This window comes from Hevea brasiliensis, chromosome 16, assembly GCF_030052815.1.
Source record: "Hevea brasiliensis isolate MT/VB/25A 57/8 chromosome 16, ASM3005281v1, whole genome shotgun sequence".
NCBI lineage: Eukaryota > Viridiplantae > Streptophyta > Magnoliopsida > Malpighiales > Euphorbiaceae > Hevea > Hevea brasiliensis.
Window position 1 is genome coordinate 59,200,976 of NC_079508.1, and position 68,468 is coordinate 59,269,443.

Below are 68,468 nucleotides of genomic sequence, written 5' to 3' on the forward strand. Positions count from 1 at the left end.
ACTTTTTATTATTTATAAATATTGATGAGTTGTTTATATCATATATACTATTTCTATTTCTTTTTTTTTTTCTCTTATAGTCTCTTTAAATTTTGTTTGTATAAAAAGTTTTAAAGAAAAAATTTTAGAAGTTGCTGTTTGTAAATTTCAAGTTTGGTTGTATTTTTGAGATATTTATCATAACTTTATAGTAATTTAGTAGGGCAATTATATTTTAAAGATAATGATTCATCATATCTTAAAATCTATTTTATGTCCACTGTCTCAATATAAAGTCGGATGCTGCTGATTAAATCAGAAAAAAATTTATAAGGACCTTTAATCGGTGTATGAATATAAGTAGAAAAATATCATAACATACGTATTATTAAGCAAGACAATATCTCATTGTACATGCTGTTTCCTCAACAACCAGATGCTCTTTATTTTTATTTTATTTTAAAATAGTTCTAATATATATATATATAAGGCTTCTTCTTAATTGAGCGGAGTAGTTGAATACATAGCTTTTAGAGAGAATTTTTTTCTCTGCTAATTCTCTTTTTCTTTACAATTTTACTTTCCTTTAATAACTCACAAATTTTAAAGTTAACATATAATAATGAACCTATAATTTGATTAGATTAATGTAAATTTTAAATTACCAATTAAATAATTGAATTATTTTTTAAAATTAGTATTTTAATTCAAAATAATTAATAAATTGATTTAAATTTAATTTAAAATTATTTTATAATAATTTAATAAATAACCGAATTAATTTATAACTTAATTGAATGCATCCCAAAAAAAATTCAAAATATTCGGGCCCCTTGCCGCCTTTGTGATTTCTGCTCCGATTTTGTTTTTTATTTTTTAAAAAGAGATAAATAAAGATACTAATTACGTGGAAGTGGGACAAGAGGTGTGTAGGTAAGAAAAACATGAGAAACATGAAAAAAAAAAAAAAAAAAGACAGAAAATCCTACATGTAAATGGAATTTTTTTTTTTTTTTTACGAACAATTCGCACCTCAATAATTGAAGCCATCATCCCTCAAATATTAATTAACAAATAATAATACAACACAACCAACCTCTACTTACGTACGCCTAAGCCTATAAATGGAGGCAGACTGATCTCATTGCAAAACACAAGCACACCAAAGAAAAAGGCATATGCAAGAGAGAGAGAGACAGACAGATGGAAGTAGTTAAAGTTCTTCATATGAATGGAGGAATGGGAGAGTCCAGCTATGCTAAAAACTCATTGCTTCAGGTAATTTCTGTTCATTTAATAGAATTATCCCAACATGTATATATATGCTTCTGCTTGTGGCTTAATTTCCGTTGCTGCCTTTTCCTTTCTTGTTTTCTTAATAAGCAAAATATTTTATTAATAAAATAAAATTCAAAAAAAAAATCGAAACACCAGAATAAAACATAGGGGCGAAAACTTATATAATAAAATTGATATGTATATAAAATAATTTTATTATAATAATTGATTATGGTAGATTTTACATGAATTTCATTATAATTAATGATTATAATAAAAATTATTATATGTACATCAATTTTACTATTTAAAATAGCGTACAGCTTTTTTTTAAATAATAAATAATTAATTAAAAAAAGTTTAAAGGTCGGAGGCTACTTATGGTAGCGTCTAACTTTTTTTTAAATTTTTAATTATTTTAAATAAAATTATAATATTTAATATTATATATTGTAATATTTTTATTATAAATATTATTTTTTAATTTAAAATTAAATTAAAATTTAATAAAATTAAAATTAAAATTAAAAAAATAAATAATTAAAAGATTTAAGAAAAGTTAGACCTACTTATAGTAGCGCCCAATTTTTTTTTTAATTATTTTATTTTCTATTTTAAATAAATTAAAAATATTATCTTAATAAATAAAATTATAATAATTAATATTAAATAATTAATTTTTTTATTTTATTATAAAATAAAAAAGATTTATAATAAAAATATTATAAATAATTAATTTTTATTTTATTATAATTTTTTTATTTTATAATAAAATAAAATAAATAAAAAATTATAATAAAAATATTATAATATATAATATTAATTATTATAACTTTATTTATTAAAATAATTGTAACACCCTCACCTGGCTACAGTATAACCGAGCGAGGTGTGCTACATTTGGTGTCGGAGCACTCTATCTCATCTTACTTTATTCGTTTAATAATTTAATCTCGTTGTATTTTAATATCAATTATTTTTCTACGGAGAAACTAGTGGAGTTTCTCCTATTTTATTATCAGTTGACGTATTTCACTGTTTACCTGCTTGAAATTCAACAATGTTTTCACAATAAAATCTTATCCATGTTAATCATAATTATCTCATATTTCAAATCTCATCCATATATTTTAATTTCATAATCATTTCCATGCATTTCCATTCATACTCAATTCATATGTAAAAATTTTCAAATTACATAAATTTACATGATTTATAAACTAATTACACAAGTTCATAATTTACATAATATACAAAATACATCAAATGACTTATATGGGCCATATCTACATGCATTGTTGAAGAGGTGACAATCTTGAATATTTCAAACACTTCTGTAGATCAGAACTCTAAAATCTCTACTTAATATTCGCTGGGCTTTACCTTCAGTATCTGCGCGAGAAAACAATTCCATCACGCTAAGCATTGCTGCTTAGTGATGCAATAATATAACAAGAAATAATGTATACAAATAAAAATAATTGGAGCATGTTTTCTATACTCAAGAATTTTACTGGGTTTATATAAAATTTATCATACAATATATCTTTCGTCATTTATGTTGCTCTCTAGAACACTTCTTTCATAAGTTTACAATAATTATTTATATAATGTACAAATAAATCTAAAATTTATAATTATACTTATATTCTTATGAAAATCACATTTATAATGTTATTTAAGTTATAATTCTTCTACTAATCTTTTTATCACTTCCTTGATACTTTCTAAGTTGTTTACAATCATTTCGTAATATTTTAAATTTTTAGAACTAGTTTAATTTACTTTAAATCGTTCTAAGGAACAAATTTTTGAAGTTAATCTAATTTATTTCAGAACTTCTTCTCATTTATTTACTTTCTAGTATTTTTAATTGCTAATATTCATAACTTATTTTAATAAATTAGACTGCCCAAGTAATCTACAACAGGCTGACTAAACTGGATAACGGGTCGTTGGCACTGGTCACCACAGTGCCTCGGGCCATCATACCATGGGACGTAGAACGTCAACCACGTATGCAGTTAATATGGCTAAAAAGCCATGATAACACATAATCAAGCATAAAAGCCATGAATGTTGGCATAAAGCCATGAATACGGGTATAAAGCCATGAATACAGGTATAAAGCCTTTCGCAGTACTGCTAAAACAATACCTTATTAGCATGCCAAACTATCCAATCTGACACACATGTCTAGGCAATACAATGGCACATAATATCATTAAATATTAATATATTGTGTTTTATGACTTCATTATTTCATAATAATTTTCAATTATAATGTATACATTCATTTGATCATATATATGATCACAATTCACATTAATTATCCTTTTTATATTATTGTACTCAAAGTATTTTTCCTTTCTACAATAATAAGAACTAATGTCTCATTCATACATTAATATGGTTCATTTATTCATTCATTATATTATTCATATTGATTACAATTCAAAACAATGGTTCACATGTATTATTGTATTCAAAACATTTTTCCTTTCTCATTTATACATTTTATGAATTCTATTTGTGATGGGCATATAAGCCCCAACTACCTATTCACATCAATTAGGTGACTTACTTTTCATGTTTCAAGCAATCCATGAACATTTCATGAATTTCAAATTTATGGCCTTAATTGCCCTTTAACAATATAGTTCTTACACTTTGTGTCTTTATATTTCTATTCACATTACTATTCACTCAAATTGTTAACTTTTTAATACATAATAAATTTATTGAACCTAAGTTCTCCAAGATACCACATTTTGCATTCTAAAGTTGTTGGTATTGGTTGTCAATACCATTTCAAAGCTTAGTGTTGGTTACTTTACACTTTTCAGATTTCAAGCACTAAGTTTACTACTCCATTGGTCATTTGTACAGTAGGAATTTGGCAATATTTTCTTCATCAAAGTTGTTCCTTTATGTGTCTTCTTTAATTTCCTTTTTAAATCACTCCAATTGGAGTTTTGTAGCTCAAGTTATGGTCATTTTATCATAACTGGCCAGATTAGACAGAATCCAGAATTCTGGGCAAAAGTGGTTTTGGCAGATTTAGTGACCTAAGTTTGGTTGGTAATTTGACTAGGTTATGGTCAAAATTTGGATTTTTGTTCTTCATGAAAGTTGTAGGGCTATGTCTCAAATTTCTGCTGGTAGAATTTCATATCAATTGAACTTTTCTACACTGAGTTATGACCATTTGAACAAACACTATTCATTTGGTCATTTTCCAGGGACAGCATGTTGGTCACCCATATTAGGGTAATTTTTAGGTCAACTTGGTTTGGTTTTCGGGACAGGGTTTCTTCACCAAAGTTGTGCTATTATGAGTCTAGTTTCATGTCTAATTAGGCTTGCACCAATTGAACCTATACAACTCCATTTATGACAGCCCAAACCTACTGGACTCACAACCAGTCCTACAGGTTACCAAGGGCAGCATGCCTAAGTTCAACTCTAACATCCTTACTCACTTCAATTCCTCCTTACACACATTCAAATGGTCACTAATTGACCATTACAATGTTAATATATCATTACAAAAGCAAAACTCTAATTTTTCATAAACCCTAATTTCTAAAGTGTTCATTTTATGCTATCTATGCCATCTAACACATCCAAAACACATAATTCAACATCTAACTTAAGTTTTCTCATCACAAACGACTTCTAAACAATTCAATTCATACAAATCAACAAATCTCATCCTTCTCCCATGGCTGCCACTTCTCATACATACTTCAACATAATTGCTTTGTTCAATTCTACAATAAATTCTCATTTAATTTGTCTTCCTAACAAAGATTAAAAAGATAAGGAAGTAAGTATAGGCACTAACCTTGTTGGAGCTACTCCCAAGCTTGCCAAAACTTTTCTTTTTCCTCTTCAAATTGCTGTCCAATGCTTGCTCTAGTGGTATGGACAATTTTTCATGAAGAGAAGGGTTTGGAGGTGATTTGGTGGGTTAGCTCAAGCTTGATCAAGCTTCCATAGAGTTTTCTTTCCTCTCTCTCTCTACGTTTTTTGCTACCCAAAGGTTGAAGATGCAGATTGTTTGTCAATTTTTGTCTAATTTATCCCCTTTTAATTGGCTTGTTGAGTTGTGATTGGTGGAGACTTAACTAATGACATCATGTGATGTCATATTTCCTATTTTCTTTCATTTTCTTTTCTTTTCCTTTCTACTCATTTTCAATTTAATTTTTAACAATATTTATTCATATTTTAGATTATAATAATTATTTACTTAACTGGACAAGTTAGTCAAAAATCATCTCCGAAGACAAAATTACCAAAATGCCCTCCGTTTGGCTTAACAGACTAAAATTATCTATACCGATCTAAAAATTTTTCTAAATATTTTATTGGCATTCTAATGCCATAGAAATCTCAATGACTCTTCTCTGGAGTCCAAATAATTAATTTATTAATTTTTTCCAGGGTCTAGGGCTCCTAGTCACGAAGATCACAACTTCCCACTGAGTTACCAATCGCTAGGACACCGGCTCATTTAACTTGGTTGTATTTTATTTCTAGAATTTTTCCTATATTTTTCTTGTTAATATTTGAGTTAATTATAGTTCCTCACTTTAGTTTAAATATTTTTCCAGACGTTCTAGCTGTTCAGACCGACCCCGGTCACCAGAACAGTAGAATATACGAAATTGCTACAGTGAAGGTGTTACAATAATATTCTTAATTTATTTAAAATATAAAAAAAAATTAAAAAAAAGAAAAGTTGGATACTACTGTAAGTAGCATCCAACATTTCTTAAAACGCTTTTTATTATGTATTTTTTTAATTTTAATTTTTTATTTCATTAAATTTTAATTTAGTTTTGAATTAAAAAATAATATTTATAATAAAATATTATAATATATGATATTAAATATTATAATTTTATTTATTAAAATAATATTTTTTATTTATTTAAAATATAAAATAAAATAATTAAAATTTTCAAAAAAAATTAGACGCTACTAGCAACTAACTTTTCTTAAATTTTTTTAATTATTTAATTATTTAATTTTAATTATTTATTTTATTAAATTTTAATTTAATTTTAAATTAAAAAATAATATTTATAATAAAAATATTATAATATATAATATTAAATATTATAATTTTATTTATTAAAATAATATTTATATTTTATTTAAAATATAAAATAAATAATTAAAAATTAAAAAAAAAAATTGGACGCTATTTATAGTAGTGTCCAACCTTTAAAATTTTTTTAATTAATTATTTATTATTTAAAGAAAAATCAGACGCTATTTTGAATAGTATCCCGCTTTCTTTTAAAATTTTTGATGCAAACGCTATTATAAATAGCGTCCACACCTTAAAAACGCTATTTTAAATAGCGTCCCGCACTCAAATCGTCCAACTTAGTATAATTCACCTATTTTTAATAATTACTCTAAAACTCACATTTTTTTAGTATAATTTATTTTTTATTACACTTTTTTGGTAAAAATCCCGAAGACCCACAACACAAACAACAGCCGCATTACCAGCTTGGACCACTGCTTTCGGCCACAAATCCTGCAGAACAACACAACAAAACCCAAGAGCCGCAATAGCCACAATAAAGCAACCAGGAGTAAACCCAGCATCAGCAAGAGACGGACTGCTAATGGAAAAGCTGAAATTTCCCTAGCCATATGCTAAACTCCACTCACTTTTTCGGTCAGATGCACCAAGAACTTAATTGAAATCTCCCATTAATAAAATTGGACCCTCATTAACACTCACTCCTACAAAAAAAAAATTTTCTCCCAAAAGAATCAAATGCTCACGGTTTTCACAGGGACCATAAATAAAAGCTCTGGAGGAAGAGAATTTGCTCTCGATGTGGGTACACAATACCCATATGTTAAATTTCAAATAGCTTGATACATTAACAGAATCTTGATTACATATAATTAATATTAATTTTATTTTATTTCTTATTTAAAATGATCTGATTCTTATTTTCAAAATTTCTTCTCCATGTAATAAATTCACAAGGTATACAAAACAATGTTTTTATTAATAATTTCTTCGAAGGAAAAGAAATGATATAAAACTTGGCTACGTCGATAAAATATGTCATACCATTACTCATGTTACATTTGTTTTATGTATAGAAGATATATATTAATTAACTGTTGAATATGACAAAATCCATATGAAACTTACCATGATCAATTACTATCATAAATTTATTGTATCGGTCGCTATTTTAAAATTTTTCCATTTGTAGAGGGTTGCATTTATAGTAACCATTATAGTTAATTAAAATTCTTTAGATACATATGTGTGTGTGTGTGTTTCATCCTCAATGTTGAAACAAGCCCAAAAAACTGGAAGTTATAGGTTATACAACGAATTGCTTTCATTTTACACATTTTTAAAGATACGGATATTGTTATCTATAAATTGATTCAATAGTAAATGATTTAGAAAGTTTTTAGTTTAACTTATTAAAATTAGCTGATAATTATATTTAGTGTTTATAAGCTAATTTAAATTTATAAATATTTAAAATTTTAAACAGTTATTATTTAATTAAAGCGACTATAAATGACTAATAAACGGTTAACATATTTAATAAAATATAATTTATAAATACATTCATTCTTAAAATAACTCAAAAAGGTACTAAAATATTTTTTTAAATAATAAATAATATTAACTTAATTTTTTTCAATCGTATTATGATATAATTTAATTTTCAATTAATAAACAAATATTTTATTAAAAACTAATAGAAATGATTTTTAGATTTATTAAAATTAGTGTAAATAATTTATTTAAATTAGTGTAGGAAAATAAATTAATCAAGAAAAAAAATTATATATATCAAGAAAATGATGGATGTTAGATATGTATAGTATTATACATAATCATGAAAATGGACATCACTATATAATTTATAGAAGCATGCTTGAAATAAGGTACAATTTAAAAAATAAAATATAAAAATAAAAAAAGAAATGAACGGATTCCCTGAATACGATGAGAAGGAAAATTTTCAAGAGAACATAATAATCTTTTTATTTTAAATAGAAAACGTGAATTTGATAATAATATAATAAGAGTATATGTTGGAATTTTAAAATTAAGTGAAAGTAAGGCGGTTAAATTAGCTTATAAGTATATGTTTACATTATAGTTTAATTTTAATATTTTTTAATCCATGAATCAGACATCTTTACTTTTGACACGTATAAAATCAATTTCATATGAAAATAGTATCAAATGAAAAACTATTATATTACGCTTATAAACTCTAAAAATATATTAAACAAATAGATCAACTTAAAATTCCAGCTTATAGAGATAATTATGATTAGTGGCACATCTACATAATTATGGCCCTGTTTAAAAAGATATAATAAGTTTAATGCTGATAGAGATACTTCTAAATATGTATTGTATGGTATGATGGAATCTTTCTGTATCAAGATTGTGACTGCATCCTATATCATCTACCGATCTATTTGTAGGTAAAGCACCCTATTAATTTCATTTTCTAAGCTAAACAGAAATATTTTCCTCCATGAGATCACATGATCATACAGCTGCAACTTTTATTTGATTCCCATTTGCATTTCAATCATTAATAGTTTAAATTATTTGAATGAATAATTCAAGATATTAATTAGCTCAAACTAAATGCAGCAAAAAGTGATATCCATGACAAAGCCTATCACAGAGGAAGCCATGACCAACCTCTACTCTAGCATCCACCCAAAGAGTCTAGCCATCGCGGACCTGGGATGTTCTTCAGGACCAAACACTCTACTTGCAGTTTCTGAACTCATCAAAGTAGTGGACAAGCTTTGTGGAAAGCTGGGTCGTCAATCCCCAGAATATCAAGTGTTCTTGAATGACCTTCAGGGGAATGATTTCAACACCATTTTCAGGTCCTTGCCAGGGTTCCAAGGAAGAATGAAAAAACAATTGGAAGCGGGAACTGGGCCATTCTTTTTTACTGGAGTCCCTGGTTCTTTTTATGGCAGGCTTTTCCCTACCAATAGCCTGCATTTTGTCTATTCGTCTTATAGTCGCCAATGGCTATCTAAGGTGGACCATTAAACTTTTTTCCCCCTCCAATTTAGTTTTGAGATGTCGATACACCTGTGTAATGAGAAGAAACAAGACGATTAAGTAATTTCATGGTGTATTAATTAATATATACTGCTTTCCTTTAGGTTCCTAATGGACTGGAGGGTAACAAAGGGAAAATTTATATGGCTGGCGGCAGTCCACCAAGCGTTCTCAAGGCATATTATGACCAATTTCAAAGGGATTTTTCATCGTTTTTGACTTGTCGTTCGGAGGAATTGGTGACAGGAGGTCGTATGTCTTTGGCAATTTTGGCTAGGAGAAGTCAAGATCCTTCTAGCAAAGAGTGCTGCTACATTTGGGAGCTTTTGGCTATGGCTCTCAAAGAAATGGTTTTTGAGGTAAATTAATTTGTAGTTGTGAGATCAACATATAGATTTTTCTTATCTAGACTTGATCTACCATGAACCTAAGACATAATATATGATATATGGTGAAATTCGCCTATTAAATATATGAATCCCTCATATTTCTATTTTAACTTCATAATGAATTAGGTTTAAGTAAGAATTTCTCAAAATCTAATTAAAAATCGGATGTACCAAAACAATCTAAAATCATTCTTAATAAATCATCTTATGATGATTGAAATTAATGGAGCTATATATGTTAATGATGCAGGGAATCATTGAGGAAGAGAAATTAGATTCCTTCAACATTCCTAATTATACACCATCCCCATTTGAAGTACAATCCAAGACTGAAAGGAAGGGTCTTTTAGCATTGATCGGTTGGAGGTTTTTGAAATCAATTGGGATGCTTATCACAATGAAATTAACCTCCCTGATGCATTTAAAGATAGTGGATATAATGTTGCTCAGTGCATGAGAGCTGTGGCTGAGCCCTTGCTTATTGGACACTTCGGCTTCGGGGAAGCAATCATCGACGATGTTTTCCGCCGATACAAGGCAATCATAGCTAATCGCATGGGAAAAGAGAAGACTGAATTTGTCAATGTGGTTGTGGCTATGACTAAGAAGGGATGACCAAGATTAATTCTTCACTAATAAATTAGCTTAGTCATGTGCAATATTAGCCTGTGTTCTGTTTCTTGATTTAGCTTTTCTTTGTTGGGGATGTAAAAGCAAAATTCCTATATATCATGGGTTGCAAAAATAAATATCCAAGAATTTGGATCTATTTCCGAGAATTTGATAGTAAAATAATTTTCTATATATGCGATTGAATTGAGCGTAATGTGATTTATTAATTTAAGAATAATTTAATAATCTTCTCTGGTTTAATTAAATGATATATTATAATGAAATAAATATAAAAATTATTAAAATATCTTTACTAATATTCAAAATATAAAAATAATTTTAAAAAATAAAATATAATTGAAATTGTATAACTTGTGTAAAAAATAAAATGCAAATAAAAATTTTAAACGATTTCAAACTACTGATTTAGTGATTTAAAAATCTGTAGTAAAATGATAGTTAAAAAACTTTCAGTTTACAATTCAAAGAAAAGTAGTTTAGATAATTGAAAAAAAAAATCCACATTTTCATGTTTCAAAATTCTTATATTTTTTTTCATAAATGCTTTTGGATAACTTAAAAAAATAAAAGCAAAATATGTTAACCGAATGTATTTATGTTTTTCTTTCTAAAGAAAAAATAAAAAATCATAAATCACAATATTTCCGAAAGTAACTCAAGTTTATCTGCTTCCACTCTTATAAGTTTTACTTACCTAATAAAATTTTATTATAAATAATGTATATTTAATTGTAGTTTATCTTTAATTATAAAAAAAAATTATCATGGTAAATATAATTTTAAAATAATTAAATGATTTTAATTGTTCTTAACTAGTGTCCAAAGCACAACATTAATTAAAACAAAAAAAAAACCCTTCTCAATATTGAATTGGTATATTTCACTTAGTTTAAGTAAAATAGTGCCAAGTAAAATAACATGTTTTTCAATGGATTTGCTACAAGTAACAAGGACTGTCCCTAGAATCTGGCCTTTGGACGGATGGTTACCAACGAGTAAAACAGGTGGCCTAGCCAAACCAGAATCTCCACTATTAAAGTCATGTAAAACTTGTTTCAAGAAAATATGCCCAAACTGAGCTAAATATCTTCAATATGCTACTCTCTATATACAAATGGCCTTTAAATATCGCTGCTTATATGTATGCTCTTTCACTGGCAAATATCTTCCTTTCCACTTGTCACATCTCAATGTTGGTGAGCATCAAGAGCTCCTACGTAGTGAAACCAAGGCTAAAACTATGACTGGCCGTCTTTCCCTTCCCAAATGGGACAAAAATGGAGAGTATTCTGAGAGATAAACATGACTGGTTAAGTCAATGGTTTATTGACATTACCCCGTAGAAGTCCCTCTTCTTTGCAAGTAAGCGTCTAATTTGGGTGCGCTTATTATGGGGTTCCCTTGGATGTCTTGACCTTGGATTTCTTTCAATGGATAGGGAATAAACTGGGAGACTTTATCGCCATTGATAGTAGCACTCAAACAAGGTCTAAATTTGATTCTGCACGTTTGCTTATCAATTCAGATTCTCGGGAGTTTGTAAATAAAGTCATTGCAGTGGATCTAGATGAGACCCAATTTCATATCTCTGCCATTGAACAGCCATGTTATGGCCCCTTGAGCCTCTTCTGTCAAAGGCAAAAGACTGATTGTCATTCCACCTCTTCCACAGCTTAAGAATCAGATGATGTGGCGCTGGCACCTAGAGATGCTGATCCGTCGAATGATATCGACATTGTTCTCTCAACACTTGGCGACAAGCGTCTTAGCGACAACTTCCTCATTTCTCCCAATACGGATGCTTCGCATGGAAAAAGCAGGGACATCTCTCGCCAACAATGCACCCGCCAAACCTGTTTTGATGCTTCTTCGTCTCATAATCGTGAAATCCAACCTGCACAAGATGCCTTGGCTCGTAATTATGGCAGTGGAATTCAAGAAATATCTCCATCTTCTCCAGGTTTGACAACTCACAACGTTGGAAACTCTAATTTTGAATTTGAAATGTTGAACAAGACAACTTTTTATATCCATACTACAACATTAAATTTGGAAGACTTTGTGAACAAAGGCAGGACTCTTATCGTTTTCACACCTCTAACCATAGATAACCAAATTATCCCAATCGAGATGCATTCCAATTGAGCCTAGCCCACAGCCCATTTGTAGTAGGCCTATAGAAACCTCAAGTCTTGATATAGATGTCCCCCTTTCCCATTTCAAGGTGAACAGAATTCTAATGCTTAGAAAGAAATCTCGCCCAATAAAAGATCTTTATGGCCTGTATCCTAAGCTATCCCATGGTGGAAAAGAAGACCCAAGAAAAGCAAATCTAGATCCTTCTTATCTACTTCAGACAGTGAAAATAAGGTGGATGAATATGCAACATGGTTCTTTGACTTTAGATAATGATCAAACATCATGAAGTTGTTTTAACATTGGAAGTAGGAAAAAAATCTTGGACTCATTTTTGAAGGGAATGAATCTCACTTTATTGATCATTTAGTGAAGCAAATCATTGAAGATCGGAACAAGTATAAAGAATTCATTTAATCAGCAGGTTGCGGCTTCAGTTTTGTTATTTAGTAGCTCAAGGTGAAATTCCTTCTCTCCTCATCTATCATTCTTCCCAGCTTTCAAACGAATGCTCTTTGTTTTCTCATGGAACTCAAGGGGCCTATGAGGTGTCAAGAAGAAATCTCATTTGAAGAGCTTGATTGTTTTGCCTTAAGTTTGATGTATCGTCTATAATAGAGACAGGGTGAATTTGTATCATTGTCCATGATTCGCAAAATATGAGGCTTTTACGATTTCCATTGGTTAGCAATTGAATTAATTGGAAGTTCGAGAGGCATCATGGTGTTTTGGAATAAGGGTTCTTTTGTTGTTCTAGCTGTTTAAAACATGGATTTATCAGGATCCATTTTTCCCAGTAGTGGTATAGCCTCTATCATGGTTTTAGTTTTTGGGCCCTGTGAAGGTCAAAAGCAATAATATCTACGGGATGACATAACACAAGAATTGATTTATACTGGGCACGTGCCTCTCTTGCTCGTTGGGGTCTTTAAGCTCTTTGTCAAGAAGAGCAGTGTCAGGCGAAATCTGAACTAAGGATTTCATGGTCATATTAAAATTAATTTGATTTAAATTAAATTTTGTTTTGTTTAAATTTAATATGGATAGTTCTTAAATGGATCTAATTAAGTTTAATTGAGCCCTATGTGCCTAAAAACATATTATTATTATTATTATTTTTAAGATCATGCCACGAAATTAATAATTCAATTCCATACCTCCAATTACATTTTACAGTCATATAATTTTTTATCATCGGGTTTCCCACGATCTCAATGCACATACTCATCATAAAAATAAAATAATGGTCTACATTACTATTATTATAATCCTAATTTAATCATGGAGAAATTTTAACTTTGAAGTGATAAAAAAATTGAGAAATTAAAAATTACTATTATTATAATTCTAATTTGATCATGGAGAAATTTTCTTTTAAACTTATAAATTTATTATGAATCCTAATAGACACATTATGTGTGGTGAGAGTTGAAGAATCGGGTTGATAAGTTTTTCATTCATCTTAAACTTATAAAAAGATATATATATATATATATATAAGTATGAAGGTATTCTAAAGGGAATGTTACGTATCACTCTTCTTAAAAAGTTTGTCACGTATCATTTTCTATTAATAAATCTCTTTTATACTAATTATTATTTAATTTTTTTTTCATTTCTCTTTTAATTATCATTATTATTTATAATACTGTTTTAATATTTATGATTTAAATTATTATTTTTATTAAAATTTGATTTTTAGAAATTAATACTTTTGTAATTAAATGTAATATTTAAAAATTATTTATATTATTTTTTTATAAATTCAATTCAACTCAATTCAATTCAACTAAACTTTTATCTTAAAAATTTATTAGGGTCAGCTATATTATTTATCACATGTCACCCTACATAATAATAATAATAATAATAATAATAATAATAATAATAATAATAATAATAATAATAATAATAATAATAATAGTTTAAAATAAAAAATAATTTAAAATAATAATAATAATAATAAAAGATCACTGATAGCCATTTATTTTTTTTTAAAAAAAAGCCATTAATTCATAATCTCATAATAAACTATCATATAATTTAATCAACCTTAAAATATTTTATACTTTTAATATATATTTTTATTATATTATTATATCTTCTATTATTTTTATTATAAAATCTTTGTTAAAAAATTTGAGAGATAAAAAATATAGTCTATATAAAAAATTATAAAAATTAAATATAGAGATTTAATTTATTTATAATTAATATGTATTATTTTTTATGTTAATAATTTAATATTATTTTTATTTTATTTTTCTAAAATTAATAATAATAATAATAATAATATTATTATTATTATTATTATTATTATGACAATTGAATTAACATGACCAAGTAAATAAGAAATATTTTAGTGCTATAAAAATTAAATTTAAATACTTTGGTTACCAATTTTTAATTAAATAATATTTAATTATAAAATTAAATTTTTATTTAAATGATTTTCATTTATTTGTCTATATATAACATGTCATATGAGATATTTTATATACATCAATAATTTTTCTCTCACCAAGTATTTTCATTTTGTAACACCCCAAAATTTTATTAATTATGAGTATTTTTGATATTTAAATTTTATTTAAATTTTAGGAATTTTTTTGAGATTTTTCGGATTTTAAAAATCGGGTTCGATTTTCCGAAAATATAAACTTTGATGATTTTTAAAAATTAATTTAAAGACCACGTGGCAAAACTAAAAATATATTTGGAGTCTACGTATTTTTCTGAATTTTCTGGAATTTTTTCGGAATTTTTGGACCTCGTTTTCGGTCCCGAGGCAGAGTAAAAATTCAAAATTTTGTATTTCGAATCGAACCGGCCGAATCGAACCGGACCGGATCGGACCGGTCGAATCGAACCGGCTCCCTTTCCTTTTTCTTCTCCCGCGCGCGTCTCTCTCTTTCCTCTTTCTTTTCTCTCTCCTCCTCTCCCCTGCGCGCGCGTCGCTCCAGTTCTCGGCCAATCCGCCGATCCGCCACCGATTGGACCGGGTCTTGTGTCTAAAATCATCTACTCGGCGATTGCTTTCCATAGACACCAAGAACGCCGAAATCCATCGAGCGGATTGTCCGATTTTTGCTCGGGAAGATTTTCGCCCATTTCGACTTTTGGGCTAGATTTCTCGAAAACCGTGAATCCCACGAGAAAACCGAGGCTACCAGCACGCTCCACTCGACGAGAGCTTCGCGGGATATTAATTTCAAAATTTTCCGACAACGTTTTTCGGTGGGTCCCACGGAACTTCGCAGTGTAATTTCGAGCATTAAATGAGCTTAGAAAATTCTGAAAAATTTATGTACTAACCCCCGTGTTATGGGCTTCGTGTAGGTATCCTCGATTCGCGGAAATTCGACAGTTGACCGAGTCTGCAAATTTCGGGCGAATGGACCATGCACGAAAAGTCTCCGAATTGGACCGAGGTTTTGGCTAGCCCCCCATTGTCAGACGTCCCGAGCGTTCCCGAAGTCGGAATCGGCAAAGGTAAACCCGAACCTTGCTTTTTCGTAATTTTCTAGTGCTTAAATAGGATTAAAAATCCATAAAATATTCGTGGTAGCTTAGAAAATTACGATTCTTTTTGCAATAGCTTAGTAATATTGCTAAGGACCGTGGGGCAAAGTTTTATAATTTTTAGAGCTTGTTTGGGCAGTTTTTGCAAAAATGATCAATAATAAGGACTAAATTGAAATTTTCGTATTGTGATGGATGATTGATTTGATGGGCGGGAGAGGGGCTGTGTGATATGATTGAATTGTTGTTGTATGGTTTGTGAATATTGAAGTGGGTTTTTAGCCCTTTTTCAGTTGGGTAGGTCCTAGGTATAGGAGACTCACGATTTTAAACTACGACTTAGGACGTACTTGATCTTTTTCTTTTTTTGTATTGAGTCGATCAGTATTAAATAATTGTAATATAATTGTCGTGTGAGCCGAATGACCTTCTTCCTCCGCCCGTCCACGGTAATTTGTCGTCAAGTTTGTGAGTAAAATATTAATTTTAATCGTAATTTCGATATTATTATATGTTCGACATGCCCATGCATCACTTATATGCATATATTTATGTAGTTAAACTCTAGGCACGAATTATGTTGCATTGATAAGCGTTAATGTGCCATGAGTGTTGTTGTGGTAATTTGGAGCAGCGGTGTGCGTGCGTTGGCGTGCGTGTGATGTGGTGTGGACTATGGATAGGACGGGTAGACACGGCTTGAGTTCTTCATGGGACCGGTCCTTCGGGTAGACACGGCTTGAGTTCTTCACTGGGACCCGATTTGGTATTTAAGTGGAAGTCCGAAATGAGTTCTTCACTGCACCAGTTGGATTTAAGAGAGTCAGATAGGATCGGCTCCCATATACTATGAATGATGTTACAGGTGTGTGAGTGCTCCAAATTACCTTTTGATGCTATGATGTGAATATGATGTTAATGTTGCATTTCACTCTACAGTTGCATTAGTTTGAGATAGTTATAGAGATTATAGTTAAGATTGATATTTTACTCACTGAGTCTAACGCTAACTCCTGGTCAAAAAATTTTACAGCCACGGAGGATATTTTGTTCTGGGTTAACCTGCTTTTATCCTTCGCAGGTTGTTTATCCATGTTTGTGTAATTTTAATTACTCCTAGAATTTCCGCATGTGTTAGCAGTATTTATTTGAATTTGGTCTGTAATATTTTTATCATGTTGGACCTGTAAACTTAAATATGTTATGTATGTTTGATGGATTGGATGAGGGAGCTGAGCTCCCATTTATTTTATGTTGATGAGTATGTGGAGGGTGAGCTGAGCTCCCCAATTGAGTATTTATTGTGTTTACAGGTCGGGTGAGTCAAAAACTCCCCGTTGGAAAGTCCATTTTATGGCAGGACTCTGTCCGTTTGGTTTCTTGAATTTGGGCCCAATGGGCCTCAGAATTGGGTAAATGAACAGTTAAGGCTTACTACGGGCCTCGGGGGCTTTAGGCTGGCCCAGGTCCTAGTGCCGGTCCGGCCCATAGGTTGGGTCGTGACACATTTCATCTAAGTGCTTTCAATTTTTTTTTATTTACTTTATTGTTTTATTATTTCTTTCAAAAGTTATTAGTTTTCATTCTCAAAATTTATTTATTTAAATATGTTTAATTAATATTTATTTAATTACTATTTTTTTTATAAATTTTTTATTTAATATTTTTTAAACTTTTAAATATTTTATTTCATCATAATTATATACCGAATGCAATTATAACTAATATTTTAATTATTTATATTTTATTTTTATTAATTTTCAATTGAATTATTTTCAAATTTTAATTAAATATCTAATTTTTTATACATAAATTATATTTCAATTATAAAAAATAGAATTTCAAAAATAGATTATAAATATAATTACATCGAAAATTTAGTTACAAATAAAGATGATTAAAAAATTAAAGTTACAATATTAAAATTATTGGGTCTGTTTTTTAAAAAATAACATATATTTTTAACACTTATTATATTAATAGAAAATGATGATATTTTAAAATTTTAATTTTTATGAAATATATTTATTTTATATTTTAAATTTATGTAAAAGGATAATCATTTATGAGATAAATTATTTTATAAAAAATATATCAAATTAATTAAAAAAAATTTACAATTTATAAAATTTAAAGATATAGTATTTTCAAAAAATAATATAATAAAATGTTATTTTTAATTAATAATAATGTTATATATTATTATTATTATTATTATTAAAATTAAATAATTCAATTCATTATTAGTAATTTAATATATTTTATTATATTAATAATAAAAAATATTATATTTATATATTTTTAAATAATATTATTTTTTTATAAATATAATATATTTTATGTGATCTAAAAAAATATCAATTTACTTAAATTATTAGATAAAATATAAAAAATTCATAATATTTAAATTATTTTTTAAATAAAATAATTTTATTATATTTTAAACGAAGTAATCATAAAAATTACTTTAATATATGTATAAAAAAATTAAATAAATATTTTAATTAATTACACTATAAATTAATTAAAAAATTATTATTATAATAAATAAAAATTTATTCAAATTAAATTAAATGAGAAAAAAATTTTAATTAAAAATTAATTTAATAATAATAATTTATTTTATTTAAAATTAAATAAAAAAATAAAAATTATAAATTATTTCTAATATAGAATAGACATTACGTTAGATTTTCATATACAGCTAGTGAACTCGTGAAGCCCATGAACCTGAAAACAAACATATAGGGAATCGCAAAAGTTGTTTAAATCAAGGCATGAGCTACACCTGAGCATCTCAATTGAAAACATATCGAAGAAGAAGATAAAAACCATTGATTACATCCAAAAGGCTTTTTGGATTTGTAACGTACAACTTCTTCCATCCACCTAATACCAATTACTATATTTCCAATATATATATATATATATCGAAGTCACGAAAATTTCGTTTCAAGAAAATACTATCTTCAGTGCTGCCTTTAAATATCGCTGTTTATGCTCTTTCATTGCCATTCTTACTTTATTTTTATTTTAACTATCACATATCAATGTCTGTGAGCATCCAGAGCTCCTGCAGTCTTAAACCAAATGCCAAAACTAAGACTGGCCGTCTTTCCCTTTCCGAATTGGATCAAATTGGAACCATAACTCATATCCCCACTATTTACTTCTATAAACCATCTCTTTCAAATTGGCTTCAACCATTCACTTCCATTGTCGATATCCTCAAAGACTCCTTAAGCCGCGTGCTGGTGGCCTTTTATCCACTTGCTGGTCGTTTACACTGGATTGGCCATGGCCGCCTTGAGCTTGATTGCAATGCCATGGGCGTCACGTTTATTGATGCTGAATCTCAATCAAAACTAGAGGATTTTGGTGATTTTTCACAATTTTCAGAGTACCAACACCTCATCCCACATGTAGACTATACTCTTCCAATGCATGAAATACCTTTATTGCTAGTGCAAGTTACAAGGTTCCATTGTGGTGGTTTCAGCATTAGTTTAACTTTGTCTCATGTTGTTGTTGATGGGCAAAGTGCACTTCATTTTATCTCTGAGTGGGCTCGTATTGCTCGTGGTGAGCAATTAGGCACACGACCATTTTTTGATCGAAAGGTCTTGCGAGCTGGGGGTCCTCCAATTTCTGGGACGCTATTTCATCATAAGGAGTTCGATGAACTACCACTCTTGATTGGGCAATCAAATAATTCGGAAGAAAGAAGAAAGAAAACAAGTGCTTCCCAGCTAAAGATAACAAAAGCCCAAGTTGAGAAGCTAAAGAGCAAGGCTAATGAGAGCAAAAGTATGGACAATGGTGGAGGTTATACCAGATATGAGACCTTGACTGCTCACGTATGGAGATCTGCATGCAAAGCTCGCGAGCACAAACCTGAACAACCAACTGCTATGGGTATTTGTATCGATTCAAGAAAACGTATGCAACCACCTTTGCCTGATGGGTATTTTGGCAATGCTATTCTTGACGTGATTGCAGTGAGCAACTCTGGTGAGCTTGTATCAAAGCCTTTGGGATTTGCCTCAAGCAAAATAAGAGATGCAATCCAGAATGTGACGAGTGAATACATTAACTCTGCGATTGACTTCTGCAAGAATCAGCAAGATTTGACCAAGTTTCAAGACATTTATGCTCTGCAAGGTACTGATGAAGGGCCTTTTTATGGCAATCCTAATCTACTACTTGTCAGCTGGTTAACGTTGCCAATATACGGTCTTGATTTTGGGTGGGGAAAGGAAATTTATATGGGACTAGGAAGTGTTGATTTTGATGGAGATGCATTCCTTGTGCCTAGTCATGATTCGGATGGATCCTTGGTTCTTGCCATATGTTTGCAGGCAGATCATATCAAAGCTTTTGAGAAGTACTTCTATGAAGATATCATCTAGACACTTATTATTAAGGAATCAAAATTGAAACTACCAATATGTATTTATATATATATATATATATATATATACATGGGATCTATCATAATTTTAAGTAATAATATAACATTTATAAATTAATAAATTGATTAGACATATATATTTGAATATAGCTTAAAAAGTCTTACTCTGTCATAAAATAGGTAACCACAAAAGGCAATCTTAATTAGTTTCTAAATTTTGGTGTTTTTTATTCCAATAATTTTGTGTTAGACTATACTTATTCTCATTAAGTTTTTCCCAATTAAAAGATTATGATATTAAAAAAAAAAAAAAAAAGGAGAGATCTTATTGAGAATGGGTAGATAGAATTCTTTTTAACAATCATGTAAAAGTATAAAATTTATCGGTATAAATTTATATCAACATATTACTAAAAAAATTTGACTATTAATATTTTATAATAAAATTATGATTACTGAAAAAAATTATTGACAACAATATTGTCAAAAGTTAATTTTATCTTTATATACAAAGCATAACTCACAATTTGCACTCTTAATTTTTGCAACAAGATTAAGAGTAATGAGTATATGTGACTTGGGATTGTTATATTCTAATATATACGTTGCATATCGAGTAATTTCAGCATTTATTTTGTAGAATTGATTGTTAATACCAAAAGTTGATTTTTTTTTTTTATGGTCAAGCTAGAAAATTTTTCTTTGGTGTTAACACAATAATGAAATTACATGCTCTTCAATATAATCAATTCAACCACTCAACTTTATAAATAAATAAATAAATAAATAAATAAAAATATATATATATATATATATATATATATATATATATATATATATATATATATATATATATAGTTTTCAATAAATTTTTATTAAAATTAGTTAAAAAAAAGTCAATTTTATATCTTAAATTAATATATATAAAAAGAATTCGAGTATCTATGTAATTTCTTCTTTCTAAAGAAACTATATAATTTACTTATAAAATTTTGTTGTTAATGTTTTATATGATACATAAAAATTTGAGAATACATAAAAATATTTTATGTTTAAATTCTATTAGGTAACATAAATAACAAGAAAAATACTCTTAATTTGCAATCATCTTTTAATATTTTAATGTATTAAAATATTTGTAAAATGTTTTGATTATTAAAATTTATTTTTTGAAATTAATTTTTTATTTAAAATTATTTCAGATTTTAATGATTAAAAATTTAATATATATTATGATATGTCTATTGATTTATATATAATTATCTATATAATTAAAATTAACTAAATAAATAAATGACTCCACTAAATAAAATTTTTAGCTCTACCATTGATTTAATGTCAAATATAAAATCAATTTTAAAAATTAATCACACTCTTTGTTTTTATATTTTGAAGAAATCAATATTATATATTTAAAAATATAAGTATGATTAAACTAAAAATAAATAGGATGCCAAATTATAAAAATTTATTAAATATATGGTGAAAAATAAAAAAAAATCAAATATTTTTTTATTATTTATTCCATAACAAGCAATAAAAATTATTGAGACAGCTCATAATGTTTCATATTGTTCTGCCCCTGTGTCTAGCATTAGGCCATACAATAACTATCCTAGCTCTACATATCTTTTTGGGGTCAATAATTAAAATATAAAAAAAAAAAGGAGAATTATTGATAGATAGTAGGAAAGAAGTTGAATTAATGGCACGAATAGATAACGTTTAAGTGACAATGAACGCCTCTGCAAAACAAATAATTCGTACGTTGGATTGGAACTCAAATTCAATATCTAATAGTGTTAAAGACGAATTTATCAATTCGAGCCCACGGTGAAAAAAAAAATTACAGTTTATTAATTTTTAAGTTAATCTTTTAATAATATTTTAAAAAAACACTTTTACAAAACGCAGATTTTAACCAAAATTGTCAAGCAGGTTCTAAATTAATTTCTTTTATTTTTATTATTTTAAATTAAATATATAAAAGAGGAGTTTTTTTTTTTTAATCAAATAAGAGAAGAAACTCAATTCACAAATGAATAAACACTTATTGACATACCGATATAATGATATAGTGATGAATCTTTAATAATATATGTTAAAATCATATGAAACATTTTGTCTATATATTATTAATTTGAAACGAAGAATTGGTATGCCAAGCTCACATAATTAATATGAAATCTATATAGCTAGGGAGACTATGACAATAGTCCCATATATGTATTATTCTTTCTCTTTTATTTTTGTTTTTATCAGCTTTGGTGTATTTATGGGGTCTTCTATGAACACATTTATCACTTGTCATCTCAAACTAGAACCTACGGATATGGCCCCAACTGTAGATTTTCCCATGGGAAGTAGGAGCAAGTACAAGTGTGAAGGCATGAATCTAATAGACCCTATTGGGTCTAAGAGTGAGAGAGACATGTAGCAGTTGCAGATTTGAATTTGAGCAACTGATGATTTTGAATTTACAAGTGGGTTAAAGTTGTTGGGAATCATTATGTGACTCACCTCTCTCAACTCATCAGGCAAATGGAAAACAATCATGTAGCTGTAGCTCAGGCTCACCACTACTCATGATCCGGCGGATTTATACACTTGTTTTGAAATCAAAATACTAATTTTGGATGTGCAGATGCATTTGTAGGCCAAAAGACTTTTCTTTTATATAAATATATCCAACAAATCTCTTCTTTTGGATAAAAAAAAAAATTTTAAAAATAAAAAACCCTAACTAATGGATAACAGCAAGCAGCTACATTAGAAAGCTTGTATATAAGTGTGCATATATAAAAATAAAAAAAATAAAAATACACATTTCTCCACTAACACTTAACGATGTCAAAAAATGTCAAAAGCAAATCAAGTGAAAAAAAAAAAGAGAGAAGGAAAGGTGCTTGACATGTCCTTGTGGAGGGCATTAAACATTAGTGAAAGCAAAAGTTACTGGGTAATTTAAATTAATTAAATATCCTTTTTATAATTCAAAAGGGCATTTGCAGGTGGAAGTAATCATGACTGTTCTAGCAAAAAACAGAGCAAAAGAAGATTATTAATTAAAATTTTGGATTTAATGGGTGATCTGATTCCAAACAACAATGCTATCTAGCTGCTAAGCTTCTAAAATCTTCCAGACAGAAAAGAAAAGTTTTTTTTTTTTTTTTTATTGTGAGATTATAGGGATAGTGAAAGTTAAGGGGAATGATTATCATATAATTAAATGATGATTGGAGCTAAAACCCACTAGAAATTAACAGAAAGCAAAGGATAATTATTACTATTATTGTGAGTGGGGACATTGCTGTTAGACAGAAAGAAAGCAGATAGAAAATCTTACGAGAAAGGTAATTAATAAAGGCAAATGTTGAAGTCGTAAAACCATTTGTCTTCCTTCCAACTTTGTCTTCCTTCCAACAAATGCCAAACCCAAAACCCTCATCAGTCCTCACCAAATTTTTTCACCCTGCATGCCTTTAACTTCTTCTATCAATTGATTCATCGTTTCCATTGTCTTTCTTAACTATAATTTCAAAAATTAACGTTTTAATGGTTTTTACCCTTTTAAGTTGAAAAAAAAAGAACTGAATTTAGCTTATCATTGGCATGATTCTCAATTTAAATATCAATCTTACAAGTGCAGTCTAAATTCTAAAATTTTGCTTTTAACAATACATTCTTTCTCCATATATCATCATTAATCAACTTGCACAGACAAAATATATGGTTCATATTCTTGTTTTAAGATGACTTGAAAACCATCCCGTATATTATGTATATTTTCAGTTTAAGAGATTTAGAAGACTTGAACCACCCCAACACTAGATATCTTTTTAAAAAATAAATAAATAAAAGAAAAAGAAAAAAAAGGGATTTCAGGAGCTATCAGAAATTGCAATCCTATATTGCCATTTCCACTATGTCACGACCAACCAGATAAGCATTGCTTGGGGAATTTCAGAATCTTTTTATCTATTCACCAAAGGCAAATCACAAGCAAAGCTCGCACATGATTTATCACAAAACACACAGCTCTGATCTTCCACGTTTAATATAACATGGACCCACTTAATTTTCATTATACTCATCAGATCTGGAAAAACCAGAAGCACAGTTTCAGCACTGCCCCCCACCTTCTTGAGAAATTACCTGTACAAAAGATGGGAAAAAGGAAAACGGAAATCCGGTTTTTAATTTTAATTATAAATTTTCATTTTTTCTCAATTTCGGCGATTGAGCTCTGGTTTTGAGGAACAACAGCCAAAGACTCTTGGCGACGAAACCTCAAATGCTTGGCAATGAACTCGTCTACGGCGCGCTGAAATTCCTCGCCACTCAATTCATCCTCTGGACATAAACCCTCGCCGCTGGTGGACTTCACAGCATTCATGCGCTTCTCTGTCTCCCATCGTTGCAGCTTCTTCTCTTTCGCCTTCTCAGAGCACTTCTTCTCTAGCTTCTCCGATTTCGACCTCCGATAAACTCTCGGATTGTCAGAATCCGTCTCTGAGTCTGAATCAGAAAATGAGTACAAGTCCATTTCAACAGCACCATCGTTATTTTTGCCTGTTTGAGTGATAACATTAACTTGAGAGATAATCTCTTTGTCCTGGTACTCAATCTCCTTGGTTGCGTGAAATGGAGGATGCGAAGGAGTGGAAGGATTCTCTGACAATGACTTGGAACAACCATTTTCGTTGTTTTTTAACAGCTCCTCGTAAAGCTCAGTCTCAGCATTGTCTGTGGAGGGATTCTCGCCGGAGAATCTGCCAGATTTGACGATGAGAGTAGCAATGATAGCATTGCAGAGCAAGAAAACGAAGATTGGACTGGCGATTACTCCAGCGATTCTCATGAAGAACTCGCCAGAAATTCTGATGGCAAATGGAAGCCGATTGAAAATCCATGAGAGAAACACCATAGCAAGGCAAAACTCAATTAATCGAAACAGCTTTGTTAAACTTGGAAGGTGATTGTACCATAGTATAGAGCCTGTTTTCTCAGTTTTGACTTTATCAAAATTAAACAAATCCATCACAGAGAATGAGAAAGCGATTCGAAAGAGGAAGAGAAAAGAAAACAGGAGTATATATTTACGGAGATGCGCCTGTTTGAGTAATCGCTTTCACGCGTAGGAAACAGAGAAAAATTGGAAAGAAAATCTAGTAAAAATTTTCTCGGAAGAGGGAAAGCCGAGAGTAGAGGGAAAGAAAGAAAGAGGGTGCTGTTGCCCTTTTCTCCTTCTAATGAAAAGGAGTGTTTGGACTTGGGATAGAAGAGAAGTGAACCCTTTCCGCGGACAAATCTTTGCTTTTTATAGACACCTCGAAAACACAGAGAGTGATTAGCCTTAGGAAATTACTTTAATAAAATCGAGATTTCTTAAAGTAAATAAATAAAAGCGTTTAGGGCTCTAATCAGGCGGGACCACTGCTCAGAGTTCAGACAGGCGTGGATTATTGCCGATTAAGTGGGGTCAACAAATTGACCCGCCACGTGGAATACTCTATATTTATTTATTTAAACTGCTCAGCGCTGGATGAGAAGGGCACCCGAGTTAAATAGCGTGTGCGTGATTCGATGAGATGCGCGAAAGGTTTTTCACGTGAGGTGTATGGCGTCCGTGGGTCTGCTTAGCGCATTCTGGTCCGTTCTTTTGTTTCCAATGTATTTTGATTCCCACACACACGGGCTGTGTGTTGCCATTACACTACACCTTTTCCTTTTGTTTTGTAATGAACACAAAATAATAATATTATTCAAAAAAACAAAAATAATTGTAAGTTTACCTCAACTGCTTTTCAACATTTTACCCTTTTTTTTTTTTAACTCTGAAGATGAATTACTACCTTCAATGTAATCATAATTAATATTAAGCACTTGTTATTTCAAAAAAAAATTAACTATGAAGCTCCTTCATTAATTTTTAAGACCTTTTCTGTTAGTCAATAGGATATTAGCTGATGAAATAGCATGAATATATATTTTCTTAATCCTTAAAATCCCCTTAGTATGTTCCTCTCTCGTTTTGTAAGACATTTTGGAGAAAGAAATTTGATTTTTGTTAGCTTTATTCAATTAAGTTTACTGTTATCGGTTACTTATTTATTAATTTTTTAAAAAATTTTATTTACTTTTCTATTTAAATTTAATTAAAATAAAAAACAATAAATATAAAATTATAGATAATTAAGATTATAATTTAACTTATCACAATAATAGAGAACGATATTTTTATATACAACCTTAAAAAGTTATAAAACTAATTGAAGGATGAGTTTATATAAAATGATATTTTTCAAGCTCAATCTTTTAGATGAAAAGTTTAAGAATAATTTTATATCTTTTTATTATAAGAGGAATTAATTTAAATTTAATTTACTAAATTAATTAAATCAATCCATTAATTCATTAAAGTAGCTATATTATAATTATTTTTATGAGGTAATTCCCAATTAGAAACGCACAAAGAAAGAATGCGTAGGAGCGGAAGCTTTTTGGCATGTGTGTAATCACGTGGCTCTGAAACTCACTGCACGACGAAATTTTGAGGAGTAAAATACATGGCTATCTGGTTTAAGCAATCCCAGAAAACTAGAATTGCAGTTTTATTTCCCCTGCTTTGGATTGGGATTTGGGATGATGGGATGGCAGGCGCAGTACACACAACACGACGAACAGCTTGTACTTCTCTTCTGGTGGGGGAGTATCGATCAAATGCTAATTTATATCGTTCATGCGTGTTTTAGGTAAACATGATGAATTAATAGATGTGAATGCAAAATGAAATGGAGGTAGTGTTGACTGGGCTGTGAATGAAGTTTCTAAAACAGGGGCAGGTCACTGTAGTGTCGACAGTGAGTTTGATGGACAATTCTTTCAGCGTCTCTTTCTCCCAATTCCCAAATGCACAACACTGTTTCTCTGCTGAATCTGTACTCCACAGCTACTCCCTGTTCCCTACGCGTGTCACTTGTCTTTCTCTCGTGGACTCATTCTACTCTGTTTGGAGCCAAGGAAAATAAATCAGAAGAAGTAAATATGGAAAGAAAATGATGAAGCAATGATGCTTTCTCTTATTTGGATTTAGGAAGGAAAATGTGGAAATAAAATAAAATAATTTTTTATATATATTTTTAAATAAATCTCTTTAAAAAATAAACATTTTTTACATTAAAAAAATATTTATATAATATTATCCGCATTTATATTCATGTAAGGAGGCACTCATCACAGCAAAGTCCAAAGTTTATTTGTCTCTACTGTGGTCTTAATTTTCAAATATAAAAAGGCAAAATGGGCTCCATTTTATTCTACATATTCTGACCCTATTCCGCTTTATTCCTTTTTTTCCCTTTTTTGGTCTATTATAATCTCAATTATCGAAGGTATTTTTATAAAATAATCTTATCCCTAAAGCATTAAAAAAATAAATTAGTTATCTAAAAATTAAAAGAAAAAAGGATACTACAGTGGTGGAAAATTGCTTCCATGGAATCTGCAGGGAGTTAAAGTTACTGAATTTGAAAGTGATTTTGATTCCAAGGAACATAATGAAACTTTCTTGCCTGTAAAGGCCATGGAGAATATATGTAAAGGTTGTTAGAGATATTGTTTAGAAACTACTTGGGACTTTGCCTCATGGAAGATGGATTATATGGTCTAAATCACCTCAATATAAAGATGATTTTGACCTCTTTTTCTTTATATTGCATTAATTTCCATGGAACATGATACACATACAGTCTCTTTCTTTTTTCTTTCTCTTTTTAAGTCATGCTCCATGCCTAATTAATGGCATATTCCACCTCACTTGTGAGTTCTTATTGCCCAAGATTTTGAGACATTTTGCCAATATTCTCTTTCGTTATCACGTGTACACGGCTTCCACACGATAAGTAATTGATTCTATTTCGCGCTTAAGCTTCACTTATTAATTAATTACTCAATTATTAAAAAAAATATTTATTTATTTATTTTTTCTGTTGCTAATAAGAGAATAATTAAAGCATAAAATTAGCCATCACACTTTTTCCTTTTCCAGAAAAATCTTAAGTTTTTATACATTTTGCAATTAAAAATAGCCAATAGTAGAGTATGTATTTATGTATCTTTTATTTCAGTTGCCCTCATTATTTTCAGTATTTCATAATATTAAATTTTTATTTTCGGGTCTACTAAAACAAAAAAGGAGTCCTGTACGAACTGAAAAGATAAAAAGCCTAGCCAGATCCATAACTATACGGACTTAAAAAAAAATAATCTAGGCCTGATCCAGTATTTAGGCCCAGATTGTTAATTTCCAAACTCTGAATTATTTAATTTTCTCTGTTACAAACGGATAGCACCCTCTCAATATTGTAATTTCATATCAATATCTGATATAATAAATAAATAATAATTAGACACATAAGTAAATGTATGTTTATTATTTTCTTTTTAAAAACTGTAAAATGTTATAGATTTTGAAACTCAACAATATATGCATGTTCACTCGTCGAGACTCATATGTTTATTATCGTTTTACATAGAAAATCCTATATAAAATTACTGTTCTATTATATAATTTCGGAGGCTGAGGCCAACACCTCGACACCATAACTCATATTTCCTCTTAGTCACATATGCCATTTTTGGATTCGCCCTTCTGACCTCCATTCTCTTATTCGATTTCCATAAGATATGATGGATTCGCTTCAAGACCGGTCTTATCTGGTGGGCTTGGTTCCAAGATTGGCGAGTGAAAGTCTAGTACCGTGTTGGTTAAAAGTTATGCCTCTAGGAGTGGCGATGGTGAGAAAAATTTCAGAGCTTCTCAGCGCGAAGCTTTTGTGAGGGATTCCACTGAGTTTCGTCCTGAATCCATGGCTGTGGAAAGGGGAGCTGCTCTTGATGGTCTGTTTTGTTCTCTATCTTTTTGTTCTTTAATTTCAGCTATTATCTGCGTTACTATTTTTATATGAGGTTCAGTTGCAGAAAGTCACTTAAATTCAAGTACTAATGGGTTTCTAATTTCTTTCAAAAATTTTCAATTTCAGTATTTCGTTGTGAATTCATATTATAATATTAGAAGCGAGGTGTTGTCAGTTGTGAGTGCAATCCAAGAGTGAGTTGTATATCTGCCATGTTCGTTCTTGCGCTTCTATAGAGGCATGATGCTGAATCATTGTCTTGCTATGGATCTTTTACAATTGTTGTACTCAGTGCAAGAGTCTGGTCGGATGTTCAACCAATATCGACCTGTTTCAACAAAACAGGATGTTGAGGAAGATATAGATGTATTAGAGGAAGAGATAAATGTATTGAAATAATCATAATAAAGTTAAAAAAAAATTAATTTTTTTTAAAATTTTTTTTAAAAATTAAATAAAGTAAAAAATAAAATAAAATAAAATATCGCTTGAAATAATTTTTAAAATTTTAAATTTTAACAAAAAAATCTAATGATAGGTAATATGATATGTAAATGGTGGTGAGGCCACGAGTTTATTTGCATTTTCCTCCACTAATCAGTAATCAATCGCCACATTTCGCACGTCTATTCTTTTCTTTCACGTATTTCACCAAGTTCACGCATTTCCCTGTGAAAAAAAATGCATCTTTCTATTTCTTGTCACCCGCTTAGGTTTAGCTTGTTCCAATACCAAGGCGACTCCACAAAATGGTAGCTACTACGGCACTTCTCCACAAACCCACCTTCAAACTTTCTCTCTCTTATCCTTCTAACCTCCGTACCTTCAAACCCACTCTGCTTCTACGACTTCCAGCTTCAAGATCTGTTTTCTTTGGTGCGTTTGGTTCCAAGAAAGGCGTGTCGAAGACCTCCATGACTGAGCTGGTCAAAACTTCTGCTTTTAGGGATGATGATGGTGAGAAAAATGTCAGAATGTTTCAACAAGAAGCTTTAGTAAAGGAACCCTCTAAGTTTTCTTCCGAATTGACGGCTGAGGGATTGGAACGCACTCTCAATCGTTTGGTTTGTTACTTTTTTTCCCCTCTTTTTTTTTTATCGCTCTGAACTTTGTAATATAACTAGTTTTTGCATTTGTTCAAAACTTATGCAACTAAGGCTTTTTCCTTTCACGTGGGTCTTTATTTCTATTTATTGCCTCAAGCTTAGATTTTGTATGTGCCCAAGAAAACTGGAATTATAGCATAGCAAGGGGTTTGGTTGAATCTAATATTACCCATTACAAAATCGAATTAGAAATGCAATATTCTTGGTAATCATGAAATTTATGCAGTTATGTATTACAAAATAGCCGACCCCATGTTTATGAGAATTTAACCCAGCAGAGAAAGCGAATCTATGTAGCCGATCCTAGGCTTAGTTGAGTTAAGTTGAGTTGAGTTTTATGTATTACAAAATCATATGGCACATAATAGTATTTGTACCCAGAAAATCAAATATTCTATACTCTTGTTCCTCCGTGGGAACTTGGGAACACTGTATAAGTCACTTAAAATTTATAGAATTTATCATTTAATATCTGTGATATATTTATGTGAGCTTCAATTGTAGAAAGTTATTTAGTATTTCAATAACCTTGGACCAAATTTTAGTCCCAATTTTCCAATTCGCTTTGGTACTATTATGTTCTAAAACTTTTCTTTCAGCATTTAATTGAGCATTCTCACTCAACATTCAGACCAAATAACTTGTCATGAAATTATAGCGTATTTGTTCTTGGTACAGAGCAAGTGGTTTGTATCTTTCTTGTTTGGTGCTGTCATTCTTTGGAGGCATGATGCTGAGTCCATGTGGATTGCTATGGGGTCTGTATTAAATGCTATCCTTTCAGTAACACTCAAACGGATATTCAACCAAGAGAGACCTTTTCCATCGGCAAATTCTGATCCCGGGATGCCATCTTCACATGCACAATCTATCTTCTACACTGTTGTGTTTTGCATTCTTTCAAGTAATTCTGCTGCCCATTTCATTTGATATTGCTATGAAATGCGATGATATATAATATATTATTTTTTTCACAGTTGGTTGTTTAATTTTAGTCAAGAAAGCGAAAGCAGTTGAGTCATTACTGTTATTTTAGTACTCTTGTTTAATAGGTTGGACATATGAGTAGAGGTAGCAGAATTGTATAGGATTTGCATCTACAAAAATAAATAATCAATTTCTTTCTCTAGAATTTTTCATCTCTCTACCCATTTGTTTTCTCTACCTCTGCTTTCCCTCCCCTTCTGCCTTAATCCCGCTCTGAGCTTTCTCGTCCTTCTTTTATAATCTTATTTTTTCACAAACCAAACAATAAAGTTAGGCCTGAAGATTTCAGTTCACAACTGAAATTTCATGAGAACTTGAATAATTAACGCAGCCTTGCAGTATTATCTTTATTATTGTTATTTTTTTTGGCTTTGTGATGCATAGTTGTAAAGGATGGTTTGGAGCAAGCATCAATCTAAAATGATAGAATGGATGAGCAGAAAAGTGTCTACACATTGTGATTGCATAAAAATTGAGATTGATAAATGGATGATAGATAGATAGATCCTGAGATGTTGCATTAGAAGAACTAAATCATACTGTATAATTCACTGGACTGATGTCTTATTTCCTCAATATGTAGTGAGTAGTGACATTTAATTATTACCCTCTCTTGAAAGAATACATGTTTTTTTTTTTTTTTTTCAAATAGTTTGTGAAAAAAAAATGGAACAAGCATTTGTGTGAAACATTTGAACGCCACAAAAGTCAGTGGACAATCTTTATATTTCTTCTTCCTACCCAGTAATTGCTTGCTGGCACACATATTTCCCTATGTGTATATTCATTCAGACTTAGCAAAGAACTGGATTTAGTTCCTCTTCAGCAAATAGTTAAATCTAATGGTTCTATTACTGACGCATATTTCTTGCTGCTCTGTATGCTGTTGCAGTTACAGAATGGTTTGGAGTAAATGAATTTACCTTGATCATAAATGCACTCACCTTGGTATTTGGCTCATATTTTGTAAGTATCATGTTGTCACTCATGCTATATTGTACCTTACATGCTTATGGGCACATCTAACTTTATTATTTTTTTTTTTTCAGAAAGAAATAATGTAAACTGAAGAAACTAATGGCTTTACGAATTAGTGAAATGAAAGAAAAATTCATAGAGCCTGAGAACTAGTCTAAGAGATTCTACCTTCTTAAGAACATTAGGACAATAGGTTAACTAATAGAGTTTATGACAATAGCAGACACTTGATTTTTTCCCCCTTATAATTGGTGATGGTTTATGAAATCTATTCATTGTGCAGTAAAGTGAGAATGGACTGGTTGCTGATGCTTATCTGTGTCATCTGTTTTTGTAGTCATGGCTACGGGTATCACAACGATATCATACAACCAGCCAAGTTGTGGTTGGTGCTGCTGTTGGGTCCCTATTCTCATTTTTGTGGTATTGGTCATGGCAATCCATTGTGCTGGAAGCATTTGTTTCCTCCTTGACAGTTCGAATAATTGTCATTCTGGCAGCTTCTACATTCTGCCTAGGCTTTCTTTTATATGTGATTCGCCATTGGCTTAAGGATGAAGAATGAAATTATTTTATGGAGATAAAGGTAACTGCAAGCTGACTGAATTCCTTTTTGGAATTACATTATGGAATCACATTTGTTGTTTCTGATTCAGTACAGTCAACAGGGTTTTGCCATGAGGCTCAATAGAATCCTCTGTCATGAGATGCTGAATACTTGGTGGTTGATCAGATTAGCTTTCTTCCTTTTTCCTTGCTTTGAGACTTAAATTATTTGGTGGTTGATCAGATTTGATTTGATTGCTAACTGATCTTTTCTGTGCACTAATATGCAAACATGGTTTATAGTCGTTTTGAGATTGAAGTGCAATCAAACACAGAAATTCAAAAGGAGGAAAATGGCAAAATATTACTCACAATTGCGTTAATTACAACTAGGATTTACTAAGATGGTATTTTTTTAAAAAAAATTGCAATCTTACGAATATTAATGCCAAGAAAACTCCCAGAGCAAAAGTTATTACATGGTTAAGGCTACCGGGCCAGACCTACCATTAAACGCAGTTCTAACAACTTTGGATGAATTTTACCTTCTGCTGCTCCTGTTAGTTTCATGCAAAAAAAGTTCGCCTCTGATGAGAAATAACCTCGAAATTTCAGTAGAAGCCTTTTCAACAGTATCAATTTGTTGTTTCAGCAACTGTGATAGATTATCTTCGAAAATTTTGGAATTCCCGATACAAAAATACTGAGAAGGCGACTTCCGTATAAAACTGTGGCCACCGAGAAAGCTAGACTTTTTCAATCTTATGAATTAACCTCATTTCAAAAAACCATATTTCGAGAAATTCATATTTTCAGTTTCCAATATGCCTGCCCCTGTTTCCACCCTGCCGCCTCCTGATGGCTGTTGCCCTCCTCCACCTCTACACATTTCTCATTCTCTTGAAAATCTTGCGAATTTGGTAAAGCTTGTGTGACCGTTGAGCAATAACATTCAACAGTTGAGGAACGCTCAGTCAATATTATCTCGTAACCATCTCGAAAATTGTCCATTCTCTCAGTTATGAGTTGCCAAAACAGGCCTCCAGAAGTTGCACCTCCTCTTTTTGCTGGTGAGTATATCTTGTAATAAACTGTGTTAAACATCAGGTCTCTCTGATATGTGCTGAAACCAGGATCTTTCCAAGATTTTCCAAACTCGGTAGTGAGGTGGATTGTGTTGATGCATCTTGGATGAATGCATTGAACCAGTTGTTCAAGAAAGTAAGTTGGTATTGGTTGTTAGAGCTAGATAATGATAACCTGCTCAAGCAACAGAAAAACATCTGTAAACATAAATTATCTTGAATAATTATCTTGAATCTGGAAAGTGCAGTAGTTTCTCTGATGGAGATGGATTACCATTGATCAGGATATAAGTGGACTGTTGCGAAATCAATGCCAGGGATGCGGTTATTGGCAATGAAATCTGTCCCTATTTCAATGCCAGGGTTGAGATTCTCTCTGTGGTGTCAATTGTCCTAAAATCCTTCTAAACCAGCTTCAAGCAAGTGATTTCTGTCTATTGACTTCACAAAATGAGCCGTTTCCATTATCCAAGCCTGTCATAAAGATCCAAGAATTCACATGTAAGCATGGATTATGTGCTAATGAAGATGCATTAAGGGAAGATAATCAATTTTTTTTTGCTAACTTTTGCATTGATTGAGGACGTCCCTACTCCCATGGAAGTGGGGCTAAAAGCAAGATGACCACCAGAAAAGGAAACTTGAAAGCTTTATTGCTGAGTAGTGGACAAACAAAATTAGGTAGAAATTGAATTCCAATTGAACTTCCAAGGGCTGGATTAAGAATTCATCGAGCTCAAAAAATGAACTTTTTTTTTTCTATTATTTTTCAAAATTAGTGAAATAATGAAGGATGCAAGGTAAAGATTAGACGTAAAAAATAAAAAATAGAGAGAAAGAAACCTGAATAGCTTGAATAGCTAAGCCGGATGGATCAGATGTGCATCTAGGCTCTTTCATAAGCTCCCATGCCATGATTGTTGATCATCTTTGTAATGAATTCCAGTAAAGCCGTTGTATCTGTTAAGAACAGTATGCAAAAAAAATTGAAAAATTTATAGATTAGTGGTCTCGCATTAAAAAAGCAAAATGTTAAAAGGGTTTTATTTCTTTCCCTGAAAAAGCACAATTCATCAGAAAGTCACTGCTAAAAATAAAAGCAAACTCCATATTATTACTCTAAACTAGTTTCTGCTGACTCTAGAATACAAATTTGAAGAAATTCATAGCAATTATATTCACAAAGCTTGTAAATAAATAAATAATAAATGAAAGAAACAATTAATAAAGAAACAGAAACACAGACAAAATGCAACAAAATTTAGGTAGAAATAGATACGTCTAGCCCAGGGTGTCTAAAGAAATCATCATCAGAAGACAGGTATTGCCCTTGATTTCTAGCCCAGTTCACATACTGCTTCTTCCCTCCAAAGCTATCATAGTTGTTAGCTAAGCTCAATGTGAGCTTGATCCCATATCTTCTAGCCTCAGCTATAACAAAATCCAGTCCCTTTAAACCAACAAAAGGAACCCAAATCATCAAGATTGTGAATCTACAAGAATTAAGGCACAAATTGAAGCTAAAAGAGTTTGTATTCATCAAGAGACCTTAAACATTTGTTCATTATAGGAACCAGGAGAGTACTTACTGCAGAGGCTCGTAACAACCATCACTGAAAGCCCAAATTCTAGCAACAGTGAGGCCATGGGTTGCTGCCTGATGAAATGCAGATGAAACCTTGTGTCTCAGAGATGGATCAGAAGCTACATACATCAACCAGTAGGCATTGAAGCATTTGCATAGCAAGGGCTATCATTCAAAAAGAAATGGTTTCCTTGTTGGATCAAAATGGCTAGCAAAAGAGCCTAAACAAAATGCCTCATCTCTATCTCTGTGTGTGTGTTTGAAGTGAGGAAGCAATCTTGGACTAATATAGAGAAAGAGTTGCTGTTTAAAAGCTGAGATCTTCTTATTTATTTAAGGCAATGTGAAAACTTTAAATTTCTCTCTATTCTATATTTATTTTTAATTTATCTGTTACTAAATCTATATATACTTAAATGTGACCGACAAATGAATTTGGAGGGATGTGGAAATCTTACATATCTGAAGAGAATAAAGAATGGAGACATACGGCATCAGATGGAAAGGAAAGGCTTCAGATTCCCGTACCTGCCCTACGTTACAAGCAACAAATGGAAATGGTCCCCGACCCCATTCAATTCAATCTATAAGTTTTATCTTTTTTTGGTGCTATTTTTGTTTTCTATTTTTTATGATTGTAATGCAAAATGAGGGTTTATTGAGTTGTATATAACTATGTGGACTTGATATAGGAGAACCCATCACATGTAAAGCAAAAGGTTCAAAATAGCGCACCAACTCCCCAAAATTAGAAATTAAAGAGACTCGCTGGTTGCTATGAAAATTTAGGTTCAGTGGCAATACTTACTACACAGCACACCGTCATATTTATATTTATTAAAAAAACAATTCTGAATGCATTTAAAACATATTTTTTTTGTCTTATCTGTTTTAAAAATAATACATTTTTTATTTCAAAAATGACATATTACTAAAACAAGACATTAAAAATCTGAATTTCTATTTGTCCATTTTGAAGAAAAAAAATTTTGTTTGAAACGACATAATTACGAATCGTTCTGGATTTTCTCTCGGCACTCACTCCCTCAAATTTACCTCTATCGAGCTGCTGCTGCCTTTACTTGCTGTCTCTCGCCGTCTCACTGTAACTATATTTAACGCCCTTCCTGTCAGTGCCAAACTCAGCTGCCACATCTCTATATGTGCATCCTTGCTCTTTCAGGTAGGTTTTATCTCTACTCGTGCTTCTGTTGAACACAATCGCTCCATCCCTGTCTCGTTCCATCGATTCCTCTAGTCTCTATCAAGTTCGGTCTTCTGAGTGTATTTTGTTGTTCTGTTACTGTTTTTGCATAGTGTTATTGACATCCAATTAGCACGTCGATTACACTTTTCTTGGTGTATTTTTGAATTTGTACTGTTCTATTTTTTATTTTTAATTTCCTAATTTCTCAGTAAGCAACTTCACCATTGGTCTCTCTTGATTCATTTCTGAGTGCATTTTTTTTCTAATTTTATTTCTTTTGGGCCGCGTTTTGGTTTATTTTCTTTCTTGATTAATTTCCGTGTGCATTTGTTTGATTTCTTTCGGAAAATACAAAAGAAAAATAATCAGGTTCGGCTAGTATCGGTTAGTTGCATCGGGTTTGGGTAGCAAATTGTGAATTGTAATAGAGTTAGGGGACAGGTCTGGATAACGAAGATGTGTACTGGATTCTGGTTTGGGTGTAGCTACCTGCTGTCATCATTGTTTTTTTTCTCTTATCTTCTGAATTGAAAAGGAAAGTAGCTTTCCTTCTCATTAAAGATTATTCAAAGCAGGTTGAACTTGGGACGGTCAAAAAATGTCGCGGAAAGGTTTGATGGAGCAAGACTTGAGTAAATTGGATGTAACTTTGTTGCATCCACTTTCTCCTGCCAGGCGACTATAAATATAGGTAATGTTCTGTCCATCACAGAGTTTAATTGCTTTTAGTTCCATAATGCAATATTTGTCTGCATTTGTTGTGCCTGTATGCTTAAGTGAATGTAATGATCAAGATTGAGGATTAAGGATTGGATATATTATGCAGGCACCATAGGTCATGCGGCACATGGCAAGTCAACAGTTGTGAAAGCAATATCTGGTGTTCAGGTAAGTAGCTATTTTAACTGTGCTTTCACGTATTTCCTAAAATTGCACACTGTATTGCTTAAAGTTGCAATTCTTTTCTTCTGTGGAGCATGTTGCACTTATAATATTGTACTTCATGGGGAGTATCTAGCGTCTAAGTTGTTTTTTGGAGCCTATTATGAAGTTTCTTAGATTAGTCAGCTACAGTAGCGATTTAGTAGACTCCTTGTTAATTTTTATAGCTTGGGGATGGCAAGATTCATTGGAACCTTCTCTTTTCCTGGAGATTGGACGTATATCAACAATCCAAGTGATCAATTTCTTTCTATTCTTTACTTGGATCTTTCAAATCATTGTCATCTATTTGGAAGGGCAATGTAATACTACTGAGACTTGAAATGTGAATGTGATATGCCAAGAATACTAGTTCATGATTCCAACTTACTGCATTTGGCGTCGTTAGAAATTGATTCTGTACCTAATAAAGGCATCTCCTGCCTCACTGTAGCAAGAAATCCTTTAGGAAAAACATGTCAATTTCTAGCTAATGATGAAGAAAGTTCTGTTTCTTTATTATAAATCTATGGAGCTTTTGTTATCTTTGCACAAGATTTGGTCAATACAATTACCTGGTTGTGAAATTTTTTCCTAGAGATTATCTTAAAATAAGAATTGAGCATTAACTGAGGCTGAGGTAGTCTGTACCATTTTATTTGCTATTAACTATTGCATGTTTTATTAAAATCCATTTGCAGGCTGTCCGTTTTAAAAATGAGTTGGAGCGTAACATTACAATTAAGCTTGGATATGCTAATGCAAAGATATACAAGTGTGAAGATGATCGGTGACCCCGGCCTATGTGCTACAAGTGAGTTGGCATTAGCTGGGTGCTATTGTATCAGTTTACTCCCTTCATTTCATGTTTTAATGTGAGAAATGTTCTTTTAGGGCATATGGAAGCGGAAAGGAAGATAGTCCAATGTGTGATGTACCTGGGTTTGAAAACTGTAGAATGAAATTGCTGAGACATGTGTCTTTTGTTGATTGCCCAGTACGTTGAAACCATACCTTTTAAGTTTGTGTTTTATGCACAATGCTTAAATTCTGCTTTAGTACTGCTTTCTTGTTCCTTGCATAGCATTTGTTTCAAGTCTCTATTATCCCAGTATGACCCACTAAAAGTTTTGTTGCACTGCTGGTTTGTTACATTTTCTATTTTTCTGGCTTTGATAATTTAATGGAAGAGTTGGGTGGTGACTTGGTGTTACTGCTATTCTTTTGTATGGCTAGGTTTGTTTACCCATTTATATTACCTGTTCTTTTCTTTACGACAGGGTCATGATATTCTCATGTCTACAATGCTTAATGGAGCAGCGATTATGGATGGGGCATTACTTCTCATAGCTGCAAATGAAACCTGCGCCCAGCCGCAAACCTCTGAGCATCTTGCTGCTGTTGAAATTATGCGTCTCCAGCATATCATAATCCTTCAAAATAAAGTTGATCTGATTCAAGAAAATGTAGCCATTAACCAACATGAGGCTATTCAGAAATTTATCCAGGTTTGGCATCCCCATGCCTCACCCATTCCCTTTTTGACATGATATTGAATAGCAAGTATCATATGATATGCCTGATTTGATTCTTATAACATTTCTTTCCAGGGAACTGTTGCTGATGGTGCTCCAGTGGTGCCAATTTCTGCTCAACTGAAGTACAATGTTGATGTTGTGTGTGAATACATTGTGAAAAAGATCCCCATTCCAGAGAGGAACTTTATCTCACCTCCTAATATGATTGTGATTCGCTCTTTTGATGTCAATAAGCCTGATTTTGAGGTTGATGAGATAAAAGGTGGTGTGGCTGGTGGAAGCATCCTCTGGGTGTGTTTCCTTAATGGGTTTGCTTGACATTGTTCTCTCTTCTTGCTCTTCTATTCCATCTTTAATTTTACTTAGTTTCTTTTTGTATTGCATACAGTTTGTATTTGGTTTGTTTTGGCCTATGCTTTCATTAGTGTATTCATTTGCAGCAGAAATGCATGGTTGTGCATGTTTTGCACAACTGTGCATGGAAATGTTTTCTCTAGCCTTTTAAGTCATCTCAAATCGCTTTTCCTTCTGGTTTGTGCCCTGATCAAATAAGGAAGAGTCTTAGATGACTTATAGAAGTGCAATGATTTTTTATAGATATTTGCTAATGGTAATGGATTTTGGTGGGCCTTGGGAACCTTTTATTTACTTTATGAAGTCTGCTGTTTTTGTTGCAGATGCTGCATTTCTGTAGCATAGGAATTTCAAATGGAAAAATTTAAGATAAATGGATAGGATTTTAGGATGGGAATAAATGTGGGAAGAGTTGACCATTTTGGCCAGATCTTAAAAAGATCAATTGTAAGAAATTCTGGACTGATTCCACGTAAATGGACATGAATGGAACTGAATTATTTCATTCTTTTTTTGGAATTTTACACTTGACAAGAAATTCTATACACATGGATTAGGACTTAGACTAATAAACACTGTTTCCAAAACTGTCTTGATTATTGAATTGAAGAAAGTAGAGGAATGAGGGTCAGGCTTGGAGGTTTAATTAGGATTAACCGGGGTTGTAATCAATATAATATTAATCATATTTTAGATATTGAAATTAGTTGCTTTTGTGAGACTTTTTCTATAAATATGAAAAATGCAGAGCCAAGATATTCTAATCAATTGTGTGGCTTGGTTGATGGTTTAGTTAATTCTCTCTCAGTGCGAGGTTTTGGGTTTGACCCCCATGTCTTATACTTTTCAGATATTTCCTGAATTCTCTGCTATTAACCTGTTGAACCATAGTCTGTAAAGGTGAAGTTAGGATTTACAGTTAAGGGAGAAAATATGTATATTGTTATGCTTGATTGCTTATGTTAATAATCTGTGTTATGCAGGGTGTTTTGAAGGTCAATCAATTCATTGAAGTTCACCCAGGGATCGTTGTTAAAGATGAGACGGGGAATATCAAGTGCACACCAATATATACTAGAATAGTTTCGCTGTATGCTGAGCAGAATGAGCTGCAATTTGCAGTGCCAGGAGGTCTCATTGGTGTTGGTACAATCATGGACCCTACTTTGACGCTTGCTGATCGGTTGGTGGGTCAGGTTCTCGGAGATGTTGGGTCGCTTCCTGAAGTTTTTGTTGAGCTTGAGGTTAGTAGCTGATCCAGTGATAACGCTTTTTACAGATTTCTGAATTGTATTTGGCACTTGTGCTTCTGTATGCATGGATGGTTGGATGTGCTAGCATGTGAGCATGCCATATATCCTGCCCTTTGCTTGGGTTGAATTTATTATGGTTGGGTGGGGTCGGGTTTTATTATTTTTTATAGGTGAATAGTTATTGCATTAAGGGTAGCCCTTGTTGCTAATGAAACATTTATGATTAAATTTTTTGATATGCAAGAAACTGTTAATGCCATTCTTGGTTGTTTTTATAGGCCACCTTTTCTACATCATATTTGGTTTTCCTTTTCTGGTAGGAATTCTTGATTAATTCTATTTTTTCACATGCTATGGAAATATCTGACTTTATGTTGCAATTGAGAAATTTGAAATTCTGATATTCGAATTTGATGTATGGGTTTTCTTTCATTGATTAGATTCAAGAATGTTAATTAAATTCTCATTGGATATAGCTGCTATTTTGATCCACCTTAAGTAAGGTCTCAAAGAAACATGTAATTCATTAATGAGTTGACTTCCATTCAGAGAATTTAAACTCTAATATCATATCAGAGAATCCAAATCCCTTCATCTGACGAATCATGAAGATGGACAAATATAACCATCTGGTTTGATTAGTTCACAACAGTGTGATGAGATGAATCATTCCATGCAAACATAGCATCAAAACTTTTGGTGAAGCAATTCCGAAACCTTTGCATGCTTCCATAATGCTGATATTTATTCTCTCTTATTATGCAGGTGAATTTTTTTCTTCTTCGAAGACTTATTGGTGTGAGGACAAAGGGTTCAGAGAAGCAAGGAAAGGTATCAAAGCTGGCTAAGGGAGAGATTCTTATGCTGAATAAAGCTGGAACAACCCTTGATGTTCCATCATGCCCTCTTTGAGTGATCATAAACAGGTGGGAAAAAAGCTATAAGAAAAAAAAAGAAAAAGAAAAAAAAAAGCATTAAAGGAGGCTTTAAGATGTGGAGAGCTAAAGAAATTCGACTTATGTCCAGTGGAGAAAACATTTTTTGAGATAGCTATTATTGTATGTGGTGTTTCATTTTTCATTTACACTCCAAGTTTTGAACATGAGGCACTTTGGCAGATGATACGGAATGGGTTTTTAATAAAAGAAACCGAAAAATGGAGTTTTCATGAAGCTTTTTGTTGTTTTGCTTCACAGACAGGGATGAGCGTTAAAATTCTCATCATTTTTGCCAAGCTCGGTTTTTGTTCCCATGAATTCATGTTTAATATATTAAAATCATAAGAACATGACAATGAAGTTATTCTTAGATTATACAAAGCGGGTATTATTTTTCATTTCTAGACTCGATTTTGCTTGTACAATTTAAAAATAATTAGATCATATATTGATATCATATAAAAATTATATATTTCCAATCATGCATTCCGGTGTGTTATCTGTGTTCCAAAATTTTCACAATAAAAGACGGAAGAAATTTGCATTTGATTCCATTTGTTTATCTATGCAAATATAATGAATACAAATAGAAAGGTACAATTATAACTTGGAAAGAATTTTAGGTTCAGTAGCAAAATGGAGCTTTGGACATAGATGTGTTCTTATTCCAACTTGACATAGAGCATAGCTAAGCAGCCCTTCGCTGGCACTTTGAAGATCAGCTCCAAAATGGGCCTCAAATTTAGAGGTGTGCAACCCACTGAGGTCCAATCACGTGGCCCAAGTTTCACAACAAGAACATTTAAAGCCACATCACCGATCAACCCCAGAAGATACGGCTGGTGTAGTGGCGTTACCAGAGGCGGAAGTGATTTAGCCCCATGCTTCTAGGGGCTCTAGCTACCAAGTACCGAGATCACTGACGGAACGCTTCCATGCTAATTGGAAAACCAAAAAGACAAAATTATTTGTTATGGTTACATTGATATCGCAAATTCAATTGCATTCAACAGTGGAAAGCTTCTGAATTTGATAGAACTCACATTATAATGCTCGAATTTTCCCTCCATAGCCATAGTAGTTTAAAAGCCGTTCATCTTGCCGCCAATTCTCTTTAACTTTCACTTCTATCTGTTGGGATAATGAATTGCAGTAAGGTGAATAATCCTTTTCATTCACAAAATAAAGACTATCATGCTTGAAAATACAAGTTGAAAATGCAATAACAATGTACGATATGGCATCTTAACAAATCAACTTGAATATTATATAATTGATTGTTATTGAGCAGTTAGTGAAAATCTTGCACCTCGAGATAAACTTTCTTTTGCAAGAAATCTTCAATGTCAAGCCGCGCAGCTGTTGCAAGTAATTTCAGAGCCCTTCCTTCCTGCAGAGATCAAGGGTAAATTAATTGAGACAAACCACGCTAAAGATGGAGTGCATAGCATTTATGCCCCAAGTAGAACGAAATATCTAACTCTTTTAGATCTTATTTGAATTCAAAACCGAAATGGTATTTTAAACATTTGAAAACTCCATCCACCATTGCAGTATTCATTCCATAAATCAAGGAGCATACTTTTCCGATGATGATGATCTTCTGAGAGTTCTTCTCAACAACTATCTCTACTTGTATAAAATCTTTTGCTGTGGACCTACTTTTGTAATTCACCACATTGACCTATAGGATACACAAAGGAAAACACACTTCCAGTTTAGACACCAATTAAATGCAGTATTTGATGTGTTCTGATGTGGAAAGAAACCATTATATACCTGACATGCATAAGGAACTTCATTGCGAAATTGCATAAAGATTTTTTCTCTTACAATTTCAGCTACAAAAAATCTCTCTGGATGTTCACTGACAATGTCCTGAGAACTCACAACCATCAGCGTGAAAAGTTAATATACAAAAAGCACTTCATTTCCGTAAATAAAACCATTGAAAGAAACCAATCCATCATAACAATATGAAAATTCTTGTTGGCATTTGGCAATAGGTTAGATTGGATCAGAAAGTTGTTTGGTAAAATGGACTGGATGAAGTTAAATCATCCTCCAAAGACAGGATAAACTTTAACCTTCTATTTTGATCATAAAATGTTCCTCAATAATGTGGACATCAAGTCAACTATTTATCACAACTTCCCTAGCTGTGAATATGATATCATTGCTCATTTCCTAATCCTTATTCAATCTGCTGTCCCAACCATTTTTTTCCTTTTCTTTTCCAGTTGCGCAAGCAGAGTCAAATTTTCAATAAAAGAAAAAGTTATTGATATCTGGTTCACAATGTCATTAGCTACATCTTGATTTACCATATGCCATGAAGAGTACACAAAAGGAATACATGCCTGATAGTGTTTATGTCAATGTTCATGGCAGGCAAATTTTAAAACAACACAGTTTTTAGGTCTGGCTTTGGCATAATTGGGTTCATGTCATAAATGAGTCGATCTGCTCATAAAATGCAAAATATAAATGGCTTAAACAAAATGCATATATTTACAGATTTTTCTTGCGGACTAAGTGTGTTTTTATTTGGGACAAGTGATTTTTGAACAGTGATTGATAGTTGTACAGTTGCTAACATTTGACATTTTTGATGAGAGGGCAGCAATAATTGTGAAAAATATAATTCTAAAATTGCTATGTGCTTTTTTTTTTTTTCTTAAACAGATTAGTTGTGTCAATATTAAATGTATCAGTATATGTTTTCTAAAAACACAATTATTTGTTGTCATAGCATTTTGCCAAAACCCAATAAAATATGCATATGAAATGGGTTACTTATGTCTTGTGTAACCTGCTTAATTAATAAGGCATGTTGAAAGGACAGGATTGCTTTATGTTCATGTTAGCTGCTAGCATAATTTTTTGGCATCCATTTATGACATGACAACCAAAATTGCTCCCCAAAGGATCCCATGGCTCATGGGAAGTAGCATAACCAAGTTTTCAAATTCTCTAATAACATTTAACTGTTATAGTCTTGTAGACTTATTTCAAGGGCATAACCCGAAGAAGATAAAACATTCATACAGTCTCAATGTAAAAAATATTAGCTTAAAAATCATTTTGAATCCACTCGATGGAGTCTTACTTTAGCATCAATGAAAGAGATGTAAAGGTCTGTAACAGCACATATCTGATTTAAACCCGTTTGAGATTCAGACATTCAGTAGCTGAGAAGAACTTTTCTTAAAGGCATAAAATCATCAATATTCAATAGATAGCTAAGAATACTTGATCTCCATGTATGACCTTATCATAGAAAGTCAAATAGCAAAAGTTCAACATAGATATAGATTGCTTCCCCATTATAGATAAGCATGTTAAGATGAAAGTGTAAAAATACATAAAGGACCTAAGTTTGAAAGGAATGATTACATTTGTTGAAAAAAGGTGAAGCTGGAACCAGTTAGGTATTAGTTAAGGAGAGTTTCCTGAGATGGTTTTTTTGATAGTGTGAATTGGAGTGGTAGAAATGATTTGATGCAATATAGATAAAAATCTTGGTCCAAAATAAGACTTGAGCAAAAAGGATCCAAATAATTCCTGTTAGTTTGTGATTAAGGTTGGGTCAAATTGAGTAATAACCCCAAAGCAGAAGACAAGTCATTATGTGTTATTCACATAGATTTGGTCCTTTTTGTTTTTTAGTTTTTAAAGTGTAGGAGAGGGAAGGAGGATATCAGAATTTAAACCCCTGACACTCAGGCTACAAGAAGGCACTTGATGAGGCTCAGATGGTATATATATCAATAATGACAGAATACTACTACCACAGATTACGAATGTCAGTTCCTACGAAATTACTAAGACAACAGAAACAGGAATGTTCTCTTTCCTAAATACCTTTGGATAATAAGCTGGCCCAGTTGGAAGTTTTGACAGTATCCAATCCTTGACGTCTTCCATTCCATGTCCATATTTTGCACTCACAGGAATGACCTCATCAACATCTGTACATTTCTCATACCACTGCAGTAAATATGAGATTTTGTTTAAGTCTTGAAGTCATTGAAAGAAGCAGCAAATCTAAGGCACAATCCATAACTTCAAATCATTGGACACTAGATCAAACACTCTCACTAAAGTGAACAAAAGAAACCTCAATAAATGACCATAAACTCCTCAACCAGATGGCTTAGATTGCATTATTATAGTAATTTTGACCACATGGACAGAATGCAAACCAACAATTATGTTTTCCCCAGACAAAATTTGACCAAAGACCAGTCCATAATGCTGGACCTCATTTGCATTTAGCAAAAGCACTCCAGTCATTTTGTCAAATGAGCAGTTGCAATAAGTGTAGGTTTTGATTCATAATTCTACCCAAATCAGTGGCTCATATTTAACAGACAGGATACTTAAATCAGCATCAAGTGAACCAAAGTACAGTTCAGTGAAATATTGCAGACAAGTGTGTTGTACCTTGTATTTAACGTTTTACCTTACCTACTTTAACTATATATATATTAAAAAAAAAATTTCAAACAACCAAAATAAGCAACAATATTATTCCCAATAATTAATACTAGCATAAAAGTCAACAAAAATCATTAATGGATGAGTTCTGACCTCAAGTTTCTTCGCAATTTCACCAGGTTTGATCAAGTCTTTCTTATTCAATACTAGCAATGTAGGCGGCTTATCTTTAAGGCTTCCCACACCTTCTTCCCACACTCCATCGATCTAAAATCCGGAAACTGGAGTTAATAAGAAAAACAAGTGTTGCAAACAATTCCACAAGCAACCAAGTATACCCTTTCAGGCGCTTTACATGCATCAACAATCACTAGTACACAGTCCGCATTGATGGCAGCACTACGGACATTCTTCATCATCATAGAGTCCAACTTATGCATTTGCTTCTGAATAACACCAGGTGTATCATAAAGTATCATCTACAAGCAAACTTTTAAGTCAGATGAATGGCATTAAACCACTGAACATGTGATTGAATATCAATGTGCGTTTGTGCATGTGTAGATAGACAGAAAGGCAGACAAATAAAGCAAGTGACCAAGCATTAATACAATTTCACAGGAATAAAATTATGTGTTTGGCTATCATCTAAACATTTCAAATTCCTTTTTCAAGGCTGAGGTTCTCATGAACCATCTTCCAGCATATCTGAACTAATACAAGATCATTAGTGAAATCATTTACCACTTTTCTAACACAAATAAGGGAATGCTTGATTGCTAATCAGCATAGCAATGATATATCTATAATCAAAAGCATTGCCTACTGAAACATACTGTAATAATAGCCTTCAGAGTTTCAAACTATAAAAATTTTGCACAAGCACTACCTAAACACGCATTGAAGAAAGATCATTACAATTCTATAGTTAAAAAAGAGCTCATATTGCAAGTGGAGAATACAATAATAATCATGGGCTAAAATCTCTTATATTCGAGTTGCTATTTTGAGGAGCCATAATGTACACTGCATATAACTTGACCAGCTTTGAATTGCTATAAACACTTGAATTTAGAAAAATTATATAAGAATACATTTGTATAGGTATGCATTAAAGCGAAGGTGGAATTGGAATTTTGGAATTGTGTTTAAAGTGAAAAATCATAAAATACCAACATAATGTGAAATTCAAATTCCCTTTCATTCGTGAACCTCATCTATCCAAATGGAATGAAATGTATGGATTTGGATTTAACTTTTTTCTTTTTTTATTTTTTGGGCCCTAGAGGCAGGATCCCTCAAAAATTATAACGCAAATAAGAAATAATCGTTGAGTCTTCCTTCATTTTCTTCTTTCACATTTGAGCCCTGAAAGGGTATTCATATTTCCGTAGATGAGAATTGAATTATACTAAACAAAGCATATCAACAAATAACAAAAGAGAAAAGAAAAAGAAGGAAAATAAAATAAATAAATAAAATAAAATAAAATAAATAAACAAAAAAAAATCAAACCTGGTACTGAGGACCAGAACATATACCAAGAATCCGATGCCTGGTAGTCTGAGGTTTATCCGTAACAATTGACAACTTCTGGCCTATCATTTGGTTCGAAAGCGTACTCTTTCCAACATTTGGCTTGCCAAGTACAGCCACATATCCTGCAATTCTATTCTATCTAAAATTCAACATAAAAAGCTTCTAAAATCACCAAAAACAAAACAACAGAGCTCACCGCTTCGATGATTAGGGTCAGAAGCGTAGTCAAGTTCTTCCATCTCGTAGTCGTCGAGCAGCACCATGTTCCTCTCTGGCTTTTCACTCAGTGACAAAATATTCGACTCTTCTTCTTCTTCTTCTTCCTCCTCCTCCTCTTCTAAGTAATAGTCGTCATCGAATTCTGGTTCGCTAATCCAAAGCTGCTGCTGCTGCTGCTTCTTTGACATGGAGAAAATAAGGTTCTTATCCCTTGTACTATTACTGATCTTGGCTTGAAATCGAAATTGATTACTTCTTGTGAACAGGTCTCTGGAATAGGAATAGCAAAAGGGTGAAATTGTGTGATATTGCAAGGGAAAGAGGTATGAAGCTAGCTCCATCATAGAAGCTTGCTTCAGTGTTGTTGCCAATGGCTCCATTCCCATTCCTTTCTGACATCTTCCAAATATACTCGCTCAGTGGCACGCCACTGGATAATCTTCCTCAACTTCATTCCAACGGTGTCGTTTCAATTCGTGGGAACCCAGCTTTTTCTACGCTCTCACTCAAAACAAAATGGAGTTTTCCGTTTTAGCCCATTCTTTTATTATTATTCGGATATTAACACATACAAATTAATTCCTACATTTTTAAATTTCATAATATATTATTGAAGTTTTATTTTATTAATAAAACATAAAATATTTATTTTTATATTAAGTGATAACTGAATAAAATTATACTTATATTAATTATTATAAAATTTATAGGTTTAGAAATAAGATAAAATTTTTAAAATTTTAAAGATATAATAAATTAAATTGAATAGGTTAAGAGGTAAAAAGATTTTTTTTTTTTTTTTAAAACGGGTAAAAAGTTATAATTAGCCTTTTGAAAAATGTCATGAATTTCTTAAATTCAAAAATGCAGTCCGCGCTTCAGAATTATCAAAGTTTAGTCTTTTGCGTGGCGCCGTTTCACTGGGGTCTCTCGTGGAACATAAACACGACGCCGTATTGCATTAGATATATATATATATATATATAAAGTATCAAACCCTAGACTTTTCTGCACTGGCGGGCATCTTCCTGTGTCTCCCATCTCCTTTACCGCCTGACTTCTATAAGAGAAATAAAGAGGGAACATTAATTGAATCTTCACCCACCTCCCTTCATCTCCATATTAAAGTAATTTTTCTTCTACTAATTTCTACCTTCTTGTTATTTTTATTCTCCCATATTTTTTAGTTTTTTTTTTTAATCTCTTTTATCTTTTTAACAGATACTGACATAATCTTTCTCTATGTTCTGTTAATTCTTGTTTACTATTTCTGTAATGGTTTTTCTACTTGTTTGATATACACATTGTCTATATGTATGTTTTGGTCTGTGGCTGTATCTATGTTTCTCAAATTTCGTGTCATTTTTCAGTCAATACAGTCCACACAGCTAAACACCCTAATCCCATGTCTCAGATTGCTTAGATACTGTCATTTTGATTCAAAACTGGGTTTGAATTCCTTAAACCATACTTCAACTCTAGCACCAATAAAACCCCAAAACAATGTTGCAATTTTCTGGGATTTGGATAACAAGCCGCCAAATTCATTCCCTCCATATGAGGCTGCCTTTAAGCTCAAAACGGCAGCATCTTCATTTGGGGTAGTTACTTACATGGTGGCATATGCCAATCGGCACGCTTTTAGTTATGTGCCACAAGTTGTGAAAGAGCAAAGAAAAGAAAGAAGATTGTTGAATCAGTTAGAAAACAAAGGTGTGATTAAACCAATTGAACCATATCTATGTGGAGTTTGTGGAAGAAAGTTTTATAACAATGAGAAATTCATGAATCACTTTAAGCAAATTCACGGCCGTGAGCATCAGAAGAGGTTAAATCAGATAGAATCAGCAAGAGGGAAGAGGAGAGTGAAGTTGGTGTCTAGGTATGCGATGAAGATGCAGAAGTACAAGAATGCAGTCAGGAGTGTTTTGACACCAAAGGTAGGGTATGGTCTGGCAGATGAGTTGAAAAGAGCAGGGTATTGGGTTAGGACTGTGTCAGATAAGCCACAGGCTGCAGATGTGGCATTGAGGGATCACATGGTGGATGTGATGGATAAGAGGAGAGCTGAGTGTTTAGTGCTTGTATCAGATGATTCAGATTTTGTTGGTGTTCTGAAGGAGGCGAAATTGAGATGTATGAAGACTGTTGTGGTTGGGGATATTAATGATGGAGCACTGAAGAGAGTTGCTGACGCAGGGTTTTCTTGGCAAGAGATTTTGAGGGGGAAGGCTAAGAAGGAGGCAGTGTCAGTTGTGGGGCGGTGGAAGGACCAAGACACTTTGAAGAGACTAGAATGGACATACAATCCAGAGGAGGAGAAAAGGTTGTGTAGCAAAGTTGCTGCATTTGATAATTATGAGAGTGACAGTAATTATGATGAAGATGAAGATGAAAATGAGGACGGAGATTTTGAAGGTATCATTGATGAAGGTGAGGCGGATGGTATGGAAAAGGATGCTGCAGGTGCTTGGTGGGAGCTGAACTCTGATCCTGAGGCTACTTCCTAAATTTGGACAAAGGATCAATTATTTGACATGGTGAAATTCACCATTGTTTTCATGAAGTTCTACAAGCAGAGCACCCGAAAGCATATATTATGATGTGACAGAACTATGTTAGAGCTACTAATATTTTTATCTGGCTCTACTAATGTTATTTTTGGATCTTATTTCCTTAATAATACAGATTAAATTGATTATCCGTAGTCATATGACTAGATATATACTCTAGATTTTTTAGGTTTTTTTTTTTTTCTTTTCTTTTTTGTAATGCTGGACTCTAGTACCTGTCTAAACACTGGCTTGGGCATGCTTCTTGTTTGGTCTCTTCACATTGCCACTTTCAGGAGACTGGTAGATAAGCTGCTGGCACCAAATATAAACCTTTCATCTAAGATTTTAATGCCAGAATCTTGATAAAGTATAATAATAATATTTTCATAGTTTGTCGAGTTCAGCAGTATTTCTGTTTGTTCCCACTGCTGACAGAATTCATAATAAAAACTAGGCTTCATACTTGCAGAGAGTGAAAAAGTTTAATAGCCATAGGTTATTTTCATGACTGATTGGTGAAATAAGCAAAAAGCTATCAAAGGACTTGTGAATGATTTCTTGTTATGAAAAATATTCTTAATAAACATGAATATTGTAATATACACGAAGAAAAGTGTATTTGAGATGCACAGTTATTGCATTAAAGTGAGATTTACGTGCAAAATGAGTGCTTCCTATGTGACATATTTATTTAATAAATCATAAATTTAATTAATTAGTTTCACCTTAATTTTTTTTTATTAATCGATTTTATAAGTTGAAACTACAATAATCAATCGAGTCCAATATTCAATTTTTCATTTTTAAATCCTTCTAAATAAACTTTTTAACGAACCATATATCGGATTATCATTCAATAGAATTTTGGAAAACCAGAATATTGTATGATCGATAGCTTAAAATATCAATAATAAGAAATTGTGTGAAGAATCCCATTCTTTTAATTCAATTCGGTGACATTATGAAGAAAAATCAAGTTCAAAAACCCGCTTAATTCAATTCAATAATATTATGAAGAAAATCAAACTCAAAAAAGATAAAAAAAAAAAAAAAAAAACGAAGCATCACATAGTGAAAAAGAAACTTGAAATATTTGTAATTTTTATAGTTATAATTATTTTGTTCTAAAAAAGATTAAATTTTATAAAATTCCGCTAATCAATCCCAAACAAGATATTACACAAAGAATATAAATGCCAATTGCATTAAAACTGAATTATAAGATGTTATCACTCTTCCGCAAAATAGCATTACAAACTTGAAATCAGTAATCACCCTTGGGAAAGGCATATAACATTTTCAAGCTGTCAATTCCTTTATCCTCAACTTTAGTTACTGACAAAGTGTGCAGGTACACCAGTACAAGAACAATGGCTCGAGCAAAAAGAGTTTTTCAATAGAACCTAGCACTCTCTTATGCATTGCAAATGCATATCTATAGCCTTTAAGCCGAAAAAAGTTACAAAATAATTTCAAATTATGATTGATCAAAATCAAAATTCGCTGCCTACCAGATTGCTACCAATCGATATGAAGTAACATAATGATTTTGATAATACCATGCTCTTCAGACAGGGAAAATGCAATTTGCTATTAACATGGTGGCATAGACCACCTTTTATTTCTTTTCTTCTACAACATCATAGTCTTCTAGTTGACTAAATGCTCATCACTCGGCTGCATCATCATGTCCAGGAGCCATAGACTCATTACTGGAAGATGATCCATTTGCTGATGGAAGGTAAGACCATGCTAAAGCTGCTGTGCCAAGGGTAATTACTGCAGCAATTGAGCCCCAAACCCATCGCTGCCTTCTTTTCCTGACCTGCCTATTACGCCGAGCCACCTCTGCAAACCAGCAAGTAAATATTAGAAGAGCAAAATGCCAGCAGTAAAAAATATTAATCATTGTAAATTTTTATTGACTGCCGGATAATATATAAATAAAACAGTCATTATCCATGCTCTCATCACCAAGTATGCCCATTGTCCAATATTTCTATTGACCTCTCAACATTTGGCCATCTACTTAATGAACACAGTAATAGAATCAGTTTTTAAACACTAAACCAATACCAACTAAGAAATCCACCTAAGTTAAAATTTAAAGTGATTATGGTAGTAATATAACAATCATTTTTGGATTTTCCTAACTACTATCACAATGATGTTAGAGAACACCACATCAAAACTAATTTAAAAAGTAAACAAATTTCAGATTATTATCCAGTTAATAGTTACACTTCTATATTTTGCAGTAAATGTTATGCTTTTACAGATATCACTTTCCCCATAAGACAAGTTTTCTTTACATAATGTTCAACCTTCAATTTCACTTTGAAAGGTTCAACATCTTGCAGCATCAACTTGAGCAAGAATAACATCCAACATGCTAAAAGACAGCAATACTACCAAATTTTTAAGATGGACCACTAGAGGGACATCAAATATTAAATAATATGAGCAAATACTAAAAACTGAACACTCAAAGACAACAAATATTTCTTTCAGTTGCTTATAGCAAAGTTTATTTCTGATCTAGAAAGTTATTCATGACATGAGCAAAATGATTAACAGATATCTATTCATTCATTTGCCTGAAAGTCAATGTATTCATGCAAATGTGTGCACCATCTCATAACAGATATTAAGATGCCAAATCAACAGAAACAGGGATAATGATTTTACCAGAAACCACAGATCAATATACATCATAAGCAAATCAACCAAATAATGAGATATTGAAGGTACAAAAATCTCACCTACAGCTTCTTGGTTCCTCTGAGACATTTCTCGATTCACAGCCTCATAATAATGAAGCCGATCCCACAATCGACCAATCTCAAAGTTCTTAGCTTCAATCTGAGTTTCTTTCTCCATCTCTGCCTCAGCTTTTGCAATGCCCCTCCCAATGGACTCTGACACAAACCGAGTAACATATACCTGCTGGCACAGCTCTTCTCCAAGATCAGTACCTGCAGACCGCTCATCCTCTGGAACAGCAATGCGAAATGCCGGGAGAGTCAATCCTACAAGGGATAATTGTTGCCTGATCCTCTGCCACTGATTTTGCACATTAAATAGAGTTTCCTCTACTTGCTTTTGCTTCTCTAACTCCATCAATAAATTTAATCTAATTTCACGCAATTCTGCTTCAATGTCACGTATTGAAGTCTGACGCTCACTCTCAGTGGAAAGCTCTACAGACAGCGAATAACACAAATAAGTATAGAAGTCTGACGCCCACTATCAGTGGAAAGCTCAACAGACAGCAAATAACACAAAAAAGATTGCTAATTCTGCTACAATGTCAATACACACAGCTAAACATGCTTAAAATACTAAATGGCTAACAGAAATGGCAACTTTGATTCCAGTATTTCAACAGAAGGTGCGCACACATGCAGAATCAGTATACATAATCTCCAATAGTAAATGAGAGTTTAGATATCTTCAATAATAAAAGTGAGATACTTCTTGCGAACATACAACGTTAAAAACAAGATAACAATACAGAATATGCGGGAAAAAATTAGAAACAAAGCCAATCTGCACTAACTTGTCCAACAACCATATACTACAGTAACTACACAAGGAAAAAATGAACAAAAAATAAAACACAAGAATAAATGGCAATATAACTCAATTACCTTCCCAAGCATCATAGAATTCTCCCACAGGTGTAGTTGCAGCTAGTTTCACAGAACTTTCCACCACAGAATTGTCCTCACCATCAGTGCTACTAGTGTAACTCATTGATTCCTGAGGATCAAAGAAATCATCAGGATCACCATCTCTTTCTGAAGTCAATGCAACAAGCTTCAAGGCATCCTTTTCCATGACCAAGCCATTCCTAGCATTTCTGCTTTTAAGTTCCTCATTGCTGCTTCCTATTTCACCATCATGAACACCATTCATATGCTCCTCTTCACTAAGGGTCTCATGGGCACCGTTTGCAATCTCTCCCTCAATGGGACTATCCTGGGCACCATTTACATGCTTCCCTTCAACAGAATCAGAAATGGAAAAAGTAACAGTGTGATCTTTAGCTGAATCAACAACACTATTTTCTGAATTCTTTGCATTCCTGTTGACCTTATCCTCAGCCAAAGTTTTCCTGCTGGTCGCAACATCATCCTCAGTAAAGCCCTTTAAAAGGCGAGGCCCACGCCGCTTATGGTTAATGATATATGGTGAAGGAGGGAATGAAGATGGTGAATCAGGAAGTGGGGTTGTTTCAGGAGTAGCATAGAGTGCTGGAGATATCTGAGGACGGCTAACTTTCCTTTCTGTGGCTGATGTACTATTTTTTCTCTCCAGAGTTGAATTAGGCACAGGTCTCGTTTTTGGAAGAAACTTTGATTTCGTAACAGGGTTTGAACTAGGAACAGTCTTGTCAACAGATTTAGAAGCTCCAGGTTCTAACAACCTATCCAGCGCTATAGCAGTAAACGTTGGCATGGCTCTGCATTATCAACCAGCAAAACCAAATTAATCAAAATAGCAGTGCCGTAACACTGAATACGCAAATTTAACCATATAAATTAAAACATGCACGGATTAAGACCACCTACAGAAAGGTGCAATATAGTTAATATAAAATTAAATAAAAAAACTTTAAAAATAAAACTAGAAAAATTTAAAAGAAAAGAAAAACAAAAAAAATCGAGTCTACCACTGTACAATACACCCACGCCACCAAACCAACCAGCCCGCAAATCCTATACCCAGGCCAAAGTATCTAACGTGCCGTAAAACAGTTATCAAAATAATGGTCGCACCTTCCCCTAATTCTAAAAGCCAATAAAATTATGGTGCTTAAATTGAGATTATTCCAAAATAATAATAATAATAATTAGTTTTCAGAAGCAGGAATTATAAAAAGAAAATCAATCCCCAGAAGCCAATCAAATCTCCAGTGAAGCTAATGTTCCGTTCCAAGCTGAAATAAAATTTAAAATTAAATAAAAAAATCTACACAAATTTATATCGAAACGAAAAAAGAAGATGAAGCTAAGCTATACCTATCATAGCAAAGACACCCTAGATTACCGAATTGAATGAAACTATGTTCATAAGGTAGCCAGTAAAACGGTTGTAAAATATACAATCCTCCGCAACAACCTACAACCCTAAAAATCCTGTTTCCTCGCAGCTATATAACCGCCTGCGAAGATTTTTCTTTTCTCAGCAACCAAACAGAAGGCCAAAATAACAATAATTAAAAAAAAAAAAAAAGGTGAAATAAAGTTATAGGTATAGTTACCTGGAAGCAGATGATGGAGGAGAGAAACCCTAATTTATAAAGAGAATCAGCAAAGAAGAGTTGATGAGAAGCTGAATAAATAAAAGGAAAGCGAAATCATAACATGTGATAATTGATTTTGATTTGGATTGGAGCTCACGACTCTTCCTATCCCTGAACTGACCTTGAACTTGAAGAACAAGGCAAAAATAAAAATAAAAACAAAAACAGATACGTTTATTTAGAGAGAGAGAGAGAGAGAAAGAGCGCCAAGCTTTTATCGCAACGACCGCCTCTCGCTGGTCAGTGTTCACTCAACCCACGCCCTTTCGCCCCCCTTCCCTCCGAAAATATTTGATGAGTTCTCTTTTTCTCACTATTCATAGAACTATCCCCACCATTTAAAAAAAAAAAAAAAAAAAAGGGAAAATTCTAGGGCACACGTATGTGCGCACGACTTCAATTTTCAAGTGCTAATTTTGACCAGGCCACGTTCGCAATTAACGAAGTGTATTTCGTCTTTTCAGTAAGTGATATCTGCGCCTCTCTCCCAAGTCCCCGCTGGCTCCAAACTCCAAGGTTGTTGGGGAGGTTTTGTGTTTAAAGGGCCGCGATGTCGTTTTACGGGCAAATAAGCTGCGTAACTGCGTATGTATGAAGCAGGTGTATATATATATATATAATTGAAATTTTAATTTGAGATTTCACAATCTTTTATTTATATATATATATTTTAAAATTTTAATTTAAGATTTCATAATTTTAAAGTTAATACTAAGTACTAATTGGCTAAATCTCATTAGTTAAGCAGATATTTATATTATAATATATAATAGTAATCTATCCGTGCATTTATATTAAAAAAATTATAACAAAAATTGATATTATTTTATTTAATAAAAATTAGTCTTTAAATCATGTGGTTTTCACGTGTATTAAATTTAAAAAATATTGTTTAACTTTAAAGTGTATATAATTCATTATTGTAAATGTAATATATATATATATATAATACTTTTAAAAAATAAAATAAAATGTATAAAATTCATTTTAGTTTATTCTTATAAATGATATCAGTATGGTTTGATATAATAAGATTTTTTATTTAATTACTAATAAAGAATTAGAATTACATCAAAATAATAAAATAAAAAATGAGTAATTTAATTATTCCGTATAGAAATAAATATTCGAATAATATTACTTGAGATAATTTTTTTATTCAAACTATATACTAATTAGCAATTTAGAAAAATATTATATATTTAAGTCATGATATATCTTGTTTGAGATATTTGTTCAATTGAAAATTAAACATTAAAAAATCATACTTTTCAATCGGAAAATAACTAATTGATTTATATGAAAATATTATTATAGTAAATAAAAAATATTAAAATTTATCTTATATTATAGCGCTTGTGTGAATTTTAGTAGAGAATTTTATTAATTATATTATTTTATTTTATGTTATAATTGGTTTTTTGGAAATTTAATTTATTCCTCTTCTAATTATAATTCTATATATAACTATGTCAACATGGCGTTTATCACAAAAGTTTTGTCTTTCACATTTATTTCTTTTATCAATTTTTTTGCACAAAAATTTTTATTTTTACATATTTATCTATTATATTGTTAATCAAAATTATTAATATTTAAAAGGTATTAAAAGTTTGAATTTTTAATGAATTTTTATATGTATTAAATAAAAATAGTCTAAATCTTAATGATAATAGAAATTGAATAACATTTTTTTTCTAATAAATGATAAAAAAAAATGGCATGATCGTTTAAGAAAAATTTGGTATGCATCATGCAAAAATCATTTAATAATAATAATAAAGGAAATCATTTAAAGGAAATCATTTAACTATTTAATGAGAATAGGGAATGCAAGCTGAGAGGTAATATGAATACAAGCTGAGGTAGGGAAACCGTCAAGATTCTTTGAGAGTTAAAAAAGAAAAAAAAAGGTTATTTATATAGACGAGCAAAAATGGTATGACATTGTGAAAGAAAAAGAGTTCTGTTAGTTCGATTAACTTAATTTTTTGCCCAACTAATTAAATTAAATTGAAATTTTGAAATTAAAAAAAATAAAATCAAATTATTTCATTGAAAAATCAAATTAAAGCATTTTTTTTCAATTTTACGCAAAACCTGATTTTGTCATTCTTTGCACATTTCAGTCCAGAGAGGAAGATTCGTTAATGGGCTCACGTCCATATGTGTAATGCACCCCATTGCTCTTTTTTTTGGTTGTGTAGATAATTTATTTTTATTATTAAAATATAAGAGAATTTTAATTATATATTTAAAAAATAAAAATTATTTTATTATTTAAAAAAAACAAAAATATAAAATTTGTGACTTAGCGTTGTTGTAAAGCCATAAAACATGACGTATTAAAGAAGCCGTTACAGAAATGCAGAGCATCTCATCCTTTTTCATTGAAACGCGCTCCACGGAGAGTACCCTATCTAATTGAACAGCCAACTTTTTTTTTTTTTTTTTTCACTTAAAAAATAGTTGGTGGTAGAAGTACGTTTAGGATAAGGAAATTGATCTCAATTATAATGTATGTATCAATATAAAAAATATAATAATTATTATTTTTTTTAAGTACACTAATATTAGGTTATTAGATTTAATTAAAACATTTTATGTAAAATATAAATACTTTAATTTTAAATAATTATAAATTTAAAAATAAATTTATAATTACTAAATTTTAATAATCAAAGTCAAGCAGCATCTGAATTCTATCGACCACACCCCAAAATTTGTTATGGGAAATAACCATTCACAAGTGCGTCTTCAAAATCTCTTTTATTGTAAAATATAGTATAAATCTAAGGTTTATTTAAAAAAAAAAGATTTATTTTAAATTTTATATACACTCAAGTGCATTAAATCAGTGAATGCTAAATAAAAAAAAATAGTAATTTAAAATTTATTTTTATTTATGTGATAAATTTTTATAAATGTATGAAATAGTGCGACACTGAGATGTATGCAAGCAAGATTTTCATTTAGGTTCCTTTAAAAATATATTATATATATATAAAAAATTGAATTAAATTTCCACACAATTATATTAGTTTCTATTTTTTAAAAATAAATTTTTTTAAATTAAAAGAATTAATTAATTTTTTTACATATTTAACCTAATTGAAAATTAAAAATTTACAAAAATTTAATTGATTTCTTTTTTATCAAAATAATTAGGGAAAGAATGCAATTGTTGTAACTTCAAAAAAGAATTCATTTAAAAAGAAATATAAATCAAGTAAAAAATTATATAATTATGTGAAAATTTAATTAATTTTTTTTAAATATTATTTATTTTATTAAAAAATTTATATTTTTAAATATAAAAATAAAAAAATTAAATTAAATTTTTACAAATTTCTAATTTTCAAACAGGTTACTAACAAACATTTGGTTAAATTTTTATTTAAGAATAATTTTTTGTTTTCAAATCAAATAGTTGGCTTTTTTTAATAAATGAAGGATTAGTTTTACATCATCGCGTACACCTGCTATATATAAATAGTTTTGGTTTTGTTGATTTTTCTTGCAGATCTGTGCTACAAAGAGAGGGTTCTTTGATCTGCTATGTAGCTAGATTGTTGTTGTTAATGGTGGTAATAATTCTTGTTTTTGCAGTTGGGTGTTTCTTGAGAGCTAGTTTTGGCTTCATGTGTTCTTTGGGGGATGTTACCAAACGCCTTTGTGGTGTCCAGTCCCTTATGAAGAGTCCTGCATTGCCTCTCCATGAAGCCTCTGAAATTGAGGTAATGCTTTGGCTGTGTAGAAATCCTCACTGGGCAAAGCTTGCATGGGGAGGTGCTTCCTTGCTTGGATGGTGCGTTGTTGGCTTCCTTTTGTCTCGAGTGGGATGGCTTCTCCGCTTGTGCGATTCATCATCATCCTAGACTTCAACGGCGTGGATGGCGTGGGAAGTGCTTTAGTGGTTACTATCCTCACAATGTACACGTCAAGTTCTACAGATCGAGACCACCGACCCTAGGTCTTGTTTTATCTGGGCTTTTGGCCTTGTTCTTCTGCAAGGCTTCAGATGGTTTTGTTTGTGCTAGGTTTATGCTCATTTTGGGCTTGGTATATCTTGAGTTTCTAAACTTCTTCTGATATATGTTTGTTGTAAGCCATCTCTGTACTGGTTATTTTCTAGTGAATCTACTCTTATCTTTTGTCCAAAAAAAAAAAAAAAAACTCTAGATCGCAGGGCGTGAAGGATTCAGCAAATATATACATCATCCAAATTAAAGCAACAGCTTAAAAATTAAACGAGTGGAAAGGAAAAACGGCTGGGGAATGCAATGGTTATTAACTGGTTCTCTATATCATTTCCCCAAATTTTTTAATTTAATTTTGGAGCAGGAATTCATATAAACTCGCCCAAGTAAGTTAATTAAATGCTAAATACTGAATACATATGCTTCTCATTTGTAATAAATGACAGGCATATTTGAATTAACATCCCAAATGCCTCCCTCTCTCACATATTCTAAATACCTTGTAAATTCCGGCTTAGCTGCAGTCTTCCTCTTCCGGCGGGCATCAAATAGACTAAGGAGTGGATGAGTCTTGCTAGCCCTTCTAGCGGCAGGTTTCATGACTTGATGAGATTGAGAATCATTTGGTGATGGAATTTTAGTCACTGAGGAGCGTAGTACTGGAGCTGCAGGCAAGGTTTTAGACCTCTCCAAGGTTCCCAGCTCTGAAGCATCAATGGCAGAGTCGTCGGCGAGTAACCTCTCGTAGCTGCCGCGCCTGCTTCTCCTTGTGCTGAATGCTCTCAACATGGTGTTATTGATGGTAAGAAATTTGTGAAAACTTGACATATAAGAAATTAGAGTGATTAGTTGGTCATATTTGGTTTGCATGTGTTTGATATTGCGTGGTTTGGTTTGGTGAGCCTGTTTTAGTTGAAAAGCTCGGATTTTCTATTGACTTTCCTAGTGCATCAGCATCATCTCCACCCACCACAAATGTTTTCCCTATATGCTTTCCTTTCGTAATTTATTATATAACTTTTAATAATAACTTACCAATATGTGTGTATATATATATAAAATTTACTTAAATATCAAATTAATAAGTTGGTTAATAAAAAATTTAATTGTATCAATAAATATATTTATAAATACAATCATTAAATATAAAAATTTATTGTAGAAAAATTAAATAATAAAATAATATTTAATGTATTTAATTATATTGTAAAAATTAGACTCACATAAAGCGTTAACTCATAACTGGTTTATGTATACAAATGCAAGTTTAATTAGATAAGAACTGCAGGTTTCAATTAATACAAATCCAATCTTCTCCTCTTTTACAAGAAAAAACTTAAAAATTTTAGCATAATAATATAATAAGAACTACATACCCTTATTAATTTCGTAATCCTCAATTTCTATCATTTAACAACTGCAGTTAGGAATTAAGGGGAGTGCCTGATCATCATCATGGAATAGGAGGTGAAGGGCAAACGTTCTTAGGTAGCAAAATTGTCGATCGAATATAATCTGGTCGATGTTTTTACACACAATAAAGAGTTACAAATTGGAGTTAATTTTTCAAATTAAAGCCCACGTTAACAAAACACTAAGTTGTGAAGAATTACTTGTTAAACTCTGATTTAAGAATTTTATTATTTTTTTGGTTTTACGCAAAGTTTTATTTCCAAACATTGTAAAGAATTTTTTTTTTTAAAAAAAAAAAGAAAAAGAAAAGTGGCAATAATAGTTGGAAGCCAAACTGGCCAATTTCCTTGAAATTAATTCATTTAATTCCTATTTTTTTTCATACGATTACATTCAGAAACTACAAAAGAGGAATTACATACATATAAAGATATTTACCTCGGATTTACAGAATACAGAATGGTGATGTAACTGTAAATATCAATCCGCACTGACACTCTATCGCTCTTCCGAGTTGAATTTATTCCAAGCTTCCTGCAAATCAACCACCAATCAAAAAATATGAAAAGCCATAGAAGGTACAATACATATCCAAATCAAAAGCGTACACTCTACTTGCCACTAGACTGCAGATGGCTATTTAACAGTTTAACAAGCAAGAAATACATGTTGCACTTGAAAGGGCCGAGAATTTGTTGCCCCTACATAATGGTAGGATGAACGATGCAGAGGACTCCTTAATCGTTACAGCTGCATGAGATGGAAGGGACTATGCATAATGAATTGTTTAAAATGCACCATACCTGGGGTTCACAAATGCAATAAGCACATACAAAAGCTGTTTGCCAGCAATATTCATGCAAGACCACATTGAGAGGAAATTATATTTATATGAAAATTACTAAAAACTCAAGTTGAAAGGAGCTGGTATGCCAAAAACACACCTTTAGAAGATCGAACACCTTCTCACAGATGTACTTCTGCTGGATACTGGCACCTCGTTGCTGTAATTTGTCGGGATGAACACAAAGAGTGGCTTTCCTGTAAGCTTTCTTTACTGCAGCTGCAGTTATAACTTCTGTCAGCGGAATTGGCTGCCAACCACTACCAGGCCCAAGTATCTGCCAACAAAATAATATGTTCGAGTAACATGGCATCCAGAATTACAAAAAATGAAGATAGGAAATGCAGATATTTAGTCTTTTCTATTCTGATTGGACCTAAATAACGGTACAAGTTGATCAGGGAAATTATGTAAACTAGCCAATGGCAAATAAGCAAACAAGAGAGAAATTCGATGTTTTATAAAATCTGAATCTAACTGAATTGAACAACCCCCCAGTAAAAACTTATTGCACAGACATATGCATTCCGATATCACGGCTATCATTGCACCTTCACAAGCCATTCCCTAACCAGAGACCTTCACATCTTGCAATTTTAATTAAAATTTTCAATTAAATGCTCATATTTCATCCAAGTGCAGAGTATATTTTTTTTTTTTTTTAACATACATTTACATCATAGTTTCAACTTGCACTTGAAGTAAGATAGAAACAACATTCATGCCAGAAATCATGCAAGGAAACTGCAACATACATATTGCAAGGTTGAAAGCAATGCACGCAAGTTTCCTTCTTTCCCGCTCGACCACCTCTTGACGTCAGCATCCAGAGTTTCTGCTAATCTCTACAAACAAAATTTGACTCAAGACATTAAGTGAAAAATATTATTTAAAATGGAGTAGTTTGAGAAATTTATTAGCAAATTAATTACATTTCTCTCTGCTTGTTCTTTTTGAACAGAAAGATCTCGCATGTTTTTCTCTGCCAGGGCTTTTGCCTGCAATAATGCCAAAAAAGTTAGGGTTAGTTCCCCTGATATTAGAAAAAGATGTTGGTCATTCTGTTAACGCATGAAAAATCATACCGCCCGTTCAGCTGTTCTTCGATGTCTCTCTAGTCTAGCTTTATACCTCTGAGCTGACTCACCTTCAACTTCTTCAAATCTTTCTATATGATAGAAGACTTCTTGTATCAGGGACACGTGTTTTACCAGGAAAGGGAAAAAGCGACCAATATTTGTATAAGGTACAAAAAAATTCAAGGAAAAAAATGAGGACGGTTCTTGATAAATCATGTACCGTTACAAATTGAGGAATGTTGATATCTTGAACCACTAAATGAGCATGAGCCTTGGGATTGAAGATCTTGTAGATCCTGCCATTGAACATCCATCAAAATTCTGTTGGAGATTGTGCACTTGATAATAACAGCAATTAAGAATATACTCACAGAGGATGAAGAGCTTGCTCTCATTCCACTAGTCCTGGAAGAAGCAGATAATTTATCTAACACAGATCTCTCTAGTTGCTCTCCTGCCTCAGAAGAAGCCCTTTCAGCCATTGCTTTTTCAAAAGCACGCTCTCGGGCCTCTGCAGTTGCCCTCTCTACTGCAGCACGTTCTGCCCTGAGCCTGGCCTCCATAGATGCCATATCAGGTAAGGACTTTTCCCTAACCTCTGCACATACCTTCTCTAATCTTTCGCAGGCCTCATTTAGTGCTCTTTGTCGAGCTTCAGCAGTTGCTCTTTCCACAGCAGCCCATTCTGCCCTCTCGCGAGCTTCAGCATATGCCCTTTCACGAGTATCAAGTGCTGCTCTGTCAACAGCCATTCTATCCTTCTCTCTTTCCCTTTCCCTCTCCCTCTCTTCTTCCATCTTTCTAAGGTGTTCCTTTTCCATCTCTCTTTCTCTCTTCGTTCTTTCAGCTTCTTTGTCTTCTGATGAAATAGTCTCATAAGAATTCTTCACTTTTATTTCAGTGCTCCGAGTTGCATTAACCTGCTGAGCTGTTCTGGGGGTGCTTACTTTTACTTCAAATATAGCTGGCTGAGCTCCTTCCATTTTCCTTCCAGTATCAATTGATTCTTTCACTGCTCTAGCTGACTTGATATTGACCTTGTTGATTTCTGGATTTAGGGAAGCTTGGGTTTGCTCAATATTTTTTCCTTTCTCGCTCTTTTCACAAGGCAATTTCTTCCCTTGATTTCCAATATCTGTTTCCACTCCAAAGGTACTCCTAACATTCCCAATGGTCTTCCAGTCAATGTCTGTTGCATCTTCCATTAGGAATTGGCTCTTTTCATGTTCTAAATTGCCTTGAGCTATGCCAGATGCTACTTTCTTTTCACCATTTCTCAGTTCATTCATTATCTTGCAAGTTTCTTCATTAGCAATCTCCTTAGTTACTTCCAGTTTTTTGTTTTTCCTCTCATTTTTGCCAGCTAATTGAGTTGCTCCAAGGCTCTCATCTAATTGAGTTGCTCCAAGGCTCTCATCATCACCCAGCTTATATGCCTGATTCAATACACTCTGATCCTCTGCCATTTTGTTTAGTGCCTTTCGCTTTCCACTCTCTCCAACATCTATGCGTTTTGCCTCTGTCTCATCCCACTTACATGACACTTGAGAAGAGGTTCCAATCTCTTCTGCCCCACAGCCCTCATATAGTGCTGTTTCACTTCCTTCGGCTTCCTGGGCCCATCTTGAAGTCATGCATTCTTGTTGCTCGCATACCCCTTCTAGTCTCTTTCCAACTTCTCTTTCACCAGCCTCTTGTTCAATTTTTTCTTTGTCAGAAGTCTCTTTGCATCTCTTTTCACTTTCCACTTTTTCTTGAGCCTCTCTCTTCTCATTTTCTTCTCTTTCATATGCCTTTCTTTGTCTCCTCTCATTCTCTTCACATTCAACAGCTGCTTTTAGTCCCCTCTCATTCTCTTCCTTCTCAAGAGTCTCTTTTAGTCTCTTCTCATTTTCTTCTCTTTCATAAGCCTCTCTTTCCCTCTTCACATTCTCTTCCTGTTCAACAGCCTCTCTTAGCCTTCTCTGCCTCTCTTCCTTCTCAAAAGTTTCTTTCAGTTTCCTTTCATTCTCTTCATTCTCCTGAGCCTCTTTCAATCTCTTCTCATTTTCTTCACTTTCAAGAGCCTCTCTTTGTCTCTTCTCATTTTCTTCTCTTTCACGAATCTGTCTTTGTATCTTGTTATTCTCTTCCCATTCAACAGCCTCTCTTTGTCTTCTAAATCTCTCTTCCTTCTCATAAGTCTCCTTCAATCTCCTCTTCTCTTCCTGCTCAAGAGCCTCTTTCAGTCTCCACTTTTTTTCTTCCCGCCTAAGTGTCTCCCTTAGTATCTTCTCATGTTCCTCTCTTTCATAAGCCTCTCTCTGTATCTTCTCATTTTCTTCCCACTCATGAACCGCCTTTATCATCTTCTCTTTTTCTTCCTGCTCAAGTGCCTTCTTCAGCCTTCTATCATTATCTGCTAGTTCAAGAGGCACATTAAGTTTTTTCTCATTTTCTTCAAGCTCAAAAGCCTTTATTTCTCTCCTTTCACATTCATCCTTTTCACCAGTGAATTTTTTAACATCCTCCGCACTTTTATTATCCTCTTTTAGCTGTGATCCTTTCTCCTTGTGCTTCATAGACAGCCTAGATGCAATTTTACTTTCTCTCTGTTGAACCTCTACAGAGTTCTCATGTTTCTGTAGGTCATCAGCTATAGTTTGTTGCTTTTCAGTTTCTACAGGTTTCCAGCCCATGTTATATTTCTTCTCATTCCCTTCCCATCTAAATGCCTCTTGAGCCACTTGTACTTTCTTATCAAGTCCTTTCTGTACCACTTCTGATCTCCCACTGCTTTTGTCCTGTTCAAAAGCTTCCATTGACTCTTCAGATTTCTTCTCATATTCCACCAGTCCATAATCTGTTCTAACTGCTTTTACTTTCTTGTCATTTCTTTGGGGCCGCTGCAATGCTTCCATAGTCACCCTTTTTTCCTTCTTCCCATACTCATGAAAATTTGAATTATGCACCAAAATATTTTCATTGTTTTCCTGGTCAAAGGCCTTTCTAGAGTTATTGGTTACCAATTCAAAAAACTGAGTAGCTTCTGTCCATTCACCATCACCATCAGAACCTCGAGATGATGAGGATTCCCTTCCATGATTATCCTCCGCAGATTTATTGGCCACATTATGTTTTTTACCTTCTAATGAATCTGAAATTGGCTGTGTTGTCCTTTTAACTTTTTGCATCTCCTTCAAGATAGAAAATTCCATTCCATTTTCTTCTATTTGACTAATGCCCTGCCCTCTCTCCTCCTTTCTGCTACCAGAGCCATTACCAATCTTAGTCAACTTTTCACCCTTGTCTTTTCTGTCAGACTTTGAACATGATTTCACACGGTTTTGAAAACCATCCTTCTTCCTCTCCATTGATTCTTTTGCACTTTTAAGCTTTGCTTGAGCTTTCTCCATTGCTTCTTTCATAGCAGCAGCAGAGGCTGCAGCAGATGAACTTGCATCTACCTCCACATCAAAGTAAGGAGGTGAACTATCACCAGTGGTCTCTTCAGAGGCAACACTTTTACAGTTAGTTGTTGTTTTACCAGAATCTCCATTGAAGATATCTAGTGCAGGTGGCGGTCTAGAAGGTGGCGGCAAATGAGAGGGCTGAGTTCTAAGGCTAACATCAGAAATGGTTACAAACATCTCATTAGGAAGAGAGCCATTCCTGACAAATTCCTTGTGAGGTCTAACATCATCTCCAAAAAACAGTACATCAGTATTAGTACCATTAGCCGGTTGAGACATGACTTTTCTGAGATGCCTTCCACTCAACATTTCCCCACTATAGTGAATATTGAGATGATCATCAATGCTTGCCTGCATATGTTGGTACTCGTAGTCTGTCTTTGGCCAGGAAGAGGTTTTATGAACCACAAAAGTATATCCAGAAACAGAATGCGGCTGAGTTATATGTGTAATCCCATTTGACAAATCTCCATTGCTTCTTTTACTAACTTTATTATAAGATAAGTTGAACTCCATGTCGCCATCAATTGAGTCACATGAGTCTCCATTCAATAAGCATTGGTCCTTTGCAGAATGATTAGACTCATCTGATAGAATTTCAGCTTCTGCTGGAGCCCTATGAGTGAGGAAACAGAAAAACCATATTCTACCATCAATTCTCAACCTCGGTGGAGACAGATTAAAATGATTACCGTCTGTTACTCGATAAAGGATATAGAAACCACAAAGGGAAAAAAAAAAATAATTTAGTAATATAAGCAGCCTGCAAATCCTCAAACCGGCTGACAGCAGCAGATAGCAATAGAAATATCAAAATTGTCCATGCAACATTAATCATTTTTAAAATTACAGACGAGCCCCATTCACAGGTGCACAAGTAATTTATCAATGGGTGAAGCCAACACAAGAACATAATAATAATAATAATAATAATAATAATAATAATAATAATAATAATAACAACAACAATTTTTGCAAGAATGGCACAAATTTCCCAACAGCACATTTGATCAACCAAGCTTAAACTTTACAAACCACACTTGCACACATGATCACTTTAATTTTTGAGACCAGTGAAGTTAAATTTTCAGTCAAAATTCAATACTAATACAATAAACAGCACCTTTAGCAATCTCTCTCTTCCGCACCCATCCCTTATCCATTCCTCCAAAAAGCTCCCAATATAAATCCTAATATCTACAATATTCCCAAGTTTTAAAAAAAGCTAAAAAGTAGTATAAGCTTGAAACACAAACAAGACAACTAAACTGCATTAAAAATAAAAAATGCATAACACTAGCACCATGATCATACCAAGCCTCGTCAGAGGAGGAATCATCACCAAGACCGTTGGATTGCTCCATCATCAACAACTCATTGTACGACACTGCAAAATCACAGCCATTGAATCCTCCAAAAACCTCACCGTAGTCAAAACCGGAGCTGCGTACATCGAAGAAAACATCGGCCGCCTCATCGACCAATGGGAGATCGAGAACGGGAATCGAGGAGGCGCGTGAAGCGCGGAAACCGCCGAATATCTCGCTGTAATCCTCAACCCGGGGCGACAGTGTCGGGGTTCCAAACCTGGGAGGCCCGCCGAACACATCTTCGTAAATGGACTTGGTGGTGTCGCCATTGCAGCTCTTTTTGGAAAGCATGTTTAGTTGCCGAGAATGCGAAAGATTTTCCATGAAAGTGAAGGAAACAGGCAGAGCACTCTAGCATTTACGCGTTTTCTAGTGCACTGAGTGAGTTTACCCCCGCT

The 68,468-nt window shown here is 32.4% G+C and overlaps 8 protein-coding genes and 3 pseudogenes across 12 annotated transcripts in view; 5 read left to right on the top strand and 6 right to left on the bottom strand.

Annotated features, from left to right (window-relative positions):
• The first annotated feature begins 1,168 nt into the window (after window positions 1–1,168).
• LOC110652186 (S-adenosyl-L-methionine:benzoic acid/salicylic acid carboxyl methyltransferase 2-like) lies at window positions 1,169–10,532 on the top strand (annotated as a pseudogene).
• An 8,481-nt stretch (window positions 10,533–19,013) lies between these two features.
• LOC110645353 (spermidine hydroxycinnamoyl transferase-like) lies at window positions 19,014–20,458 on the top strand. The gene has a single exon (XM_058138041.1). The coding sequence runs from the start codon at window positions 19,095–19,097 to the stop codon at window positions 20,451–20,453; it is 1,359 nt and encodes a 452-aa protein (XP_057994024.1). The 5' UTR covers window positions 19,014–19,094; the 3' UTR covers window positions 20,454–20,458.
• A 4,213-nt stretch (window positions 20,459–24,671) lies between these two features.
• Window positions 24,672–25,496, bottom strand: LOC110645355 (uncharacterized). Its single transcript, XM_021798482.2, has one exon. It carries the CDS (start codon window positions 25,494–25,496, stop codon window positions 24,672–24,674), a length of 825 nt encoding a protein of 274 aa, XP_021654174.2.
• Window positions 25,497–29,983: 4,487 nt separating this feature from the next.
• On the top strand, window positions 29,984–33,252 carry LOC110645354 (lipid phosphate phosphatase epsilon 2, chloroplastic). Its single transcript, XM_021798481.2, has 4 exons — window positions 29,984–30,437; window positions 31,158–31,383; window positions 32,359–32,432; window positions 32,782–33,252. The coding sequence occupies exons 1-4, from the start codon at window positions 30,123–30,125 to the stop codon at window positions 33,007–33,009; spliced, it is 843 nt and encodes a 280-aa protein (XP_021654173.2). The 5' UTR covers window positions 29,984–30,122; the 3' UTR covers window positions 33,010–33,252.
• A 76-nt stretch (window positions 33,253–33,328) lies between these two features.
• Window positions 33,329–35,346, bottom strand: LOC110645358 (mannan endo-1,4-beta-mannosidase 7-like; annotated as a pseudogene).
• A 1,234-nt stretch (window positions 35,347–36,580) lies between these two features.
• LOC110645348 (uncharacterized) lies at window positions 36,581–42,269 on the top strand (annotated as a pseudogene).
• Window positions 42,270–42,384: 115 nt separating this feature from the next.
• LOC110645352 (GTPase ERA-like, chloroplastic) lies at window positions 42,385–48,533 on the bottom strand. Of its 3 annotated transcripts, none has more exons than XM_021798479.2 (10): window positions 48,047–48,533; window positions 47,827–47,972; window positions 46,650–46,790; window positions 46,465–46,578; window positions 45,736–45,861; window positions 43,651–43,749; window positions 43,454–43,555; window positions 43,181–43,261; window positions 42,915–43,002; window positions 42,385–42,790 (listed from the first exon to the last, which is right to left on the bottom strand). In XM_021798479.2, the coding sequence occupies exons 1-9, from the start codon at window positions 48,453–48,455 to the stop codon at window positions 42,916–42,918; spliced, it is 1,305 nt and encodes a 434-aa protein (XP_021654171.2). In that variant the 5' UTR covers window positions 48,456–48,533; the 3' UTR covers window positions 42,385–42,790; window position 42,915. The 3 variants fall into 3 exon arrangements, with proteins under 3 accessions (XP_021654171.2, XP_021654170.2, XP_021654169.2); XM_021798478.2 differs by having other exon boundaries at window positions 42,385–42,801; XM_021798477.2 differs by having other exon boundaries at window positions 42,385–42,809; window positions 48,047–48,531.
• A 542-nt stretch (window positions 48,534–49,075) lies between these two features.
• On the top strand, window positions 49,076–50,776 carry LOC110645363 (uncharacterized). Its single transcript, XM_021798494.2, has one exon. The coding sequence runs from the start codon at window positions 49,386–49,388 to the stop codon at window positions 50,577–50,579; it is 1,194 nt and encodes a 397-aa protein (XP_021654186.2). The 5' UTR covers window positions 49,076–49,385; the 3' UTR covers window positions 50,580–50,776.
• A 1,024-nt stretch (window positions 50,777–51,800) lies between these two features.
• LOC110645350 (uncharacterized) lies at window positions 51,801–56,237 on the bottom strand. 3 transcript variants are annotated; one of them, XM_058137674.1, is made up of 5 exons: window positions 55,891–56,214; window positions 55,649–55,791; window positions 54,275–55,089; window positions 53,387–53,824; window positions 51,801–52,472 (listed from the first exon to the last, which is right to left on the bottom strand). In XM_058137674.1, the coding sequence occupies exons 3-5, from the start codon at window positions 55,083–55,085 to the stop codon at window positions 52,294–52,296; spliced, it is 1,428 nt and encodes a 475-aa protein (XP_057993657.1). In that variant the 5' UTR covers window positions 55,086–55,089; window positions 55,649–55,791; window positions 55,891–56,214; the 3' UTR covers window positions 51,801–52,293. The 3 variants fall into 3 exon arrangements, with proteins under 3 accessions (XP_057993657.1, XP_021654168.2, XP_021654167.2); XM_021798476.2 differs by lacking the exon at window positions 55,649–55,791 and having other exon boundaries at window positions 55,891–56,237; XM_021798475.2 differs by lacking the exon at window positions 55,891–56,214 and having other exon boundaries at window positions 55,649–55,882.
• A 3,979-nt stretch (window positions 56,238–60,216) lies between these two features.
• Window positions 60,217–60,914, bottom strand: LOC110645345 (uncharacterized). The gene has a single exon (XM_021798472.2). It carries the CDS (start codon window positions 60,780–60,782, stop codon window positions 60,339–60,341), a length of 444 nt encoding a protein of 147 aa, XP_021654164.2. The 5' UTR covers window positions 60,783–60,914; the 3' UTR covers window positions 60,217–60,338.
• A 730-nt stretch (window positions 60,915–61,644) lies between these two features.
• Window positions 61,645–68,468, bottom strand: part of LOC131174822 (auxilin-like protein 1) — a 7,143-nt gene continuing 319 nt past the window's right edge. The window contains exons 1-9 of the mRNA XM_058138858.1: window positions 68,015–68,468; window positions 64,720–67,316; window positions 63,620–64,608; window positions 63,469–63,544; window positions 63,255–63,337; window positions 63,102–63,167; window positions 62,925–63,014; window positions 62,270–62,446; window positions 61,645–61,859 (exon numbers count right to left, since the gene is read on the bottom strand). The exon at window positions 68,015–68,468 is cut by the window's right edge and continues 319 nt beyond it. Of these exons, the coding sequence (XP_057994841.1) occupies window positions 61,824–61,859; window positions 62,270–62,446; window positions 62,925–63,014; window positions 63,102–63,167; window positions 63,255–63,337; window positions 63,469–63,544; window positions 63,620–64,608; window positions 64,720–67,316; window positions 68,015–68,394 (4,494 nt within the window). The 5' untranslated portion in view covers window positions 68,395–68,468 and the 3' untranslated portion in view covers window positions 61,645–61,823. The remainder of the gene's footprint in view (window positions 61,860–62,269; window positions 62,447–62,924; window positions 63,015–63,101; window positions 63,168–63,254; window positions 63,338–63,468; window positions 63,545–63,619; window positions 64,609–64,719; window positions 67,317–68,014) is intronic.

Coding starts and splice junctions, on each gene's coding strand:
- LOC110645355 (XM_021798482.2), bottom strand. CDS start 25,496: ATGGATTTGTTTAATTTTGATAAAGTCAAAACTGAGAAAACAGGCTCT.
- LOC110645354 (XM_021798481.2), top strand. CDS start 30,123: ATGGTAGCTACTACGGCACTTCTCCACAAACCCACCTTCAAACTTTCT. Junction 30,438..31,157: donor AACGCACTCTCAATCGTTTG/GTTTGTTACTTT, acceptor TTCTTGGTACAG/AGCAAGTGGTTTGTATCTTT. Junction 32,433..32,781: donor TGGTATTTGGCTCATATTTT/GTAAGTATCATG, acceptor CTGTTTTTGTAG/TCATGGCTACGGGTATCACA.
- LOC110645352 (XM_021798479.2), bottom strand. CDS start 48,455: ATGGGAATGGAGCCATTGGCAACAACACTGAAGCAAGCTTCTATGATG. Junction 45,862..46,464: donor AAATTGCGAAGAAACTTGAG/GTCAGAACTCAT, acceptor TATTTACTGCAG/TGGTATGAGAAATGTACAGA. Junction 43,262..43,453: donor AGATCATCATCATCGGAAAA/GTATGCTCCTTG, acceptor TGATCTCTGCAG/GAAGGAAGGGCTCTGAAATT.
- LOC110645345 (XM_021798472.2), bottom strand. CDS start 60,782: ATGCAAACCAAATATGACCAACTAATCACTCTAATTTCTTATATGTCA.
- LOC110645353 (XM_058138041.1), top strand. CDS start 19,095: ATGTCTGTGAGCATCCAGAGCTCCTGCAGTCTTAAACCAAATGCCAAA.
- LOC110645350 (XM_021798476.2), bottom strand. CDS start 55,085: ATGCCAACGTTTACTGCTATAGCGCTGGATAGGTTGTTAGAACCTGGA. Junction 53,825..54,274: donor ATTCTATGATGCTTGGGAAG/GTAATTGAGTTA, acceptor CGCTGTCTGTAG/AGCTTTCCACTGAGAGTGAG. Junction 52,473..53,386: donor GAGGAACCAAGAAGCTGTAG/GTGAGATTTTTG, acceptor GCTGGTTTGCAG/AGGTGGCTCGGCGTAATAGG.
- LOC110645363 (XM_021798494.2), top strand. CDS start 49,386: ATGTTTTGGTCTGTGGCTGTATCTATGTTTCTCAAATTTCGTGTCATT.